The sequence below is a fragment of the Pan paniscus genome, chromosome 2 (genome assembly GCF_029289425.2).
Source record: "Pan paniscus chromosome 2, NHGRI_mPanPan1-v2.0_pri, whole genome shotgun sequence".
In the NCBI taxonomy this organism is placed as follows: Eukaryota; Metazoa; Chordata; class Mammalia; order Primates; family Hominidae; genus Pan; species Pan paniscus.
Window position 1 is genome coordinate 148,608,996 of NC_085926.1, and position 72,089 is coordinate 148,681,084.

A 72,089-nucleotide genomic window follows, 5' to 3' on the forward strand; every position below is an offset into this window, starting at 1 on the left:
TATGTGAACTATATCCTAAAAAAGTTGTTTTATAAAAAGGAAAGGAAATGGTTTACTTTTGAGGGTAAATTGAAAGCTCCCCACCCAGATATTATTAACAACAGTTAATGTAACAGCAGTATAGAGCACTGACCCTGCCATCTGCGTGTATCTTCATTCTGATATTGCTTTCTCTGTCCATCATATGCCCCTTGATTTTGGTTTTCTTTTTTTTAACTGATAGAGTCGATAATTTTATTTTCACATTTCACAATACAAATGAAAACTGCACTTTTTCTGGTCCCACTTCTCCCCTCTAATACTATTCTCTCTTTGATAGGAAGGAGGAGCAAGTCTTCTTTGTCATGCTATTAAGAAAATACCAAGAGTCACAGCACCATGATCTCCTTGTGAAGCAGAACAAGTAATATAAAACTGATCTAAAGAGGCCTCCCCTCTACTCTTATCTGTCTGGTCAAGTCATTTGGGTCCAAGTGGGCACCATTGTGGGAGGGTGGGAGGACTCATCACTGGGGGCCCAGGCATCATTGGCATGTGGCCTCCTGTGTTAGTTTGTTCTCATGCTGCAAATAAAGACAACTTGAGACTGGATAATTTATAAAGGAAAGAGGTTTAATGGACTCACAGTTCCACATGGCTAAGGAGGCCTCACAATCATGGCGGAAGACAAAGGAAGAGCAAAGGGACATCTTACATGGCAGCAGGCAAGAGAGCGTGTGCAGGGGAAGTCCCCTTTATAAAACCATCAGATCTCATGAGACTTATTCACTATCACGAGAACAGCATGAGAAAAACCCACCCCCATGATTCAATTACCTCCCACCTTGTCCCTCCCATGTCATGTGAAGATTATTACAACTCAAGGTGAGATCTGAGTGGGGACACAGAGCCAAATAATATCACCTCCAATGGGCAGCCTCATTCCAGGAGCACATCCCATTGGCATCATCCAGGAGAGGAGGGGGGGCCATCATTGGCATCATGGGAGGGCCCCCCAGCTGGGGTGCTGGCATCATACCTGGTGAGGAACAGGAAGAGACTGGGGGGAGGTTGGATCATCGCTCCTGCAGGAGGAGGAACAGAGAACAGAGTAGGAGGTGTTCTTCCTTGTTGAGATGCAGTCTTTGTTCTGTCAGCCAGGCTCCGAGCCTGCTCTTCTATCCATTTCTGGTAGTAGTCTTTCACATTCTCTTTGTGTTTCCTTCCACTGCAATGGTAGGTTCTCACAGATGGAGAGTCATGGGTGAGGTATGTATTGCAGAAGTCACAACAAAACTTAGGCATGTTGCTCTGTAGCCCGTTAACCACTCTCTTCCCTGATTTTGCTTTGTTTTGATGTGACATTGAAGCACTGCACATGCGCAGAGCAGCTAATAGTTCTTCCCTCTTTGGATTGTTGGATGAAATTTTTTTGAATTTTATTTTTTATTGATACATAATAGATATATGTGTTTTGGGGGTATATATGATAATTTAATATATTTATTTAACTTGTTAAAAACAAATCAGTGTAATTGGGACAGCCACCACCTTAAATACTTGTCCTTCCTTTTTGCTGGAAACATTTGAATTATTCTCTTAGCTATTTTGAAATATACAATAGGTTATTCTAAACTATAATCACCCTAGTGATCTATGAAACACTACGTCTTATTTATTCTATTGGGTTAAATGATTTAATACCTGCAATGCTCTTAGCATTGTGCCTGGCACATGATAAATAAATATTAGCTGTCGTTATTCCGACCCAAAACAAGAACATTTTTTATTTTACAGAAAAAAATTGGACCATTGATTATGTTTCACCATTTAAGTGGCTATTGTTTGCGTGCTTTCGACAGTTCTATCCCATGCCCTATACATTTACTTTCCCCCAGACCTCCCTCCCCTCCATCTTCAACCTATTACAACAGGGTGTAATAATATAGACGAACACTAGAGGGCAGCATGCAATTGCAATGAAGAAAATCGGCATCAGTACACTTGAAATTCAGACAAGATAGAAGATGTCTAGTATCAAAGGAAAGTGAAATGTCTTCCTTTAATATAGTGTCTTGTAGTATTCTCCTATAGGAGGGAAGTATTATTACTCTATCGGATGAGTATTCCTACTGGAAGGATAGCTGCGGCATTTTAAAAAATCCTGCCTGTATGTGCCTGCCATAAAGATGTCACATAACCATTTCCTCACGTGCTGTTCACTCCACACCCCAGCTCTCCTGAGAGCACTTAGCTTCTCCCGTGAGCCGGTTCCTCCGATGGGAGGCATTTGGAAGCCTACATTAGTATAGTGCTGCCTTACAACGCACTTTAATGTAATATCTAGTCTCTGGGAGGCCCAGGAGTGCTTCAAATTCTAGGCTTCCCTGAGATGTCCAGTGCGTTTCTGTTGAGGTGTATGTGGGCTCACTCGGCCTGAGTCCCTCAGGGGCAGGGAACGTACCCCATCTTCACCTTTGCATCCCCAGCAGTTTGCAGTGCTGGGCATGCCCTAGAGAAGCTGGATAATGTCTGTTGGACTAAACTGCTTCATGAGCTGCAGACAGAAAAAGAGGGAAATTTATGCTCACTTTATGCCTGAGCAATGGGACTCTAAACTGCACCCCTAACCAGTGAATATTTTTCATTATTTTTCTGGATTATAAAAACAGTTCATGCTCATAATGGGAAAATCATGCAAAAAGAACATCTAAAATATTCATAATCCCATCCATCCAATATTAACCTGGGGAATACTACAGATTCTTTTAACCTTATGTCGGAGTATAATATATAAATATATGTGTGTGTGTACATATATATAGTGTTTACATTTATGGCAGCATGGAACACCTATCTTTTTAAAATTTTTTTTGAGATGGTGTCTATACTCTGTCACCCAGGTTGGAGTGCAGTGGCGTGATCTGACTCGCTGCAACCTTGGCCTCATCCTCCCACCTCAGCCTCCTGAGTAGCTGGTACCACAAGCGTGCACTACCATGCCCAGCTAATTTTTTGTATTTTTGGTACAGACAGGGTTTTGCCATGTTGCCCAGGCTGGTCTTGAACTCCTGAGCTCAAGTGATCCACCCGCCTTGGAATCCCAAAGTTCTGGGATTACAGGTGTGAGCCACCATGCCCAGCCCTACATCTATCTTTTTTTTTTTTTTTAAACTAATCCCTTTCTGTTGGGAATTTAAGCTGTTTCTCAATTTTTGCTTTTTTAAAGAGCAGTCTGGTGAATATTCGTGTAGCTAAGTGTAAGCCCACATTCTTTATTAGTGTCTTAGGATAAATTCCCAGAGGCAGAATTTCTGGGTGATGGGTAATTTACATTGTCACCAACAGTGACAGTGCCCTTGATCAGATGAAGAGTTTTAATTAAACGTCACACCAGAACTCCATAATCTTGTCTCAGTCATGTCATCGCTGCTCAAAACATTTGGTGAACTCTGTTTGGTGATCCAGGCTATGACTCATATAAGAAAATAAATCTTAATCTCTCATCTTGCCTTTGATCTTTGACTGTTCAAGAAAATCTAATTTACCACAAAAGGACAAAGACAGCAACCATGGCAGATTTTCATATGGGTGTGCCACCAGAGTCAGGAGGAGATAGGGAAATGCTTCCCAGACTGTTCTGAATAGTGGCAAATCAGAGAATAATTCCTCTAAGCCTTTTTGGAAATTAGAATGGAACTTCCCTATCATCTGAAGACTCCTTATGGATTGAACAAGGAGGGCCCTCTTGACTGGTTTGTCTTTCTTTCTTTTTCTTTCTTTCTTTCTTTCTTTTCTTTCTTTCTTTCCTTCTCTCCTTCCTTCTTTCCTTCCTTCCTTTCTTCCTTCCTTCCTTCCTATCTTCTTTCTCTTTCTCTCTCTCTCCCCCTGCTTCCTTTTCTTTTCTTTTCTCTTCTCTTTTTTCTTTCTCTTTTCTTTTCTTTCCAGGGTCTATGCTATGTTGCCTAGGCTGGTCTCAAATTTCTGGACTCAAGCAATCCTCCTGCCTTGGTTTCCCAAAGTGCTAGGATTACAGGCATGAGCCACCTTGACTGGTTTCTTCCTTAAAGGTTCCTAAGCTTTGCCTTTTTTTTTTTTATCTTAAAGATGGACACAGAGATCTAAACATTAAAACAATTTATTTATTGGAGTTTCCTCATAGAAGGGTGAGAGAGACAGTTGCACCCGACTGGGTGCTTAGTATTTCTATAGAGTGGCTTAAGCATGGCAACTGATTAATGAGAGGAGCAGGAGATGACTTGCATTGTTTTTACTAAGATAATGTTTTGTTTTGTTTTGTTTGGTTTTTTTTGGAGAATGGCAGATTGGGTTTATTGAGAGAGGTGACTGAAAGGAACTCAAATCACCCCCTTGGTACTGCTATTTATATTACTGCATTGTGTGGAAATCCTTAGTGGCAAATAAAGCTTTGGGCTGATGTTTAAGGCCCTCTACAATATAATCTTAACCCGACTTTTCTAGCTTTAACTTCGCCTACTCTTATACAGACCTGAATGGATGCTGCACATCCTGTTGGCCCAGCTGCAACTTCAGCCACTGCTGCAGCAACCAGTTTTGTGCAGGTGTAGCTGATGGCTCTGGCTTTGGCTGCCTGACGTTTCCTGGATCCTGCAGCGTGGCACAGGACACATTTGCCTCCTGGTTGCCTTCTGGACTTGCAGGGTACTTACCGTGATAGGGGGTACCCTTTGATGAGCTGGGGATGGGAACTGGAGGGTGAAGACCTCCCTCTTCTCTCTCTCAGTGGACAATTCTGAGGTCCTTCTACACAGTGCCTCAGAAGCCCCCAGCGGGATTGAGCCTCAGTTACCTAAGGCAGTGACTGGCAGATAATGCACCTGTGCTGGCTTTCTTTCCTCCCCTACTCCCCTCTTCAGTCCTTCAGTCTGTTGCCTGGAATCACTTTCCTAAATAAATGTCTTTTTTTTTTTTTTAGAGGGAGCCTCGCTCTGTTGCCCAGGCTGGAGTGCAGTGGTGTGATCTCGGCTCCCTGCAACCTCTGCCTCCTGGGTTCAAGCGATTCTCCTGCCTCAGCCTCCTGAGTAGCTGGGATTACAGGCACATGTCACCTCGCCTGGCTAATTTTTGTATTTTTAGTAGAGATGGGGGTTTCACCATGTAGTATACACCATAAGAATGTGTATACCTTTGCCAGGCTGGTCTCGAGCTCCTGACCTCAGGTGATCTGCCCACCTTGGCCTCTGAAAGTGCTGGGATTACAGGTGTGAGCCACCATGCCCAGCATTTCCTAAATAAACTTCATATAAGCTTTGTCTCAGGCTCTGCTTGCTTTGGGGAAACAACAGTCACCACCCTATTTGCTGTTTTTTGATGATGTTCCTTGCTCTTCATCTATTCAGTTCTTTAATACTTGCCTGGGGAACATCTAGTGTGCTCCTGGTCTGGGAAAGGGCCCTAAAATATAAAACGGAATCAGTCACAGGCCTTGCTCTTGAGGAGTTCTTGGTTTAAGAGAGAGAGAGAACAGACAGCTTAAAAAAAAAAAAAAAGTCAGTGTATCACAAGGTGAATGCTGTTCCAGAGAACCAGGAAGGAAGAACACAGGAGACAGGACAGCTGAACTGGCTTGGGGTATCTGAGGAGGTTTTCTCAGGAGCGTCTTTTAAAGGATGAACAGGAAGTAGTTTACAGGAACAAGGTGGGAAAAGACCTTCTGGGCTGAGAGACTAGTCTGGGCAGAGACACAGAGTCATGAAAGAACTTGGTATGTTTGTGAACTGTGGGAAGTTCAGGGAGACTGGAGCGGAGGGTGCCTTAGGAATGTGCTATAGAGGAGTCTGTCAAGACCTGGGTGCCTGCTACACTCCGAGAGGTCAGCGAACGGGCCCTCAGTGGCTTCTTTTGCGTTGATGGCCTGGTCTGTATTTCTGCACTAGGTGGCCCTCTCATTGTTGCCATGACTGCTGGCCAGTGGACACCTGCAGGAATGGACTTGGGGTAGGCCTGAGGCCCCAGTCTGCTGGGGTGCTCCTGGGAAACTGAGTCTCGCCTCACCTAGTCTCATGGTAATGTGCAAGGGTTGTTTTGCATCAGCTTCTTGCCACTGGGGAGAGCCAGCCTGCAGCCAGAGCTTCCAGCACAGCCGGAAGAGGCTGGGAGGGTGTATCCACTTCCCCACCCACTAGAAGAATGTGTCTACCTTTGCCTGGGAGCAGGCTGTGCAATCTCCTGCTCGTGTGTGTCTCTGTTTACTTTGCCATGAAACAATCCTGTGTGGGTCTGCTGGTGTCTTCCCTCCCATTGACCCCTATATCTTGACGGGTAACCATGCATCTCCTGACTCAGGGAAAAGACAGTGACTTTTTAAATATTTATTAACTAATTAATTAATTTTTTTTTTTTTTTTAGAGACAGGTTCTTGCTCTGTCACCCAGGCTGGAAGTTCAGTGGCATGATCATAGCTCACTGCAGCCTTGGACTCCTGGACACAGTGATCCTTCCACCTCCTGAGTAGCTGGGACTATAGGCACACACCACTATGCCCAGTTACTTTTGTTTTGTAGAGACAGGGTCTCGCTATATTGCCCAGGCTGGTCTTGAACTCCTGGCCTCAAGTGATCCCTGCCTCAGCCTCCCAAAATGTTGGGATGACAGGTGGGAGCCACTGCACCCTGCTGAGACCAGTGACTTTTAAAGTCGACTAGTGGCTGTCCGAATCAAGTGGTCCCCTCTTTGGCAGTAGTTGGTAAGGAGTAGAAATCAAAGGATACACAGAGAAGATGCTAGGCAGAAGTAGTGAGGATTGGAGGAGAGCAGAGAGAAGCAGGGTGCTGGCAGCAGGAGAAGCAGACTGAATGTGGCTGAGTAACACCGATGTGCCAACACCAGCAGCTAGGAGATAGTGAGGCTTCAGACCCCAGTGGGGCCTGGTGAGATTTCCATTTCTGAACTACACTCCAGAGTGCCAGAAACCTGCTGGTGTGGCTGGTCCTGCGCTCCAGGAAGTGAAAATAGACACGCACTTTCCTATTCCTGTACATATCCTAACACGGAGTAGCGTCAGCAGAGACACTGCCTGGCCATGCTACTTCCCACCATGTAAACTTGAGTAAGTAACTGAGCACTCTGTGTCTCAGGTTCCTCACTTGTAAACTGGGCTGTTACTGGTGTCTGCTTCATAGGGTTGTTTTGATGCTTGAATGAGTTAATGGGCTTAAGATGTGGAGAAGGGCCTGCTGGTGCATATGAAGTACTCTGTAAGCAGGTAGCGGTCTGGGTCTGGGCAGGACACCCAAATTGGGTAACTGAGGAGAGGCTGAGAGACTATTTACAAAAGTATAGGTCAGATGAAGGGACAAAGGATGATGGAACACCATGGGCTATAACTGGCTGAGAAGTCTTTAGTACTCCTAGGCCTGATGAGGCGAAGGGAGGAAGTAGTTATGAGACACCCAGCAGCCTCAAAACGGGGTGACAGGGCAGGAACTGTGGGGGTCTGGACAAGAGTGCAGCTGGGCCAACCTGGCCCTACAGGGCAGGAGTGGAAAGCATACATACTCTTAAGACTTCTCCCTAACTCTGATCTCCTGCCCATGATACCCAAAGGCCAATCCGATTGGAGGCCAAAGGATGAGGCTGTTAGGTGGTTACAAAACGCAGTGGTCAGCCTGCCAGGCCCAGAGCAGTTGGTGAGGCATGGAGCAGGGATCTAGGAGCCACTGCAGCCTCTCCAGCACAAATATCGCCAATGTTGGCTGCAGTATTGTTATTACAATAGAGGCCTTTCACTTGAGGCCTTGACCGAGTCGCCATTCCTTGCAAACAAAAGAGCCTTACAGAGGCCGGGCACGGTGGCTCATGCCCGTAATCCCAGCTCTTTTGGAGGCCGAGGTGGGTGGATCACATGAGGTCAGGAGTTCAAGACCAGCCTGGCCAACATGGTGAGACCCCGTCTGTACTAAAAATACAAAAATTAGCCAGGCGTTGCCGCAGGCACCTGTAATCCCAGCTACTAGGGAAGCTGAGGCAGGAGAATCACTTGAACCCAGGAGGCGGAGGTTGCGGTGAGCTAATGCCACTGCACTCTAGCGTGGGCGACAAGAGCAAGGCTTCACCACCCCCCCCCCCAAAAAAAAAAAAAGACTAACAGAGAAGGGCAACGGGAGCTCTGCAGGGAGACCTAGGGGACCACGCCATTCCCGTGGTCATCATCAGGTACTCTGTTTACCAGCTCTACTCTGTTTACCAGTCTCCCGCACTAGCTGGGAAAAGCTCTCTGGGGCAGGGCAGAAGTCTTTTCCTCTTTATAACCAGAGTGTCCAGCAGAACCAGGGACTTGTCACTGAGGGCTCTGTTGAGGTTTAAGGAACCCCTAAGAACCTGCTACTCCAGCAGATAGGAGAGGGAAGCACTTAGGGCCTTAGGGGAGAACGCTGAGTCAGGGAACAGTGTGTGCTGCTGTTGCGTGTGTGTGCTTGTGAACATTCACATTTTATACACGTCAGAGAGAAAGTTGAAGGCATTGCCTGTTTTGGGCTGAGGAGGCCAGGCCCCAGATGAGGCTTCTCCCTGGAGCCCCTCTTTTGTCAGCTCCCATTTATGCCAGGCCCTGGGCTTCCCTGGATCTCACAACTCATTGCAACCCTGTGGAGTTGGCAGCGTGCCTGTTTTATGGACAAGGATGCTGAGGCCAATGAATTCACAAAGGTAGCGGTAATTAGGAGTGTCTGAATTTGAGCCCAGATATGGCTTGAAAGCCTGAGTTCTTTTATTTTTTGAGGGGAAGTCTTGCTCTGTCACCCAGGCTGGAGTACAGTGGCATGTTCTCGGCTCACTGCAACCTCCGCCTCCTGGGTTCAAGCAATTCTCCTGCCTCAGCGTCCTGGGTAGCTGGGATTACAGGTGCCCGCCACCACGCCCAGCTAATTTTTGTATTTTTAGTAGAGACGGGGTTTTGCCATGTTGGTCAGGCTGGTCTCAAACTCCTGACCTCAAGTGATCTGCCCACCTCTGCCTCCCAAAGTGTTGGGATTACAGGCGTGAGCCACCGTGCCTAGCCAGCCTGAGTTCTTAATCATTGAGCTAGTGTTTCCCAGTGGAGATACTGCAGGTCATCATTTGAATTTTTGTCACTTCTGTGTATTTCCTGTTTATCATTTACTTAACATTTTTCTCGAAATTGTCTTTTTTGGTACTTTAAACAAGTTTACTTGAAAAGGAAACTGTATCACTACCATAAATGGAGAGCTAGAATCACCTACTGTAAATAGAAGGTATCATAAATATAAACACAAAGGAATTCTTGGTCTCCAGCGTGGCCAACTCCAAATTCTAGAGCAGAATGATTTTGAAGTAACTCCATTCCTTTTAATTGCTTCGTTGCCTTGAGAGGCCTCTCTCTCCTCTATCTGTCTGGGCTCTAAGATATGTAAAATTGGATTTGATCAGATTGTAGCCAGAGGTGTGCTGGTAAATGTTTAACAACAGGTGCTCCAGAAATTAAATTTTTTTTTAACACACGCAAGTGTCAGATAAATCTTACTGATATAAAGGAATTGTAGCACCCAATGTACAAATAATAAGAAATTATACAGTATTCTAAACTGTAAATTCCATATAGCTTATTGATTCCCTCAGAATGTTTTCATTGCTTTTTGCTGAACCGTTGTATCTGAACCTTGTATTTTGCTAAACCCTTGGCATATATTGTATGCCAACCTGTGGTTGATATTGACAAACAAGCAATTATGACATAAATGCTGGTTGGTACCAGTAAGATTAAAATGAAGAAGCCTTAACTTTCAGATGTTTGTCAAAATTTCACTGGTTCATCAGTGTCATCAATGATGTGAGTGACTTCTTTATTGATTTGGGCAATAGTTTTTGACTGCTAGAAAAATATTTCTTCAACTTTTTTTTCTATTTGCAATGTAATGGTTCCAAGTATGACATAATTCTAAGTTAAAGCTCTATTATTAACATTTTCTTCATCATTTTCTTAAGTCTAGACAACAACTAATAAATCAAGCCCCAATTTGTTGCTTTTGCCACTTTCTAAGTACTAAATACTGCTACTGTTAAATATATACTGTTAAATATAATACTGTTAAATATAACTTATTTAATTATAAATCTAGAATTTAATTTTTAATAATAGCTGTGTTTATCAACTGGCTCTCAAGATTCCTAAACATTTGACTGTTGCAAGTTGGTATGTGCCGGCTCCTGTGTGCCACTGATTATGGCCCTTATCTTGAAACCAGGCAAGCTGCATATGTTCCCCTTGTGGAGTCACCATCCAGAATAATTTCTACTCTTTTTAGACGTAAACACGCCGCTGTGCTCTGCTCCAATAAAATAGCAAAGTTTTTCTCTCCTCGCACTTTCTCACCTCAGCTCCTACTTTCCTTCCCCGGACTCCGCTCCCTGGATATTCCTTGAACACACGAGACATGCACACCTCAGGGCCTTTGGACTTGTTATTTCCCCTGCCTAGAATGTTTTTCCTCCAATTAGCTGCATGTTTCATTCCCTCACCTCCGTCAAGCATTTGCTCAAATATCACTCTGTTTATAACTGCGATCCCTCCTCTCCCCTACTCCCCTACTGACCATCCCTTCTACCTGCTTTATTTTTCTCCATAGCATTGACTATCTTCAGTGTATTATACTGTATAAAATCTTTGCATATATTTTGTTTATTGCCTTCTTCTCTCCATGAGAATGTAAGCAACACAAAGGCTAGAGGTTTTTTGCTTGTTTGTTTTATTTTGTTTTGAAGACAGGGTCTCACTCTGTCACCCAGGCTGGAGTTGCAGTGGTGAAATCTCAGCTCATTGCAACCTCCACCTCCCGGGTTCAAGCAATTCTTGTGCCTCAGCCTCCTGAGTAGCTGGGACTACAGGCTTGCACCACCACGCTTGGCTAATTTTTTTTTGTAGTTTTAGTTGAGACTGGGTTTCACCATGTTGGCCAGTCTGGTCTCAAACTCCTGGCTTCAAGTGACCTGCCAGCCTTGGCCTGCCAGAATGCTGTGATTACAGGTATGAGCCACCATGCCCAGCCAAGGGCTAGAGTTTTTGTACATTTGGCTGGATCTTTTGCGTATGGAACAGTACCTGGCATAGTGTAGGGAAGCAGTATGTATATATGTGTGTTGGATAAATGAATGAATATATAATATGTAATATATAATAGAAACATTCTTACATTGCCTCTGATGAAATGCTTATGTCTCTTTTAATCTATAGATTCTCCTTCTATCTCTTTTGCTTTCTTGAAATTATTTATTGAAGAACCCAGGTTCCCCATAGCAAAGTTTCCTATAGTCTCATTGCAGCCCAAGAATATAATCTGCTCAGATTCAGATTTGATTTTCCTTTTTACAAGACTGCTTCAAACCAACCAGGGAACTGCTGGGGAAAAAACCCTGATGGCTTCATAGTTGATGGTGGTGATGGGTACATCTATAACACAAAGGACAGTGTCTGTCTGTCATGTAAATATATATATATATATATATACACACACACATGCATGAGGCAGGGATCCAACTTCATTCTTTTGCATGTGAATATCCAGTTGTCCCATTTGTTGAAACAATTATTCTTTCTCCATTGAATTATCTTGGCACTCTTGTCTAAAAAAGGGAAGATTTTAAATTAGATTTGTGTGACCAGATTTGCTTCTTTCATAACTTATTTTGGTGGAAACATTGAGAATTCTAGTCAACATCTATTCAGCTCCAGGGTGGAAAATCCATTCAGACTGGCTCAAGTTTGAATAACGGGGGCTCCTACTGCCTAGACTGTGGTCTTGAATCATTGTTTCACACTAAAGAAATCAAGGTTCCTTGAAGACATCGTTGATTACATGTTGAGTGCAGGAAAAGAACAAGATGAGCCTGGAACATCAGAGGCTATTTGTGGTCATGTCAAAAGCACTCAGGAACCAAGCTGAATATGCATTTGTCAGGCCAAGATGGAATGATATGAGTATCAACAAGGATAATAATGGCAATGAATTGAAATACATAAAAAAGTTAAAATCCATGAATTCATAATGATATTCTTTTTTTTAAGAGACATAATGATTTTTAGTTTTTGAGACAGGGTCTTGCTCTGTCATCCAGGCTGGAGTGCAGTGGTGTGATCTCGGCTCACTGCAACCTCTGTCTCCCAGGTTCAAACGATTCTCCTGCCTCAGCCTCCCAAGTAGCTGGGACTATAGGCATGCACCACCACACCTGGCTAACTTTTGTATTTTTAGTGGAGACGAGGTTTCACCATTTTGGCCAGGCTGGTCTCGAACTCCTGACCTCAGATGATCTGCCTGCCTTGGCCTCCCAAAGTGCTGGGATTACAGGCATGAGCCACCATACCTGGCCTGCCTGATATATTTTTAAAATGTTACTTCATTGGTTTTATTTTTGGAGGATGCTAAAAAACTACCTCATTGTTTTGAAAACTGATAAAGGAAAATAATCAGGCATTTATGTTATCTTTCCCTTGTAAAATGTACCTTAGGGTAAACAAATAGTTGAAAAGAGGAAGTTTGTCACTATAGAAGTTTTCCAGTTCATAAAGAAGGAATGATTTGAAAGATCATTCTGTAATTCGAGCCATCAATGGCCGATAATATCACTAAAAGAGACAAAGAGACAGAGTTAGAGGAAGAGAGCAACAGGCATTGTCCTTTGTGTTATAGACATACACATCACTACCATCACCTATGAAGCAGTCTTCTTTTTTTTTTCTCCCCAACAGTTCCCTGGTTGGTTTGAAGCAGTCTTACAAAAAGAAAAATCAAATCTGAATCTGATAAAATGATATTCTGGGGTTGCAATGAGACTATAGGAAACTCTGCTATAGGAACCCTGGGTTTTTCAATAAATAACTTCAAGAAAGGAGAAGAGATGGAGGGAGAATCTGTAGATTAAAAGAGACATAAGCATTTTATCAGTAGCAATGTAAGGATCTTATATATGTATCCCAGTTCAAACAGACTGTATATCAACCAGAGAAATGTGACCTCTGACTGGATATTTGATTATATTAAAATTTATAATTTTTATAGATATAAAAACAGTATTGTGAGTATGTTTCAAAGTCCTAATCTTTAGATATTCTATACTGAAACATATACAGATGAAATGATATGATGCCTGGGATTTGATTCAAAGAAATCCACACGTGGATGTAGGTGAGGGTATAGATGCAGCACAGCTGGCCAAGAGTTGATAATGGTTGAAGTTGGTGATAACACATTGAATTCGTTATATTATTCTCCTTCCTTTTGAAAATTTACTAATAAAATGTTTTTTTAAAAGTTATACATCTTGGCTGGGTGCAGTGGTTCACGCCTGTAATCTCAGCAGTTTGGGAGGCTGAGGCGGGTGGATTGCTTGAGGTCAGGAGTTCAAGATCACCCTGGCCAACATGGTGAAACCCTGTATTTACTAAAAATACAAAAATTAGCCGGGCATGGTGGCAGGTGCCTGTAATTCCAGCTACTCGGAGGCTGAGGCAGGAGAATCGCTTGAACCCGGGAGGCGGAGGTTGCAGTGAGCTAAGATGGCACCACTGCACCCCAGCCTGGGCAACAGAGAGAGACTCCATCTCAAAAAAAAAAAAAAGTTATACATCTTGACAGCAATAATCATAAAATTAAGCAAAATTAGAAGGAGGGAGAAACTTTGTGTGTTACTTTCTTCAATTTTGGTGGTGGGAGTGAATAAATATGGTCTAAAATTGAAAAAAAAAGTGATAAGAAGAATTAATTGTGAAGGCACAGTGGGCTGTCTCCAAGATGCCTCAAAGCAGGAAATGGAGTGTTTCTGGGCTCCCTGGGGAGGGATTAGGACCTGGCAGGGTGGGTGGCAGTGGCTGCTCCCTCCACCCCTAGGGGCCTCTTGCTATCAAGTCTTTTCCTTTGCTAGTGTGCTGACTTTCCAGGGCTGTGTGACTCTGGTGCACACCACTGACTGTCTTTGACTCTCTCAAGAGAATCTGACTGGTGGCTGCTCAGCCAATGAACCACTGGCCTGGGTAAGGTCTTATCAGCTGTGGCCTGCATTACAAGTTTGTGGGTGTGTGAATTAGTGGGGGGTTTGCATGGGGTGTTCCAGGAACTATGGGCAGGGCAAATTCTCTAGAAGAAGTAGTTTTTATTGTGGACAGGGTTCGTCCTGAAATTTAGCTAGTATGAGGATGGGTTAAAGGATAGATTAGAATTAGGGACCAGACAAGGCACTGCTGAACTTTGATATTCACTCGGCACCTTCTATGTGTCTGACCTTGTGTGGGTGTCAGGAACGTGGGGACAAAGGAAGTGTGAGAGAAGAATAGCCCTGAGAAGTGGATGGGAGGTGGACAAGGCTGGACTTAGGCATTGAGTGGATTGGTCTTGATCCAGGAGAGGCTGATCTCTTGGCACATCCTCCTAACTACCTCAGCCTTGCAAAAACCTACCCAACACCCAAGGCCCAATGCACGTGCTGCTTTCTCCCGGAAGCCTTTTCCAATCCTCTTTTGAACTCCATAGCAATTTGTACGTCCTTGTCTTAACTTGCTTTGCAAACATAGTTGATGTAGTTGTGGTTGCATATTTCATGCTACTGTAAGTTGCCTCTTTGTTTGATGCTTTCAGACTTCTGCTAGACTGTAAAGTCCATATCTGAGTCACTTTTGCAGGCAGCAGGGCTGTTGGAAGGGCTACATTCCTGAGTGTAAATCCCATTTTCACTGCTTACAAGCTGTGTGACTTTGGGCAAGTTACTTAGCCTCTCTGAGCCCCCACCTTCTTGTTTGTTAATGGGAGTGATAATACCCACCTCAAGGTGTTTTGTTTTGAAAATTAAACCATATCAAGGATATAAAGTACAGGACCAAGCACAGGGCAGTTGATTGGTGTGTATTGAATTGAGGAGGAATAACTCGGATCTTGAGGGATGAGCAGCATTAGCATAGTGGGTGAGATAAGGGAAAGGGAAGGGCATGCTCCAAGCTGTTCTCTTCAGTCCCTCCAGGGGAGGGGGCAGCGTGCGGGGCCACACTCTGGACAGGGCAGCTACTCCTCACATTGTCAGCAGAAGCCACTGCAGTTCTAGGACTCAGGCAGCCACACTCTTGTCCAGTGTAATGGAAACTGCCTTCTGAGCTGCGTGCACCCTTACTTGATATCAATGTACCAGGGACTCGGATCTGTAACTAGGACAGTACTTACAGCTTGTCTCTCAGGGAAATGGTGTTGGATGGTCCTCAGGAATATTTCTTCCAGGTTTTCATGGAACCTAGAAAAACACCACAGCTTGCTAAGGTGTAAACCTCTCAGACGCCTGGGATGTTCTAGACTGAGCTGCAGCCAGTGCCTTTCTCCTGTTCAGGGCTGGATATGCACAGATGCCCTCACCAGGGCCTTCTAAACATAATTTGCTTCAACCCTTGCTTGTTGGCACAATTTTTTTCCCACCTCTCTCTATTTCAATAATGGCTGCTTCCTGACCATCTCTACTGCATAAGTAAGTAATCTGCCCTGGAAATTTGTCTTTCTGATTACTTTGCCCCCACTGTGATTGCCTCCTTCTCCACATCATCCATTTCGCTCTCTCTTTTGGATCCTTCCCATTGGCACAGTGCCATGCTCTAGTGGCTCCAATTTTTAAAACACAAAATAAAAATCTTTCATTGATCCCACTATTCTCCTGCGGCAACTCCTTCATTTCTCTACGTCTTCTCTGCGGAACTTCTTAAAAGCCTTGTCTATAGCAACTTGTCTATAGCTCTATAGCTATAGCTCCTGCCTCCTCTACCTCACCCATGCCCTGTTCTCTCCCTCACCTGCTCTCCTCTGGGCTTCTGTCTTCTCCACTCCATGAGACTGCTCTTGACATCTTGCCATGACCTCGATTGTCTTCTCAGTGGCTAACTCCTCTGTTCTACTTGAGCCAGATTTTTTTCCTGGGGTTCTGTGATGCCGTACTGTCTAGGAGTTCCCCTCATCTTGATGGCCACTTCCTCTATCCACCCTCATTTCCAGGCTCTGGCTCCTCATGTGACCTCTAAAAGGTTGGCAGTCCCAGGAGATAGGCCTGAGTCCCACCCTCTTTTCTGTCTGTATGCACCTCCCTCCATTGCCCAAACCCCGGGGTCTTCTCACTTCCACCCCACAGCTTAAACACCATACATATAGTGATGGTGCACACATTTTGGTATTTCCATCCTGGCCTTTCCTCAGAGCTCCAAGCTCATACAAACAACTGTCTGGTTGATGTCTTCAGCCATGTGTCTCTCTAGATTTCTGCCCTATGCTGGCTCCTTCACTAGTCTCTGCCCCAATACATGGAACTTCTTACCCATTTACTCAGGATGAGAGCCTAGGAGTGATCATCCTTGATTCTCTCTTTTCCTTATTCCTATAATCATCACCCCTCTCCCACCCATCCAACTTTTTAGCAACTCCTGTTAACTCTACCTTGAAAACATAGCCCAAATATGCCCATTTCTGTTAATCTCTACCTTTGCTCACTCTGTCCAAGCCATAATTATCTTTCACTGGGTGAAATGCAATAGCTTCCAAAATGCTTCCATTCCTGCCCTTTATAATCATTGTTTTTGTTGTTTTGTTTTGTTTTAATTGAACACCTACAGCACTTTTTAAAAACCCGAATCCCATCATCCATGCTCCTTGAAACTTTCCAGTGGCCTCCCATTGTACCTGGAAAGAAAGCCAGACCCCTAGCTGGCCTCACAGGGCAAGGCTCTAGCTCCTTACCTGCCTCACCTCAAAGCATTTTCCCTGCTGGTTCTGCCTCAGGCCTCTGCACTTGCTGTTCCTTTCTTGCTGCAATGCTTCCCTCCAGGTGGTTTTTACATTCACTTGCATTCCTCAGCCTTCCCTGGTTATTCAATCTACAGTATTGGCAGGTGACATCACTTGTCTCAGTGGCTGTATGAGAAATACAAGAGAAAATGAGGCAGTGAGGTTGGACTGGGTCAGAGGTTCTCAACCCTGACTGTGTGCTGGTCCCTTCTGGGAAGCTTTAAAAAGCACACAGAAGCTCAGCCTTACTGCCAAGAATTCTAACTTAGGTCCTGGCATTCTTTAAAGTTCCCCACATGATTCCAAAGGACGTGTGGGGTGATAACCTTTGATCCAACCAGTGCTTCCCAAACTTGAACATGCATCCACATCACCTGCATACTGTGTTAAAATGCGGATTCTGGTCAGGAGGTCTGGGGTGGAGGCTGAGATGCTGCATTTCTAACAAGTTCCCAGGTGATGCTGATGCCGCTGGTGCACGGACCACACTTTAACTAGTGAGGGTCTGAACGATTTCTAGGTCTCCATCCCCTTCTAGCATGCCATGACAGTGGGGAAGGCAGTTCCAAAGCACAGGTGGTATGTTCTGTATTCACCAAGCATCCTGCACCCCTCCATCCTTGTTCATCTTTATCTGTTACAAATAAGCAATATTTCTGCTGATGGTCAAAATATGTGAAAGCCAAATAAGAATAACGATGGATCACGTGATATGGTGAAGGGGCATGGACTCCACAATGGGTTCATATTCCAATTCTGTTTCTTACCAGCTGTGTGAGTGTAGGCAAATTACTTAATCTCTCTGAGCCTTCATTTCCTCAACTCCAAAATGGGGATAATAAACACTGCTTATTTTATTGAGAGGATTAAATGGGTTAATACAGACAAAGCACTTTGCACACGATAGGTACCTAATGGATGGCAACTGCTGTGATCTTGGTGTACTTTGCAAATTGATCTAATCTTGTAATCCAATTGCTGCAGGTCACAGGAACCTTGATCTGTGCTTGCTGCAAGGATCATCAAACATAGAGCGGAGTCGGCCTTTGATCTGAATGTCAGGTGACTCTATGACATAAGAAATTTCAAGGCACAGAAACTTCAAACCAGCCTTAGTGACCTTGCCTGGAGGATGACAGGGGCAGAGAAACCCTTTGTTTCTTCCCTTCTCTGGATTGTTAGATTATCTCCCCATCTCTGTTCCCTGCCTACTTGCGTAATTTCCCCAGGGACTTTTGGTACAAAACCAGAAAACCTTAACTCTTAAAGTGTTGACTTCAATGCTGCTCTCACACTAGCCTGTTAGTAGTTATTTATTCATTCAGATATTAATTGGGTGCCTAGGTGCCAGGGACTTCATTGTCTCTATTACCCTGCAGGTTGTCAAGGGGAGGCAGGCGCTGAACCATAAAAAAAAATACGTAATCACAATTGTGGTGCCATGAAGGAAAAGAAATAGGGTGCACCGCAAGAGAATATTGAAGAGCTGTGATGCCAATGATTTTCATGTCAAAAGAGCCTCTGCCTATGTGTAGAATACATTGGAGCAGGCAGGAAGAAGGAGGACAAACAGTTAGGAGCCCCAACAGTGGTCCTGGCCCAGATGGTGGCAATGGAAATGGGGAATCAAGACTGGGAGCCACTTCCCTTAGTCATGGTAAAATGTTGGCTTGTACTTTAAGCTGTTTTGTAATTTTTTCCCTTTTACTCAATACAGAAGACACCATGTCATCATCACAGAAAATTCTAATCAGCAGTGTGGTTTGGGGCCAGTGTGTTTCCCTCTGTAGGTCTTGTTTATTCTGTAAAATGGTAGTGGTGGTGGGTGTTGGTGTCAGTGGGATCAAGCTTCTTTCTGCTTGTCATTTGAAGACTCCAAGACACATTAACGGTATTCACAAATAAGAGATTTTAAGCTTCAAATTAGTAGAAGGTTTAACAATATGGGGAATTAGATTTCTCCCTTTAAGCACTCTTGCCTCCCTTTCACAGGTCAGTGAAATTATAATCATACTTTCAAGCACAGCCTGCATGAATCAGGAAGGTTCAAGGCCACAGGCCTCTCAAGCCAGAGCCACAAAGCAAAACTGGTCTCTCTACCCAGGCACCACCCCTAGCTCTAAACCATGGGAATCTGAGAGGTAGCTGGAGCATGACTCACCTGCCAACACTGATAGACAGACACATGCTGGGCCACAGTGATACCAGAACCACCTCGTACAAAGGCTGGCAGGAATGATTTACATACCTCAACCTAACATTGAATAGCTTGATTGTCTCACAGAAATTAGTACTAAAGTAAAAACATTTAGAAAATAAACCTTCAAATGTTGCAGATTAGGAAACTTAAGACCAGAGATGTCAACTGACCAAGTTAAGGTCACATTGCTGGCTATTTGGCAAGCCCCAAGAACCTGAATGAAGTTAGATACAAGGAGAATTTCTTCAGGAAAATTACTTTGGGTGGTATTGTAAAGGAGTTGCTTGACGCTGCTAAAAAAGACACTCAGCCATTAGTTTGGATGTGTCAGTTGAGGCCGAGGTTCTAGTTGGCAGAGTTCCAAGATAGTTGATGCTTCGGTGCCTCTTCTCCGAAGTATTTCCCATAATCCCCTGGACAGTTCCCTCTAAGAACTCCACTGTCTCAATCCTTTAAGTCTTCTGGATTCAGGGAAACCAAGACCAGTTCCTCCTTACAAGAACACTGGGAACCCCTAATCTCAAGGTTGGTTGGTTTTTTTAAAAAAATTAAAAACGTAGAACAATGCAATTAATAATATACCATATACCCAGGTTCTAGGCACCCAGAATTAATGACTGTTAACATTTTCTCCCAAGGTATTTTGAGAACCCTTTTTTCTTTAGAATGACTCATGCGTCATAAGACACAGGCTTAATCTACCATCGTTTAATCGCCAGATTACCAAATTAGAATATTGAACTAGGACAGGAAAGATAAAATATTCTTATTTTATTTTTTAAAATATGGTACTTAAGTGGACCACGTGATGAGTTTTGACAAATGCCTATCATTTTTTTTTCTTTTTTTAAAAGCAACAAGTCAAGGAATATACTCATCATGTTTTAAATTGCATTTGCAATTGGAACTGCATAAAAAGGCATTTTAATTTACATAATCTTTTTCTGCTGTTTTCACTTCCTGTTAAAACGGAATAACCTGGGGATTTTTATTTTCTGGTAGAAAATGCACAGTTTCAAGAAAGTCAAGAGTAAAGGTTAAGTTTACAGATTTCCAGTGACAGAGATGAAAGGGAACTATGTAACTCTGGAAAATAAAAGTTCAGAGTTGCGTTGCTTACAACTTTTTCATTTGTTAAGTTCTAGGAGCAAGTTTGAATGGGGAATCAAGAAGCCTGAATTATAGAACCAGTGCTGCCAGTAATGCACTGTGTGGCTGCTGGCCCATCACTTTACCTTTTTGGGCTAAAACTCTTTTTGTGCTTTTGGAATAACTTGTGTCCACTTTCTCCTTCTTTATGTCTTTTGTTTATAGGCTTGCCTTTTATGCACTGTTAACCAATCAGTCCTGATTCCTCTACCACACGTAATAAGAGGGTAAGCCGTGGACATGAAGTGATGCTGCCAAGCTTGGCTAGTGTATGCACACTGCACCTTGCATGGGTGCCATGAGGGCCCTGGAGGCCATATCTGGACTGGCTCTGGTCCTGAGGGTCAGAGTTCACCTGCTCCTGGATCCTAGTTTCACCTTCATAGGTTCCTCTGTATATTGACTTGAAATGTGACTTTCTTAGTGATAAGAGTTGTGGTTTTTATTCATTCACCACAGATGTTGTAAACCCCTACTTTTGTGTAGGGCACTGTTTTTCACTTTTACAGAAGAGGTTACTTTAGCAATTCTTTAAATGTCAGAGCCCTGTGCTGGCTAATAAAAACTCAACGCTGTATCTCACTTAAAAAACAAAATCAACTCCAAAGCCATCACCTCCATTTGGTAGTATGCTAATGAAACTGGGACACTGAGGGCTGGGTGTGGTGGCTCATGCCTTAATCCCAGCACTTTGGGAGGCCGAGGCAAGTGGATCACTTGAGGTCAGGAGTTCGAGACCAGTCTGGCCTCATCTCTACTAAAAATACAAAGATTAGCTGGGTGTGGTGGCATAGGCCTCTAGTCCCAGTTACTTGGGAGGCTGAGGCAGGAGAATTGTTTGAACCTAGAGGCAGAGATTGCAGTGAGTGCCATTGCACTCCAGCCTCTGTCTCAAAAAAAAAAAAAAAGAAATTGGGACACTGAGGTAAGCAGCCTTCAATCCTTGCTGAGCATTTGGCCCTAATCCTCTGAATTCTTTTGAGAGTTTAGGGTTGGGACTGAGGGAGTGGGTCACCTTGGATCAACGCCAGCACTCTGGATGTCAGCAGTGGCCAAGCGTCTTCCTTCTGACTCTGTAAAGCTGGAGCAATCCTCTTATTGCACAGGTACTGGCACTGTCAGATAGAAATGACAGCCATGGGAGGAGACCTGCAGCACTGACAGTCAGTGGTTCAGACACATGAGCCCGGACCCCAGTGCTGTCATGGACCCGTGCCATGACCTTGGCCCAATGACTGTTTCCACAGTGGAAACAAACAGTGAAAGTTCCAACCCCAGATGTAGTGATGAAGGTTCATTGCACTTGCACACAGTAGATGCTCAATAAATACCCATTACTCAATTAGGGAAATGAAGCACAATATCCATTTTTGGAAAATATTTATTAAAAAACTAGTGAATGTGGCAGAAAAACAAAACCAACACACAGCTTTAAATAGCAAGCATATGACACACCGGTTATAAAGCTTTTCCAACTCTACTGATTTAGTCTTTCACACCAGCTACTGTTGAGGAGGGCTTCCGAGGGAAGCCACGTGTAAACGGGTCATCTGTACTAGTGGTGAGCAAAACTAATTACATGAGAACTATCAATGGCCATATGACTTGCTTTCCTAGGCAATCCACCCAAAACATAGGTGAGTGACCAAATCTCAGGCGTGCGTTCATGTGGATCTATAGTTCTAGTTTTAATTTGAGGGTTGGGGGAAGTTAGGGGATGAAACAGTAGAAAGACAAACAGTATCGGCAGAGGGCAACCTTAAAGCACCTTTAAAATCTGGACCCTTTCCCACAATTTAACCCAGTAATTCTCAAACATTACTGTTGAAAAGAATCACCTGATGAGACTGTTAAATTGGCAGGCTCCCTAAATCTGCAATTTTAAGATAAGCACTCCGGGTGATTCAGTGTCTATTAGCCAGCCATCCAATTTCAGAAACACTGTTTAAAATGCATTAAAACAATTCCTACCTCCCACAAACAAAAGTAAAGGAATCTGCTGACAGTCACTGTGCTTTTGTCAATGTCAAGGGACCAATATGGGAAGGCAGGCAGGAAGGGGCCTCCCATTCCTAACACACTGATCTATAGAAGCCCTGTGCAACAGCCTGTCAAGTGTTGTTTAGGGAGTAAATACAATTCAATAAGAGTTGTTTTAGATCACAGAACAGCATCCAAATTACCAACAGGCCAACCCCATTCATCCCAGGTTAATGAACTTTGTTGGGTCGAAGCCAGATGGGAAACTGCTGTTCAAACAAAACACGGGTAATTGTGGGTCCTGACTTGTGAAGACATATGGAATAAAACATCTATAAAAACCTTTATTAAACATAGAGCACTATGCCCAAATAATTTTGAAGGTTTACGAAAGTCACATCATGGACAACATGTAGAAATAGTAACATTGATTCCAAGGTTCCCATTATCTGCAAAAAGATGTGCTATGGCTGTGTCGAAAACAAGGCAGTCGCTGTTCATGATGGCCGCAGCCACACCGTCATGAATCGAACGGGGCGTGGCCTCCCAGGTCAATCTCCGCCGGTTCCCATTCAACTCCAGTCTGTAGGCAAAGTTCTCGGCTTGCTTGCGGGTGCCAATGAGCAGGACGATGGCAAAAAACTGCTGGTGGCCTTCGTACTTCTCTTGTTTCTCCAGCACCAGCATGAAGTGATGGCCAAAACATGACTGCATCATCACCCAGTCGACAGCCCCTGGCAAGTTAATGTCTGTAGCTAGAAAGACGATGTCTTCTCCTTGAAGGGTGGTAATGCTCTTGTGGGCGTGCATGAGATGGGACATCACAGCTTCCAGGGACCCCTGCCACTTGCAGGAAGCACCAGGACATGGGCAGGAGTAGGGACGGTATTCACATATGTCTTCATGTTCTGGTTTCTCCGTATGGTGCAGGGTCAGGGAACAGCCCGTGGTGGCATACTGCAAAGAAAGAAATGCATTGAGCCATTGGGCCTTCTCAAAACTTCTATTGCTTCAACCCTCTATGAGTACTTAACTACTCCATTTTCCTGGGCTTAAACTGTGTTCTTAACTACTTTTGCTCAAAGCAAGTGAAATATTCAAGACTAAAAGTCTCAGTCTCTATTCATCATCAATGCTGTCATGCATAAAATGAAGGGTATTTCCTGAACCAGAAATATGCTGTTTTCCATGCCCCCTGTTCTGCTGTCAAAGGGATGAGAACTAAAGTTCTCTTACTGTGCACATCTCAAAATTGTTGAGCAAGCCCTATAAAAGCTGGTCTTCCCCATATTTTCTGTGAAGCTGTTTTTTAAAGAATTCAATTGCTTGGGTGGTGGGGATGGGGTTGGGCAAGGAATATTATATTATCCCAAGATTAGTTTTCACATATAGACAATATTAACAACAGTATAATTCTGTTGTCCCCCTCCACTGCTTTCTGGCTCAAACTGGTGACTGGCAGGCAGGCCGTGGGGAAGGCTGCCCTTTGGTTCCTTGCTCTTTGCTGCTGGCATCACCAGGCTAGGGCAGCGGAGGCCTGGAGACCCCTTCATACTGCTAGAAATATTACCCCACTGCATCCTTTTGACCTTCCCTCTGGGGGGCTTTGCCCATATTTTTTGGGTGGAAGGAAATCACATCCAAGAGCTACTTAACTAACTCAGAAGACTACTGGTCAGTCTGGTTCTGGCCAGTGGAGGTTAACATGAGAAGGGCCTAACCCTCCTCTCAAAGCTTGCTGACCCCCAACACTTCCTCAGATTCAAGAGCACATCATTTCATGGTCAGGTATGTCAGGTCCTCACAACAGGCCCGGGAGGAAGCAGAACTAGACAAGTTTGCTGACATGATCAGTCTGCCCCTCAGACACTGCCTTAATAGGGTAGGAGAACAAAATCATTTTCTCCCTTGCACTTGGGATGACATTCCTAGTGGATAAATCATACCTGCCGTGGCAAAAGACCACACCAAGAGGAACTGAACTTCTACTCCAGACTCTCACAAGGATGACAGTGTTAATTCCTAGATACCAGATGGAGATCAGCCCACAAGTAGACACCTGCCCTGAGTACTAAGCTGTTCTGTAAAGAATTAAGAAACCTGAATCACCTTTTCAGGTGAAACTAGGTGTCAGCCTTAGACCCCTGGAGCACAGAATGGCAGGGGAACTGTCTGGCTAACCACACTTGGATTCCCCTGCTCCACTGAGACATGAAGGCACCAAATAAGGGCAAGGCCAGGTCATTTTTCTAAGATGCTATGTCCAGTTGCTAAAAAGAAAAAAGCACCACTGCTGTTTTTGCTTCTCTCTACCCTGCTTTATAGAATAATCCCCCTTTTAAACTTGAAGTCGGTCAAATTCTAACCTTTATAGATGAATTTATCACTAGCAACAAGCAGATAGTATGCACTATGTGACTTCTCCATACAAGACGCTAAGTTACAGTCACTCAGAGGATTCCGAAGCAAGGATGACAGCCTCCACTCTCAGGGGGATTAGTCTCCCCTAATCGGAAAGGAGAGTGGCTTAAAGAAAGAAATGTAGCTCATCCTCCAACCCCCACTTCCCCATACCTAAGCGGATTATAATATTTAACAGAAATTGGCAGAAATATTTCAGTTACTTATTTGCCCATAGGAATTGTTTGTTCATCTTTTAAAACTCTGAACTAATTTCTAAAGCCTGGCTGTAAAAAAACTCACTCAGGAGAAACAAATTTATTTATCCATGTGTATTTATACTTTGTGTTCCTTACTTTATAAGGCCTGAAAAACAAATCCCTATTAACTGTGTTTTAAATCTAGGGTGTGGCTAGGAATACAGAGCCTCCTCATGTTCTTCTGTGAGTGATGGGTGAGACATTTCTGTCCAGTTTAAAAAAACACACACACACAATAAAAATAGCAAGAAATAGCCCAGAGCCTGGCAGAGTCTCGAAACAAGCTCTCAATATCTGAAGATGTTTCAAGACGAACTGTTCCCCATAGCTGCCCAGGAATGAGATGAACTTTGGCCAATGGCACCCAGAAAGGTACCAGCTGCACCTCTGCCCAAAGTCCCAAACCACTCCTCATTCATGACGAACTCAACATTTACAGCAAATATTTATCATTTGGCAATCATTTTATAACTTTCCCCACTCAAGTAGGAGTATTTATACTCTGAATTATTTGATTTGCCTTACAAATCACATATTCAACACTTCTTTCCACCCAAATATACAGAACAGGGAACCTCCCCAAACTGCACAAATAGAAAAGGCATTACTTTGCATTTGTGTGGACAACGATCTCATGTTTTTTCATAAGGATCTTGCTACATCCTCTATTAACTTAAATAAATAGTTTTAAAGCCTTAGGTGCTTACTCTGCTTTTACTGAACAAGCAGAACTTTCATGGCAATCTATCCCTTCTCTTTCCATCATGGGTAAGGTTCATGTCTTCATAACAACTGGTGCCACTTTTATGATGACTAAAGTCTAAACTTTAACCCCCTACACACACACACACACACACACACACACACACACACACACACACCACATTTCATACTTCAAGCAGTTTTGGCATTGTTCTGGAATGGCATGTCAGAGCACCATGGGTGTTTTGTCACTTTCATCAGGGGCTCTCATCCAGGGATCCGAGGGAGGGCTTTAGTAGTTTGTGAATTCCCCAAGACTGTATGTAAAACTGTCTAGGTGCTTCTGAGCAGCAAAGCCAAGTCTCACTGGCCCCTGGCCTTGAGCTTGTGTTTTCTTTTCTTTTCTTTTTTTTTTTTTTTGAGATGGAGTCTTGCTCTGTCACCCAAGCTGGAGTGCAGTGGCGCGATCTCGGTTCACTGCAAGCTCCGCCTCCCGGGTTCATGCCATTCTCCTGCCTCAGCCTCCCAAGTAGCTGGGACTACAGGTGCCTGCCACCACGCCCAGCTAATTTTTTGTATTTTTAGTAGAGACGGGGTCTCACCGTGTTAGCCAGGATGGTCTCGATCTCCTGACCTCGTGATCCACCCGCCACGGCCTCCCAAAGTGCTGGGATTGCAGGCTTGAGCCACTGTGCCCAGCCTGGGCTTGTGTTTTCTTGAAGAGCTCCAAGGGTTTCTAAGAGTTTCCAGGGCTGAGAACCTCTATCCTAGAGCACACAGAAGGAATCAGCTGTGGATCCTGCCCTTGTGGTGTTTCCAGTTGAGAAAGACCATATAATAAATTTAACAACTATGTAAAGGAAGACCAGGAGGGCAACAGGTGATTTCAAGGTGGGACAGGGTGAGGAGGACATGGTGAGGAAAGCTTTATTGTAGACAAGTGGATTGTGGATGGAGTTGTTCCATCTGGTTCTAGCACAGGGTGAGTGGAGGAAACAGTGGGGATAAAACCTCAAGGAGGCCAGGCGCGCTGCTCACACCTGTAATCTCAGCACTTGGGTAGGCTGCGGCAGGTGGATCACTTGAGGTCAGGAGTTCAAGACCAGCCTGGCCAATATGGTGAAACCCTGTCACTACCAAAAAATATAAAAAATTAGCTGGGTGTGGTGGCATGCACCTGTAATCCCAGCTACTAGGAAGGCTGAGGCAGGAGAATAACTTGAACCCAGGAGGAGGAGGTTGCAGTGAGCTGAGATCGTGCCACTGCATTGCAGCCTGGGCGACAGACTGAGACTCTGTCTCAAAAAACAAACAAACAAACAAACAACCTAAAGGAGAAGGCAGGTCAGGGACCTTCCTGACAATGGAGTTTATTTTGAGTTTCTCGACAGTGGTGCTATTGACATTTTGGACCTGATAATCCGTTGTTGTGGGGGCTGTGCTGTGTACCGCAGGATGTTTAGCAGCATCCCTGGTCTCTATTCATTAGATGCCAATAGCAACCACCCCCTGCCCCTCAGTTGTGACAACCAGAAATGTCTCCAGCTCTCCAGGCATGGCCAAATGTCACGTAGGGGGCAAAATGGCCCCAGTTGAGAACCACTGACTCTGATAAGAACTACTCATTCCAATTCTCAAGAATGACAAAACCTGGCTTCCAGGCAGCCACTATCACAGTTGCAAGGAGCGGCCCATGCCAGCAAGCAGGTCCAGTAGGTCACTGGCCCACCCAATGAGCACTACCAGGGCAACTCAGGAATGCCAGCCTTGCCACACAATCAGAACATGATTGCTAGCAAAGCATGGAGTTAGACCAGGGAGTCCATTCTACCCGTTTTATTCACTAGAAGCTGGATGCTCCCAGAGTGTGGCTGACTGGTCAGGGCCCTGTGGTCATTTGTGGCTTCACAAGGAGCAGAGCCCTGCATTCCCAGGCTGCCCCGCCAGGGTTCTTTCACTGCACACAACAGCTCAGGAGTCAAAGAATCAATATTTTCGGAAAAATAAACAAATAATTTATATCTGCCTTCACCCCTGGCCACCAACCCAACACACATAAAACTCAGAGTCCACAGATACACTGCTTTTGGAAGCAGGTTCTAATATTAACTTCTTTGGTTTGCAAGAAGAGAGAAACAGCCCTGAAAGTGCCACTCCCTGAGGAATAAGGCAGCAGCATCTCAAATCAGTAACCAGCCATTAGGCCCTCCCAGCCTTCTCTGGGATCTGGCAAGAAAGTCCTGAGGTTTCACTTCATACTCCAGCTAGGGCTTGCCCCACAAAATGTGAAAAGGTCAAGGACTTGTGCGTTTAAGCTGGGGAGGGCTTTCCTTTAGATGTCTGGTTCTTAGCTGTACCCTTTTGTTACTGAGAGAAGGCACCTGGGCTGGTTCGCAGAGGGCTGCCTGTGTCTCCTGGGACAAGCCCACAGCTATAAATGAGATTTCTCCTTAGGGAAATATCTGCTCATTTCCCCAGGGGGAATTAGTTTTAAGTAAACATCTCTAAAGAAAACACACACACACACACACACACACACACACACACACACACACTCTGAAAACTAAAGAAGAAAATAGGGAGGTAGGACCGGGCACGATGGCTCACTTCTGTAATCCCAGAACTTTGGGAGGTTGAGTCGGGTGGATCACCTGAGGTCAGGAGTTCGAGACCAGCCTGGCCAACATGGTGAAACCCCATCTCTACTAAAAATACAAAAAAACAAAAACAAACAAAAAAATTAGCCGGTTGTGGTGGTGGGCACCTGTAGTCCCAGCTACCCGGGAGGCTAAGGCAGGAGAATCACTTGAACCTGGGAGGCAGAGGTTGCAGTGAGCCATGATTGTGCCACTGCACTCCAGCCTGGGCAACAAGAGCGAAACGCCATCTCAAAAAAAAAAAAAAAAAAAAATTGGGAGGTAGATGATGGCCCAGCAGAATGAGAAACAAAGAGATGTTGAAATCCCATTTCTAACTTCGCTTTACAAACTTTTCATGTTGCAGTGACTCAAAAGTCTTGTGCAAATGTGTTCTGCCATTGAGATGTGATGTGTAATCCGGACCCTCATTCTTAGATCTTTGCAGAAAGCAGCGAATAGTTCCCATTCTTTTCCTGGGTGTGGGGTTTGAAGGTTGTATTTAAGTTGGAATTTAGGCAGGGTTTTTCCCTTTTCAGCATAGAAACCCCTTCATACACAAATACACACAACAAGATACAGCAACACACAGTCAAACACAAGACACCTGTTATTTACCTAATAAACACAGTCACATTATGTTTACTTATGAAATGAGTATGCAAGCAAAATAAGCCTTCTTAGCCATGGTGCTAGTGAAGGTCATGGATGCTGTCACTGGTTTAGAACAAGTCACTTAACCTATTTAATGAAATCTGATTCCATGCAATTCAAGAATGATTTACTGAACCCAGCAATCAACAATCTACTCAATGGGAGGAGCATGTGCTCCACAGCAGAAGCATGGCTCTTTAGGGAACTGTGAGGTAACCACACTGCCTAGACCGGCTTACGTCCTAGGAAACAGCTGAAATTTATAGCAAAATACCTGCTAGCACCTCAAATGAGAATGTCTCAAGAAAAACAAACCACAATCGATATTTTGTTGTTGATGCTCATAAACTTTTGAATTAAATCTAAGAAATGACCTTGTCTTGGAGTTAAAAAAAAGCAAATGGCACTTTCTTTCAACCTAAATAAGTTGTAATGATCACAGAATGCATACTGATGGCTAAGTGCAATGCATAACTCTAGAATGAGAAACCAAAATTCCTATAAAGGACATTCATTACTGGGGTAAAAGCTGTAATTTGAATGTGGACTGTGGATTAGATAATAGGATCTGCTGTGTGTCAAATTTCCTGATTTTGATAACTGTGCTATGATTATATAAGAAAATGATTTTAGATGAAACACAATGAGGTATTTAGGGGTAAAGGGACAAGATGCCTGCAATTTACATTCAAATGGTTAAAAAAAAGTATGAGCAAAGACAGCACAAATGATAAAGCAACTGGAGCAAAAAGGAAGTAACTGGTGAATCTGGATAAAGGCTATAAGGGACTTTTTAAATGCTATTATTGCAACTGCTGTGTAAGTTTGAAATCATATCAAAATAAAAACATGGTCAGGCAAGGCGGCTCAAGCCTGTAATCCAAGCACTCTGGGAGGCCGAGATGAAGGGACTGCTTGAGCCCAGGAGTTCAAGACTAGCCTGGGCAACATAGGGAGACCCGTCTCTATAAAAAGTTAAAAAAAAAAAAATAGCCAGGCCTTGTGGTGCACACGTGTAGTCCCGGCTACTAGGAGGGCAAAGGTGAGAGGATTGCTTGAGCCTGGGAGGTCAAGGCTCAGTGAGCTGTGATTGTACCACTGCCCTCCAGCCTGGGCAACAGACTGACAGACACCCTGTCTCAAAAATACATACATAAAAACATACTAAAGAATCCAGGGACCGAGTTAGCATATTTATCTTTTATGGGACAGAAATGGTTTATGCAGAATTGGTTGAATGAATTAAGTTTTATCATAATAGTGTTTGTTTTAAAAGAATATATACCTTTAACTACATAACTACATGTAAATGCAACTGAAGTTGGTAGTTTTTCTTTTACTAGAGGCTATTTGAGACTGTAGTGAACCAATACAATTTTGCAATGAGAAATGAATTGTCATAATAACCAACACTTCTTTGGCCCCTATAGAAGACAATGCATTCTCCATTGTCCTCTGATCCTTCTAAAGGTTTGCGGGTGCCTGACAAGTCTGTGGCCTTGGCATGTAGTTTCATTATTCACCACTCTCAGTGGTCCAAGGTAAACTCCACTTTGTTCTAGACCCATTTGAAAGATGAGCTCCAGGAATAAAATTTACTTAAGCCCCTTTTTTCTTTTGGGAGGTGAACCTGGAAGTGGGAAGAAGAGATATATGAGCTCAACTGGAAGGATGAATTTCTGACAGTATAATTTATTATGTATGATTAGCAGATAATTAGGACTTGTGCAAATGGGAGTTGGCAGCTAAGCCTAGTATAGATCCACATCACGGTAAAAGTTACATTTTAACCATCAGTCAAACTTTTAAAAGGACTTCTAGCAATTCAAGCTAGCTGTTTTGTGATTTAAAATGTTTACCTGCCCCACAAAGAGCACTGAATGATCACAGGTTATTTTCTAGTTAATTTACAGGTTTGTTAATTTTGCTTATTGGTTCACTGATTCATTGCCTGCTTCTTGCCCACCTAATATTTGTTGATAAATGAATAAATGTTAGATGTATCTGCCGAAGATGGAATGTTTTCCACCATGTTAATTTTACTTTAATTAGAAGTTTTACTGTGGGACTTAGAATTAAAAAAAAAATCAATAGATTTTGAGATCATGTAAGAAGAAATGTTTGTTTTAGATTTCAGGCACTATGGTTTTGTCATTTTTGATGAAAGTGTTTCACATATTTTATTTACATAACTATTTGGAGTGAGAAGATTAAAAAAATTTTTTTTTTTATTGAAATGACGGGGTCTCACTTTGTTAGCCAGGGTAGTCATGAATTCCCGGCGTCAAGCAATCCTCCCACCTCAGTCTCCTAAAATGCTGGGATTAAAGATGTGAGCCACCATGCCTGGCAGTGAGAAGGTTTATAGCCTTTCTGAGATCTTACCTAGACTGGAAAACATGAGCACAGTTGTCCTTTTGATGGCTGTATGTTCCTCTTGCTTAAAATATGTTTACAACAATGGTAGAGTAGCTGTGATTGGAACTCAAGTAGCCAGTGTCCTGTGTGACCTGGAGCCTACCAAATCACCTATGAGTGGGTCTATAAAACTGTCTATGACTTACTCCTTGACTATTATTAACAGTGGAAGAGTTGTAGACTCTTCAAGTTAATCATGTTAAGGCTTGGGAAACAGGAGAAAGTGAAATCTGTTCTTGTGACTTATTTATAATATTCAACCTGCATCTGTCTAGCATCCTTCCTCTAAGAACCTTAGCGTATTTTCCCTTAACTTGAATGGTAAATTCCTGAACTCTGCTGTGAGGCAGTGTGAAGAGATAATCAGGCCTGACACGGTGGCTCATGCCTGTAATCCTAGCACTTTGGCAGGCTGAGGCAGGCGGATTCCCTGAGCTCAGGAGTTCGAGACCAGCCTGGGCAACATGGTGAAACCCCATCTCTACTACAATACAAAAGAAATTAGCCGGGCGTGGCAGCATGTGCCTGTAGTCAGGAGGCTGAGGCAGGAGAATTGCTTGAACCCGGGAGGCGGAGGTTGCAGTGAGCCGAGATTACGCCACTGAACTCCAGCCTGGGTGACAGAGAGAGACTCTGTCTCTTAAAAAAAAAAAGAGAGAGAGATATCATCAACCAATAGTGCAGTAACAGTTTTACAGACAGTGATAGGAGAAGACACTATTACTCAGCACTAGAACTGTCAAGTCAAACAGTGTCACCAAACAGTGGTGAGAGTAAGGAAACACTTACTGTTCACTTTACTAAATTTCTTCTGGGGAAGACAATTCTAATTAAAATCTTGGGCCCAAAAATCTGTCCTTTTTGCCTAAGAGAAAGTCAACAAACCACCTTTTAGCTTTCTTACTAAGAGGTGTCTTGGGAAGACTTTGGCATAAGTTTCTTTTCTTTCTTTTTAAAAAGAGACAGGGTCCTGCTGTGTTGCCCAGGCTGATCTCAAACTCCTAGCCTCACGTGATCCTCCCATGTCAGCCTCTCGAAGTGTTGGGATTATAGGCATGAGCCACCACAACTGGCCTGGCATAATTATTACTGCAGAAATCTGAGAACACCCTGCTATCGAGGGAGGGTGTGTTTAGCCTTACAGAGACTCCCAGGGCTGGCAGGGGTTTATTTTTAATCTTAGAAACTTTAAACAAAGGTTGACTTTTGACCATGTATGTTTCTCATCTGTCCATAGCCAGAGTTAGCAGGTAACCACACATTGTCATGGAGAACCAGTTTTGTGAGGTCCTTTCAAAGTGCATGTTCAAGCAAACAAAACACTTAAAAGCTGAGTTAAAGGCTCTATGCCATGTGACCAGTACCACACCCACCCTTTCAGTATGCCCTCACTCTTCCATGCCAGGTTCCCACCTGCACAACCACGTAACTGCCCTGACAGTTCTTCAAACAGCTCTATTCCCCTCAGCAGTCTTTATTTCTCAACGAAACCAACTGAATTCACCAAAAGACTTAAGTGGTAGGGTTGTAAAATTATTAAATAGGCCAGGTGCAGTGGCTCATGCCTGTAATCCCAGCATTTTGGGAGGCCGAGGCAGGCAGATCACCTGAGGTCAGGAGTTCGAGAACAGTCTGGCCAACATGGCGAAATCATGTCTTTACTGAAAATACAAAAATTATCCGGGCGTGGTGGCATGAGCCTGAAATGCCAGCTAATCGGGAGGCTGAGGCACGAGAATCACTTGAACCCGGGCGGCAGAGGTTGCAGTGAGCCAAGATCGCACCACTGCACTCCAGCCTGGGCGACAGAGCGAGACTCCATCTCAATATTAAAAAAAAAAATTATCAAATAAAAATACAAGATGTCTCTCAGGCAATGTTTGGAATATACTTATTATTCTTCTCTGGCCCCGCAAGTTATTTGTTGTTTATCTGAAATTCAAATTTAACTGGGCATTCTGTATTTATCTGGCAACCCTAATAAGAGGGCCCGCTGGTACCACTGCCATCCCTGCAAAAGCCACTACTTGGGTCTAGAATGGGAAGAGGGATCACTGTTCCTCAGAAGGGTAGAGTGGGCACAGAAAAAGCAAGAGGTTGTAGTGAAAAAGACACTGTATATGTAATTAGTCCAGACTGGAGTTTCTGCCCCCAAACTTAAAAACTGCACGAGCATGGGTGCCTAGCTCGGGCCATCTATAAGCAAGGCAAGCAACATCCTTCACAAGCAACTCTGCTGGCCTCCCACACAGCCTCCTTATGAGCTTCCATCCCTTCTTTCTTCACGGGCAAACCGCTGCGCACCTTCAACATGCAGCTGGTGCCACCATGGCAGCAAGGTCTTCGGACTCCTTTCGGCTCCTAGTACTTCAGACGGGCTCTGCCCTACTGGCACATCTGTCTCCACCAGTAGACTTAGGAGAGTTTCAGAAAGACGAGAGGGGTGAGCAGAGGCAAGAACTGGCTAGGCAGATGGGTTGTGGGAAGGAGAGGGCCTGGAACTGCAGCAGATTCCAAGGCAAGAGCGAGTATGATGTAAAGTTGGTGGGGTCAGCAGCGGCCAACTCTGGCCTGACACTGCACCAGGGAGAAAAAGCAGGCTGTGGCATTAAGAAAACCAAAAGGTAACACCCAATGTCAGTGCTGCTGGGAAGAAATGGACATTCAACTGTAAGCCATTCTAAGGGAGAAAACAATTTGGTTCTACTATCAAAAAGCTTCAATTTCTCAGGCCGGGTGTGGCGGCTCATGCCTGTAATCCTGCCACTTCAGGAAGCTGAAGTCGAATCACTTGAGCTCAGGTGTTCAAGACCAGCCTGGGCAACATGGTGAAACCCTGTTCCTACAAAAAATACAAACATTAGCCAAGCATGATGGTCTGTGCCTGTAATCCCAGCTACTCAAGAGGCTAAGGTGGGAGGATCCCCTGAGCCCAGGAGGTTGAGGCTGCACTGAGCTGTGATTATGCCACTGCATTCCAGCTTGGATGACAGAACTAGACCCTGTCTCGAAACAAAAAACAAAAAAAACACTTAGATTTCTGCATATACCCTTGGGCTCTACCATCCAACTTCAAGGAATTTATCTTTAGGAAATAACTATATTTTTGTGTACAAAGATTTGGTTATAGCTGTGCTTTAAAAAAAATCTCAGTAAGAAAACAGAATTTAAATGACCACAAATAGGAGCCTGACTAAATAACTCTGGTACTGTTATAGAACCGCAATATGTGGCCATTAAATATGATCCTAAAGAATATTTATCACTGTAGAAAAGCAGTCACGATGTGTTAAAGAATGTGTTAGATAAAGAAGCAGATTATGAAACAGTGTAGACAATAGGATTCCCCACCTGTATTGTTCTATTCTCAAATTGCTACAAAGAAATACTTGAGACTGAGTAAGTTATAAAGAAAAGAGGTTTAATTGGCTCACGGTTCTGCAAGCTGTACAGGAAGCATAGCGGCTTCTGCTTCTAGGGAGGCCTCAGAAAGCTTCCAATCATGGTGGAAGGCAAAGGGGGAGTGAGGGATCTCACATGGCAAGAGCAGGAGCAAGGGTGGGAGAGGTGCTTCACACTTTTTAAATAACCAGATCTCATAAGACTCACTATCATGAGAACAGCACCAAGAGGATAGTGCTAAGCCATTCATGAGAAATCCACCCCCAAGATCCAACCACCTCCCCCAGGCCCCACCTCCAACATTGGGGATTACAATTGAACATGAGACTTGATGGGGACATAGACCCAAACCATATCACCATCTCACTTGTTTTGTTTTTGTTTTTGTTTTTAAAGAAAAACTCCACTGATGTAGAAATAAGTTTGCAAGGATGTATGCAAAATGGTATAGTGGTTATCTTTAGGTGAGGGAGATTATAGGAGATTTTAATTTTATACTATTTTCTATATGTTCTACATTTAAAAATAATCATAACTTTAGAAAACATAATATGTAAAAATACACAAAATATAATACATATAATTTAAAATGCTGCTTAATCTAACCAGCTTTCCCTCTCAAAAAATTTAAAGAAATGAAAAAAAAAGCCTCATCACTGAAAAACCAATACAAGGGCCAACTTACACAGCTCTATGAAAATGCTATATGATTAAGAGTAGGGAAGGGAAGCTCATTGGGAAAATCTATGGGAAAAAATAGGAATGATTCCTTTTTTTCAAGTTTATGCATGAACCTGACCTCAGATATCGGCCATTTAGTTTCTGTCAGCTTCTAACTGAGCACATTTATTTAGTGCCTGGGCTGTGTTAGGCACTTTGCATGAATTATTAGTGTGTTTGGTCCTCAAGGCAACCTTGAGGCTTGGAGAGGTCACCAGCCAGTCACAGTGGGGCTGGAGTTGGGATTTGGACCAGGCCAGATGAGGGGCTGCCCTCAAAACTGCCAGAGTTAGAGGGATCCTGCGGGTAAAAGGGACCCAAAGATACTATCTTTGCTGATTCAAAATTTTAAAGCAGTGCATAGGCCGGCACATTAGCAAAAGAATATTTTTCTTTTTCTTTTCTTCCCTTTTTTTTTTTTTTTGAGACAGGGTCTCACTCTGTCACCCAGGCTGGAGGGTATTGGCAAGATCTCAGCTCACTGCAGCCTGGACCTCCTGGGCTCAAGCGATCCTCCCACCTCAGCCCTCTGAGTAGCTGGGAGTATAGACACGAGCCACCATGCCCAGCTAATTTTTGTATTTATTTATTTATTTTTTGAGATGGAGTTTCGCTCTTGTTGCCCAGGCTGGAGTGCAATGGTGCGATCTCAGCTCACCACAACCTCCGCCTCCTGGGTTCAAGTGATTCTCCTGCCTCTCAGCCTCCCAAGTAGCTGGGATTACAGGCATGCGCCACCACGCCTGGCTAATTTTTTATTTTTAGTAGAGACAAGGTTACTCCATGTTAGTCAGGCTGGTCTCGAACTCCCAATCTCAGGTGATCTGCCCGCCTCGGCCTCCCAAAGTGCTGGGATTACAGGTGTGAGCCACTGTGCCTGGCACAATTTTTGTATTTTTAGTAGAGACGGGGTTTCACCATGGTGGTCAGGTTGGTCTTGAACTCCTGACCTCATGATCTGCCCTCCTCAGCCTCCCAAAATGCTGGGATTACAGGCATCAGCCACCACACCTGACCAGAAATATTTTTCATCCATCTGTATATCACCTGTGGGCAAAAACTGAGAACAGGAAAACCCTTTTATTCCATAGATGCTACACAGTCTAAAAATCATTACATAAAATCTTTACCAAACTGGAAATGAGGAAAACAACAGTTTTGCAATCTAGGGCAAAGCTGATGAAATTCTGTAGAGCATTTCAGTATCCTTCACAAGCCTTAAAAGGATACCCCAAAGCTTAAAATAAAGATACATTTGATCAGGAAGACTTTCTTATTTTCCTTTTCAGGCTGTCCAGCGTGGAACCACATTCAAATACCCTGTGTATGATCATGTCCTGAAAAACTCGCCAGCAATACACAGTGGCTCCAAATGCTGGCACTGGTACACAGTTTAGCAAATGTGTATCTGCTACATGCCCCTTTCAAGGAGTGACGACCTTATGGGTTTGAATAAGAACGGCCATGTCTCACAAATTTTGTCAGAAGCAAAATCTGATGCTTAAGACATTTTACAGTGAAGCCTCACTATATTCATATATACAGTACTTTTTAATGGGGCTTCAAAAAACAGCTCTACCACAGAACGGGAGAGTCTATCCCAATCTTGGGCTGGTATTTTATAGGCCAGACCTGCTGTAACTTTTGGTAAGCCTCTGTTCTGGTTATACTAAGGCTCAACTTTCACTGATAACTATTTACTCCAGTTCCAGGTCGTGGTGACCTGTGAAAAATCTTTGGCCAATTATGTGTGGAATCACCATTAAGCTTAAGTACTGCCATACAGTATTCTAATGCTTCTGCTTTATACAAAAAGTAAACTACAACGAAAGGTGTATTATCAATTTTGTTCTTTAAAATCTTGAGCCCCGGAGTTAATGTATGTGGACTCTGGTCCTTGCCAGTTCACTCTGTGCTTTTATGGGCCAACCTTGCCCATGTCAGGCAGTAGTGAGGACTTCAGGGACAACTTCCAAAGTAAATAGTTTTGTGTTAGGAGAATTCTGGGGGTTAGGAAGAAGTTTTTGAAAGTATTTTTGGCTAATCAGCTTGTGCTTCCTGCTTCCAGGTGATCCCCCATTGCAACCTTCCAACCACCCCAATACCCCCCATATTCCATTCCATATGGTAAAGCAAAAGCCCTCAACAGCACTTCTAATCTGATTTCCGAGCACCCACTAACTAGGCGTTATCTCCGTTCTTTCTAATGGATGAACAAACAGGGTCAGGGAAGTATGTGACTGGACCAAAGTCACACAAAGCCAGGACGAGAACCCAGGTCTTCTGTTTCCTGGCTCACGTTCTTTTCACTGGGACCGCTTACTATATTTTAAAATTTTAGGGTAAGAAAGAACCTTGGGATAATCATTTAGTCCAATCCCTTCTCTTAAAGACCCTCAGGTGCAAAAAAGAAACTGACCTGTATAGAGTCAAACATCTAGTCACAAGGCCATCATCTGAGGGTTCCTGATGGCCAGAAAATAATATTCTCTTGGCAAAATGAAGATGAAAAGAAAACAAGCTACAAAATCACCAACAGTTAGGGCCTAACAGAGTTCCAAAGTTCATGTATGGCAAGAGTTAAATGAGAACTTCCAGGCTCAAGGAATGCTTCTACAAGAGAATCAGATCAGAGGCTGCATGCTGGCAGCTGGAATTTGGCCTGGAGACGTGGTGGTTCGCTTTGTCTGCAAGTGGTGGCTATACATGTGAAGTCAGCCAATGCTAGAAAAAAAATCGAGATATTTAACATAAAAAAAAAATCCAGGCTGGGCACGGTGGCTCACACTTGTAATCCCAGCACTTTGGGGGGCCGAGATAGGAGGACTGCTTGAGCTCAGGAGTATCAAGACCAGCCTGGGCAACATAGTGAGATGCCATCTCTTAAAGGAAAAAAAAAAAAATCCAGATTTCTGGCTTTTCTTGAAAAAATCTAAAGGTCTGATATGCCTGTACCCACATCCCCAACCCCACCAATCAGCCAGAGCTGAGTAAAAGCTGCCTCTTGGGAGGTGGCACCTGTTCTCTGGCTCTCCACCATCTCCACTGCTCCTCTAGGTCTCCCTGACCCCGAGGCCATGAGTGCATCAAATACTTCTCTCCTCTCCTCTCCTCCCATTACATGGCCCTCCTCCCATTTAGAAAGTTTGTCTCCACTGAACTAGATGAAGCCAAGGGCTTTTAAACTTTCAACTGTTTTGTCTAACCTTACTTGGTTTTATGTTATTTTTTATTTTTTAAGGAACACAGACATTGTCACAATTCAACCACAGAGAAGACTTGTCCGGCTGAGGCTTTCAAATTCAATAATTATTTGGAGATATGCTACTAGAAACTTTCAGAGAGGACAAAGAAAAGGTATCATCACAGTGTAAGAAGGCTGGAGTGGATTAGCATTGCTCATAGTTGTAGAGAGAAATACTTGGCTGATATCAAAATACACCGTTGGATGGTAAAGTAGACTATGTTGTTGATATGAATGTGTCAACCTTCACTTCTCCCCCTAAACCCACACACTGAAGGGGTGAATTTAAGTCTGGGCACAGGATGTCAAAAGTTCTCAGGCATGGAACAAGCCACAGAATGGATTAAAAAATACCCCAAGTGGAAGAAAGCCATACACTATTAGACATTCCATTTTTTTTTTTTTTTTTTTTGAGACAGAGTCTTGCTCTGTCACCCAGGCTGGAGGGCAGTGGCACAATCTCAGCTCACTGCAACCTCCACCTCCTGGGTTCAAGCGATTCTCCTGCCGCAGCCTCCTGAGTAGCTGGGATTACAGGTGCCTGCCACCACACCTGGCTAATTTTTTTTTTTTTTTTTTAATGAGACTGAGTTTTACTCTTGTTGCCCAGGCTGGAATGCAATGACGTGATCTTGGCTCACTGCAACCTCTGCCTCCCGGGTTCAAGCAATTCTCCTGCCTCAGTCTCCTGAGTAGCTGATATTACAGGCATGTGCCACCATGCCCAGCTAACTTTTTTGTATTTTTAGTAGAAACGGGGTTTCTCCATGTTGGTCAGGCTGGTCTCAAACTCCTGACCTCAGGTGATCCGCCCACCTCAGCCTCCCAAAGTGCTGGGATTACAGACGTGAGCCACTGTGCCTGGCCCTAATTTTTGTATTTTTAGTAGAGATAGGGTTTCGCTATGTTGTCCAGGCTGGTCTCGAACTCCTGACCTCAGGTGATCTGCTCACCTCTGCCTCCCAAAGTGCTGGGATTACAGGCATGAGTCACCACACCCAAAGATCTGAGCTAATAATGCATCCAGTTCCCCATATCAAAGGTGCTGGCAACACTCTAGCCTTTAATTAATTACCCTAAACCTAAGTGGGATAGTTATTTGGCAATACATCCATTTTTTTGCCAACTGAAGCAGTCCAGAGCTGTGATGATACCCCACAAAATACTAGGTTTGTAGGTTTCCCCCACCCCCCCATCTTCCTACCCTACATGCCCTACAAAATTCCTGCCAATGAATTTCACAGTGAGTATGTATGTTGTCATTTTGGGATGGTCCCATAAGAGGCCCATCTGGTGAACTCATCCAACCAGACGGTTTTGTTACTGGTGTCAACCTTGAGTTATGATTCAGAATCTTGAGTATACACTCAGATTCGAAATCCCTACGTAGTAAGGTGTAGGACAAAACATCTGTGCCTTTGAGATGCAGGCGCTTGGACTGGTCCTCTTACTAGCTGTGTGATTTGACAAGTCACTTCACATTTAACCACTCTGTAGGCATGAGTTTCCTCATCTGAAAAAAAAAAAAAGGCAAACTAGTAAAAGCTGACCCCTGCAAAGTAGCTGGCAGATAGAGGGCATCCAATAACATTCCAGATAGCCTCCCTTCTTTTCATAGAATGCTAGAAGCTACAGGTCCTTAGAAGTCAAGCAGATTCATCTCTCATTTATATAGATGAGGAAATCAAGGCCCTGGGAGGTGGTCTTTCAGGCAAACAGTGGCAGTGCCAGGCAGCTCTTGAGATGTGGGCTCTGGTACTTTATTCAACGTTGGTTTTTTTCACATGATCCAGCCCATGAGAGATTCTGAGAGCAGGTGGGGACAGTAAAAAGGCAGTCCCATAATTTCTAGGAGCCTCAAACTGTAGGCCAAAGGGCTAGGTAAACAGATCTGCCTTGTTTTAAGTTTGATACAGGCCTTACGGCTCTCTGTTGTTTCTCATCCTCTACAACTAACACATCTTGGTTGGTCCCTGGGCCTATGTATACATTCAAGTTTGGTTTATCCAGACTAACTGGCTGAGCTGCCCTGCCAATAGTTTGGATTATTGATCAACCAAAGGTGAGGCACACACACCCCAGCTTTATACAACTCACACACATGCACACACAAAAGCATCCCCAAGATCACATCCTAAGCTTGGTTCTTGGTCTGCAGGGGAATAATTGGCCCTTTTAAATTTCAGCTTGCAAAGTAATAGCTTTACCCCACTGCATTCTTATAGAATAGAGACTCAGAAAACCACTGACATGTACAGAAAGGCTGAGAACCCCTGATTCCCAGAACTCCTCTTCAAGGTTGATTTCACTAGCCTGTTTCACGTTAGGAAAGAACGTATGCTTTCATAGGAACCAGAGTTCTAGATCCTGAAAGTGAAACTTCATGCTCCATATAGCATAACTGTTTCCTTCCCTTTCTCTTGGGAACAACACAATTCTATTATGGTTACCTTTTAAAAACAAATTATGGATTATTGACTAATATCAAATGCTCATTTGTGAACTAAAACTCACCTAAAAGCCATTTCTTTTGTTAGCCGCTGCGCGTTTAAGGGAAAGTAAAGGGGTGAGAAAATGGCTCCCCAGAAATCCTATGGGGCATCCCCCACCCCTGCAATATATCTCAAGCATCAAATAGCCACTCTATGTTAACTACCACCAAACCTTTTCCAACCACTAGGTTGTCACCTTTTTCACAACCCTAAGACAACTATGCAAATACTTTATCTAAATTTTGAGAAACTGGGCTGAGTGAATTAGTAAGCACTATATGAAGAGGGGTTAACAGCAATTTATTAAGGTTGCCTGAAACACCCTAGTCCAAACACCGATTCAAACTCTTATTTAAATATGCTATTTTAAACCTGATTTGCAGCAGGGCAGCAGACCAAATTAAAGCACTCATTTTACTGACCTGAGTCCCAAGCCTGAATTCTCTGGTGGATTATTTTTAATTTAAAAATGAGCTCTTGTCCTATAAAATAAGCAGCACCAAGGAGAAATGCAAGACAGCCTAAATGGCCCAAGAGGCAGCGCAAGTTACTTTTACAAAAAAACTGGAAAGTATTAATGACATTATCTCCACTTCTAATTTCAGAAAATGACTTTACAGTATAGTTCTAGGTTATAATGTAGACAAGTATGTCTGTGAAACTGCTCCTGAAGGTTTCCACGTACAGCTGCAGGTAAACAAATGTTATAATATGACCACACAATGCAATACTATGCAGCCATTTAAAATACAATGAAGTCGACTAGGTTTCAGGTATAGAGAAATATGTGTGATAATATGAATTTAAGAACAGCAAGTTGCAGATGCCATTTTTGGAGAAAAACTTACATCTATGTGTGGGTATTAAAAAACCTCCCTGACATACACTGACATCTATGATTCTATATTTAGCTGCGAGGGTGTATGTATATATAGTTTAAAAAGATACACACTAAACCTAACAATGGTGGGAAAGGAGGGGAGAGATCTTGGTCTTTCATTTTACTTCTTGTCTTGGTGGCTTGCATTTTTCGCAAGGGCATTGAAAACTTTTTACATTAAATAAAAAATGAAGTGATGAGCTTTAAACAACTGTTAACAACAGCTCTTGAGTGCCCTTGTTAATTTCTTGATTGACTGTTTTCACCCCACTTAGTACAACAACGCAGCCACAACTCCTCAGTCCTTCCCAGTCTTTGGAAGGCTAGGAGAGAAAAAGGCGTGGCTTGCTGGGTTTTCTTCTAGCTAGAGGAAAACAGGCTGTAGGCGCCCTTTTTTTAGCTACACTCCCGAGAGCTCCCACGTGTCAGGGGTGCGCAGACGGTAGGCGCGGGGTGCAGGACTCCAGTTATCAATTCAGCCGAGCCCAGCGCTGGTAAAGGGGGCGTTTAGCTCGCCCGTTTCCTCCCTCCTCAATCCCCACACAGTCAGTTTCTCGGTCCAAGTTTTACTGGTGCGGCCCAGCCCTACCGAGAGTACCCGAATACACGTCTGCAGAGGACGCGGGCATTGGGCCGGGTGAGCTACGATGTTCTAACGATCAGCAAATGCCAATTAATCTGTTAATTGTCTATTAACAATTATTACTCGGTAAATGTCAACCCAGACCTACTCCCAAAGTGGGCTTGAGGGAGGGTGGACGAAGTGTAAACATTTTTTCTTTTTTTTTTTAAATGAGAGATGCCGCCCGCCTCTCCGGGCCTGCGAGTGGGCTGGCGGATACCGGAGTCCCTGAGGTCACCGGCGGAGGTACGTGGGCTGTCCCTGGGCTTACCTTACAGGGAAACAGGACTGCCGAGGCCACCTTCTCCATAGCCAGGTTCCTGATGCTGGGCGTCAGGGCGCCCCTGCACGTCGGGCAGCAGCTCAACTTCTGGCGGCATTGGTTACACACCAGGTGCCCGGCCTGGCACTGCAGAATAGGAGGCAGGACATAGTCAAAGCAGACCGGACACTCGAAGAGCGAGGTCAGCTCGTGGTGCTGCGGGGACACCGGGCCGGCCCCGCCGCCGCCGCCGGGGCCCGAGATCACCGCCGCCGCGGCGGGCACCGCGGACGAGCCGGGGCCCGCAGCCGAGATGGTGGCGGCGGCCGGGGGCGCAGCCGGGGACGGAGTGTGCTGGGGCTGCGGCGGCGGCTGCTTGCTGCAGGGTTTATTAGCGCTGGGGCCGGTGGAGGACGGGCGGCTCATCGCGCTCCGAACCAACCATGGAACTGCGGGCGCCTGCCTGCCGCGGGGCCGCCCGGGTCAAGGCGGTGCGCGCCCCGCGGGCAGCGAGCTCCGAGGCAACGCCACGGCGCCCAGCCCAGGTCCGGGCGGCGGAGACGCTCGGCGCCCGGCAGGCGGAGGGCTGCACCGCGCTGATGCACTCCGCAGCCCCCGGCGTTCCGAGCACGCCTCCGCGTCGGACCCCGCGCGGTGCCCTCCTCCCGGCGGCGTCCCGGGCCCCGAACCCCAGCGGTGCGCAAAGAGCCCTGGCCCACCCGCTTCTGGAACGGCCGCTGACGCAAGCCCCGGGGGCGCGCGCGGACGTGACGCCTGGACACGTGTGCGGCCGCCCAGGCGCGCGGGGACTGGCAGAGCCACCCTGCGCCGAGGCGCTGGCTCCGCCCGGCTCCAGCTGGCAGCGCAGGGGGCCGCCTAGCGCCGGCGCTTCCTGCTCGGGCTGCGGGCCGGGCCTGCGCCAGTGAGCATGCCTGGCTCGCTGCAGCCCCGCGGGGTTGTCTTTTCTGGGTTGAGGAGGGGGGCTACTCTCGGGGAAGCGTCGCCGAAGTCCTCTGGCCACACCCCGGGGTGCCTGGCTGACGCGTCCCTCAGCTCAAACGAGAAAGGCAACTTCAGGCGGGGCGGGAGCGTGGACGGTGGGTGGGACCGGACGCGGGCGGGCAGGGGCGGGGCGCGGGCGCCCCTGCACTAGTCGGAAAAAACCGAGAGGTTTCTCTTCTCAGGGCTGAGTCACCAGCGCGCAGGAGAAGAGGGCGATGCGGCCACCCGGGTTCTGTGTTCGGAGTCAGGACGAGAAGCATTGGGTGGGAGCAGGGCGAGGGGCTCGAGTTGGGTCTGCAGCGGGCACAGGACCTAGTTTTGTACAGTTAACGGTGGGGTTGAGTAAAGAGGGGGGCGGTGGGGAGGATGTAAGCTCCCTTTATTCCTTTCCCAGCGGACCAGGAGGAAGCTTCGTTGAATTGAGCGCCCCTGGCTTGTATAGCAGGCCGAGGAGGGAGCTCATGGGCAGCGTTGGCTAAGAGTTCGAGATCATCTAGAAATGTCAGAAACGTAGGTTGGGTCGTGAGGTCTCTGAAGACAGTGGGTGAAACTCCAGTGTAAGGCGCTGCGTCCGCTTGGTAGAGAGCCGGCCGAAGTCCGAGTCTTTGTTGCGAGGCGTAGGGCCACCCTGCGCGCCCAGCAGAAGCGCTAGAGGGCACGGTTGCCCGGGGTGAACCGCATGTCCAAATGTAACTGTGTGCTCCCAGTTAAAATTGTTTTTCTGCAAACTTTGCTTGAGCCAACGATTCCGGAATTGGGGAAAGGGTTACCTTAGGTAGAAATCGGATATTTATAGGAGACACAGAGGTAAGGACCAACTGTTAGGACTGAGTGAAAAATGGTTCCCTCCAACTGTAAAAGTGGAAAAAAAAAATCTATCTTATAGGTGGGGCAGTGAGGAGTAAATGAGTTTAATATATTTCAAGCTTTTAAAACAACCTCGCCCATCATAAGCACTGTTTAAACATTAGCTCTTATCTTTTAAAAATATTAGTGGATGTTTAAAATGAATGAATACAATTTGTCCAAGAAATATGGCGTAAGAGCCCAGAAGAAATAAAGTTTAATCTTACAAAGGGCTTCTGTAGAAAGAATACATGCATGGAATTGATGGAATTTGGTATAAATCTTGAAAAAACTTAATAGGTGTATTCAATCGTTCAGTAAATGTTTCCTGAGCATTTATCATGTGTCAGCTACTGTTGGAGCTCTGAGAATGGTTCTCATGCAGTTTACATTCTAGTAAGAGAGCAAGGCCCAATAACCAAGCACTCGTGGGAGAAGAAGGATTTCAGATACCACGGGGTGGGCAGGCATTATAGCAGGAGCTAAAAAGCACAGAGTGAAAGAATGTATTCTGGGATTGCATTGGGACTTGGAGGGGATATAACGGGAGTGTAGGGGTGTGGCGTTAGCACAAGGGGAGCCTCAACTGGCTTAATAAGACATTTACCTCAATGATAGGGGTAAACCACTGTAGGGTTTTGTTTGTTTTTTTAAGAACACACAACAACACTAGGTTTTGTAGGTTTTTGGAAGCTCTTTAGTAACATGGCTGAACCTGAGTTTTTGGATAGGTAGGGAGCATAAAATAATAACTAATGTTAATTGAGTGCCCACTGTATGTTGGGCATGGATAGTTTTAAGTATTTATCATAACTCTCTATGATGAATACTACTGTTATCTCCATTTTACAGTTGAGGAAACCGAGACATAGGTTACTTTGCTCAAGATCACACAGCTGAGAATGTGGGAACACGCTAGGAGCCCTTCTTAACCACTAGTCTGTATGCCTCTAAATTATGCCTGATTCCTACTTACAGTCTTGTTAAACAGTTAAGATTAGCACACTCAACAGAGTCAGAAAACAGTTGTTCAGCCTATAATAAAGCACTAAATTTTGTGGGCAAACTTTACATAAACTCCTTAGCTGGTCTAGAGAGAAAAATTAAATCATGTTCTATTTATTTTCACCTTTTTATGACACAAAATATAAGTGATAACACAAAAATCACCTACTGTTTTACTGTTATTGAAGAAAATGTAATATTTTTCATTCTTAATTTAAAATCAAAGCATTTGGAATTTATTAATGGAACACATTTTCTTTCCTTCCACTTCCAGCCTCTCTGTGTGATGACCTCCATCCCCACGGCTTCTTACTAGCTCTCATTAGGAGACTGGAGTCCTCACCCTTGCCCCATTGACATGAGCTTTAAGTGTTCCAGCTAGATAGGCCCTGGTCATTCAGAAAACAATTTGGTTTGGGAGGTATTGAAAGCAATAACAGGAAAAGCAATTCTCTGCAGAGAGAATTTGGTTTATTTTTCTAAAAATACAGCGAACCCATCCACTCTTACCCTGGCAGATGCCTCCCCTGGTATAGAGAAATTTCTTCTTTCTTCCTCCTTCACATCATTGCACACCTGATTAAGTCAACCAGGGTAATTAAAATACAAAAGCAAAACAAAAAAACTCTGGGCAGTTGCTGAAGGTAGGCAGGGGGAGAGTGGATAGGTCTGCTATGTGAGCCACATCAATGACCAGGCTGGTCTTCCCAGTCGCCCTTCTTCTTCCTCCTTCCTTGGTGACTTTTGAAACAAAGAAAGGTGACCTTTGCATACCGGGCACTATGAGCTAGAGCCTCCTCTTCCAGAGGGCAGTCAGCTCAGAGGTCGAATTTAGCGTGTACTCAAAATGTGTGCTGAGTTGAGTTGTTGGGAGGTTTATTTACCCTTGGGAGTGTCGCTGCTGCTTCTTGGCCTGTTTAGTGAGTGACTTTGTGGTCTGGGGGAGCAGGGTCCAGCCTTTTGTTATCTCCTGATTCATGACTCATTTACCACATCTACTGTATGAGAGGTTGGCCTCATTCGCCCACCTACTGAGTCCCAGATTGCATATGTCAAGCAGGACACCTCTCCTTAACCCATCCGCTCTATGCTAAGCTTGAAAGACTGGGGGTGTACTGAGTAGCCTTTTCTTTCCTTAAAATAGCAGGGTGAGTCTTAAAAAAAACACCTCACAGGTGAGTTCCTAATTTCACTAAACTGCTGAGCACAGTGAGAAATGCTCCAGCTAGGCAGACAAGCTCTTGCCCTTTTTTCTGTAACTTACAAATTGTGTGGTTTTGCAAATCAGGCAACTTCTGCCATCAGGCAAATGGTGTGCATTTGCAGAGCAAATTGTGGTTGGCTTTTTAGAGATGACTCAGGTATGCATTGGAGCTTGCTGCATGGAAATTCCTCATCAGGGGAAGCTTGTGGGAAATCTGGAGGTGATGTAAGGCCCCCTGGTAATTATAGTAGGAACTTTTAACTTCATCTGTTTCTGGGGTAATTTCCAAATGCTCAAACTTCTTTTGAATAATTGTAGGTCTCTTAATTCAAGTCTTTTTTTTTTTTTTTTTTTTTTGAGACAGGGTCTCACTCTGTCACCTAGGCTTAATGCAGTGGCTGGATCATGGCTGACTGCAGCCTCGACCTCCCAGGCTCAAAGGATCCTCCTGAGTAGCTGGGACTACAGGCACGTGCCATCATGCCCTGCTAGTTTTTTAGTTTTTGTAGAGAAGAGGTCTCACTGTGTTGCCGAGGCTGGCCTCAAACTCCTATACTCAAGTACTCCTAATTCAAGCATTTTTTGAACAACCATCATGGACTTAGCACTGTGTACTAAGAGCAGTTCTATGTATTTGCATTATTTTTGTATCCACACTTAGCTAATTAGTGCTCACCCTGTACCAGGGAGTGTTCCAAGTACTTTACATATTTTAATTCTCTTAATTCTCACAATGTCTTTTATAGGGTAGATCTTTATAGATGACAAAACAGGTACAGAGAGGCCAAGAGAGTTGTAGGAAGTCATCATTAAGAAGGCTCCCAGGGATCCCTCCTCCTGGTGTCGCCCAATATGTAACACCTTTCCTGTGAATGAGGGCTGATCCTGCTTTAAGTGAACAGAATATGGTCAAAGTGATAGAATGTCACTTCCGAGATTAGGTTAAAAAAGACTATGAATTCTGTCTTACTGTCCCGCCGTTCCTCTCGCTTGCTGTCTTAGCTCGAGCTGCTATAATAAAATATCATAAACTGGGTGGTTTAAATAACAAACATTTATTTCTCACAGTTGTGGAGGACGGGGAGACCAAGGTCAAGGCGCCATAGGTGTCTAGCGATGGCTTGCTTCCTGGTTTGTAGACGGCAGCCTTCTCACTGTGTCCTTACGTAGCAGAGATAGGAAGGAAGCTCCCTCAGGACTCTTCTAAGGATACCAACCCTCTCCATGAGGGCTACACCCTTAGCACCTCCTGTAATCCTGATTACCTCCCAAAGACCCTGCCTGCTAATATCATCACATTAGGGAGTACAGTTTCAATATGTGAATTTTGAGGGGACACAAGTATTCAGTCTGTAACACTCTCTGAGCCCTCTCTGTGGATGGAGCCAGCTACCATGTTGGGAGTAGCTCTGCAAAACGGTCCACATGGCAAGGAACTGATGTCTCTGGCCAACAGCTAGTGAGAACCCTGGGCTTGCCAACAGTGAGTGAGTTTGGAAGTGGATTCTCTCAGCCGAGCCTTGTGATGACTGCAACCCTGGCTCACAAGTGATTGTGCCTGTGACACCTTGAACTAGAGGACTCAGCTGAGTTGACACACAGAAACTGTGAGATAATGAATATGTGCTGTTTTTATTTTTATCTTTATTTTTAGAGATAGGGTCTTACTATGTTGCCCAGGCTGGAGTGCAGTGGCCATTCTCAGACACAATCATAGTGCATTACAGCCTGGAACTCCCAGGCTGAAGCAATTCTCCTGCCTCCGCCTCCCAAGTTGCTGGGACTACAGGTGTGTGCCACTGCACCTGGCTTCAGTGTTTGTTGTTTTAAGCCATAAAGTTTTGGGATCATTTGTTACTCAGCAATATATAACTAATACACCTATCCCAGGTCACAAGGCTTATATGTAAAATGATTTTTTATTATAATGCTATTTAAATATAAGGAAACATACAGGAATATTATTTTTGTTATCTACAGCTATAGAAACAAAAAAATTGAACACCAACAAAACCAGAATTAATGTTCTTATTTCTTATTTTTATGTAAATCCATATTTTTCAGATGATAATTTGATGTGATAGAAGATGTGCGAAAATGAAATCATCATTTAGTTTGGAAACAACCTCAGTGCCCATCAATAAGAAAAAGAACTATGGAAAGCCATCCTATAAAACCCTCTGCAATTTAGAAAAGTTCTCCAAGACAATTTGTTACATGAAAAAAGCACACTGTGGCTGGGCACGGTGGCTCACGCCTGAAATCCCAGCACTTAGCGAGGCTGAAGCGGGCAGATCGCTTGAGGTCAGGAGTTTGAGACCAACCTGGCCAACATGGTGAAACCCTGTCTCTACTAAAATTACAAAAATTAGCTGGGCCTGGTGGTGGGCACTTGTAGTCCCAGCTACTTGGGAGGCTGAGGCAAGGAGAATCACTTGAAGCCAGGAGGCAGAAGTTGCAGTGAGCCTAGATTGTGCCACAGCACTCCAGCCTGGGCGACAGAGCGAGAGTCTGTCTCAAAAAACAAACAAACAAACAAAAAACACTGAAGCCAAAAAACCCAAAATGATTCCATTTCTGTAGAAAATACCGTGCAAGGCAAAATGACTATATGTTTACAAGGGCATAGAAAGGTCTGGAAGAAGACAGTGAACTGACGGCAGCAGCTGCCTCCAGGGAGGGGGAATGTGAATGGATATGCAGTATGGAAAACATACATACTTCCTATATTTCTGGAGTTTATTTCTTTTTTCTTCTCTTGTTCTTTTTTGTTTGTACAATGAGAATTTATTCATGTGTTTCGTGTGTTATTTTTTAAAAAGTGTGTTGTCCTTGCCTTTCTGGGGGTTATTTTAGTGAAGGATTTATTTAGCTGCAGGGTTGGTGCCAAAATGGGTGATAAAGACTAGCCAGCCAGAAAAGGTGGGCATTATACTGCTGGGAAAGGAACTAGGAGCTTCAGTCAGGTCTTTGGGTCTGAGAGGTGACTTGCTGAAATTAATATTAAATTTAAATTAATATTAAATATTAAATTTAAGAAGAGTAACCCAAAGGCAGTATGTGAGTATAACTTGGAGATCCCAGAAAGAAGGAAATAGGTTGGAGGATCTAGTGCTCCAAGAGGGGCTTCCTGGGTCAAATAGAGATGAAGGTTATGAGCCAGGTTGTGGCCACTGGTCAGCTGGCTAAGTGCAAAGATTTATTCAGTCAATAGTGTCACATTTGGAGGCCACGGATAATATCAAGCCCAGGCTTGATTTTTGGAGAGATAGTAGCCTGGTAGGGGAATAACATTAATTATAAAACCCTTACACAATGCTCACTGGATATCAGACACTCTTTTTTTTTTTTTTTGAGATGGAGTTTCACTCTTGTTGCCCAGGCTGGAGTGCAATGGTGTGATCTAGGCTCACCACAACCTCCACCTCTCGAGTTCAAGCGATTCTCCTGCCTCAGCCTCCTGAGTAGCTGGGATTACAGGCATGAGCCACCATGCGCTGCTAATTTTTTATCTTTAGTAGAGACAGGGTTTCTCCATGTTGATCAGGCTGGTCTCAAACTCCTAACATCAGGTGATCCACCCGCCTCGGCCTCCCAAAGTGCTGGGATTACAGGCGTGAGCCACTGTGCCCGGCCCCCAGACACTCTTTTAAGCACATTGCATTTAATCCTTATTAGAACGCTCTAAGGCATGTAGTCTATTAATCCCCTTTAAGCGATGAACAAACCTCCAAAAGGAGGTTTAATCCCTTGTCCTAGGTCATATGCTGATAAGTGACAGAAACATGATTTGGATCCAGGCTGTTTTAACTCCAGTGACTGTGCTCTTAACCATTTGGCTGTCCTGCCAGACATCATATGGAAAATCTAATACAGTGTGATACGTGTATTATGGAGATGGGAAAGGAGAGGAGGGCGAAGTTCAGCACTTCCTGGGCAAGTGTGAGGAAGACATCAAGAAAAAGCAAGAGTAGGAATGTGACAACCAAAGAAGAGGGTAAAGACTGCAGTCCAGAGAGAGGGCAGCATATACCCGAAGGTACAGAGCTCCTGAAACTTTCCTACCTTGGGGAGTCTTCTGTCCTCTCTCCTCTAGGAACCATCCTTGGATCCCTGCTGGCCTCCTTTCTGAACCCACTGTTGAGGCAGAGTTGCATATACAGCATTTCTCCCAGGACTGTTTGTTCTTAGATCTCTATCCTTTAGTGAGAAGTGAAGAAAGGCAGAGGGGAGAGAGTCCGGAATAATCTCCTTATTCTCCATCCCCACATCCCTAAGTCTGATCTGAGATTCCCCCAAAGAGCCTCGTCCACGCCAGCCTAACCCAACAGACAGTGTGGATCACTGAGAACCAGCAAAATTGACATAACCTTGAGGCCTCAAATAATACATTCCTTTCCTTTGACATCAGTTTTGTCAGATTAAAAATCCAATAACAGTCATTGAGTCCAAGAAAAGAGATGGTAATAAAAGGGAGAATCTGACTCCATAATGGAAAGCAGGTGATTTTTAAAATTGGTTCCTCCAGCTGTCTATGCTACAGAAATTCCAAGAAAAAGTAGAAAAGCTGCTTCTTCCCCTTCTGTCTTCTCCGACTTGGTGAGTGGCCCTGTTACTGCCCTGTTTGTCTGGCTTCGACTCCAGGAGGTGTCCTTATGTCTCCCTCCCTCCAGCTTAGCCAAATTCTGTGCGTCCTGCACACCTGGCTCACCACGCCATCCCTGCTGCCCCTGCCTTCACCAAGGGCCTACACAAGTCACCTAGGGACTCTGCCTTCCACCACCTCACCAGCCTCTCCCTCCTCCAGCCCCTGTTTCACTGTCTCCACAGCATAAACATAAATAATTCTGGCAAATGAATAGCTGATCTACCGTGTAATGAGTGCTGTAGCATTGAGTAATAAGATGCAAGCCATTTACCTTATTGGTGCATTCATCAAGTGTGAAAATATTTACTGTATGCCCAGCCTTGGGCTAGGTCCATTGTAAATTCCTTCGAATAAGATGAAACTTATTTCAGACTACTTCAGGGGGTCTCATGGAAAACAGGGGTGGGCAGTGTCCACAGGCCTGAGACCCCTAGAATCAGGAGCTGCAAACCTCCAGTAAACAGGCAACTTGTGCTCTCCAATTATTTGTCATAGAGTTTATTTAACCCTTCCCCTTTCTGCAAACTGGCTCTTACTGCTTTCCAGAGCCCAAGGTCAAAGGTAGCCAGCCTGCAGATTTTGAGTTTATCATCCTGTGTTCCAGCTGCCTCTCCTGAGGGATGAGGCACTGCCAGATCTCAGATTTAAGCCAAATCTCAGGAGAGAGAATCTGATTGGACAGCTTAGGTCACGTGACCATTCCCAGTCCATTAAGCTAAGGCCACACAGACAGGCTCACTGGGTGGAAACATGGCTGCCACTCGTCTGCCCTTGTGGGTGGGTGGGAGGAATTCTGACAGGAGCAGTTTGGGGCTGGCCAGATACTCCAAAAGTTGTCTGTTATGTGTGGTTGGTTGGTTGGTTTGTTTTTTAAGACCGGGTTTCACTCAGCTGCCCAGTCTGGAGTGCAGTGGCATGATACGTAGCTTACTGTAACTCGAACTCCTGGACTTAAGTGATTCTCCGGCCTCTGTCTCTTGAGTAGCTGGTACCATGGGCACCCGCCACCACACTAGGCTGATTTTTTATTTTTTGTAGAGACAAGGTCTGGCTATGTTGCCCACATTAGTGTCGAACTCCTGGGCTCAAGTGATCCTCCTGCTTCAGCCTCCCAAAATGCTGGGATTACAGGCATAAGCCATGGCACCCAGCCTATTATGTGTTTTAAGGAAAGACATGACCTCTGGCTTCTCAGCACTTAAGCCCCGTTGGGGAAATTAAATGGTAAGTTGAGGTTATTTCAAATGAATGCAAAATCTTTGATTTTGTGGGAAGAATTTAGAGTTTATGATGGACATATTGATCTTGACTTTAAGGGATCATACGCCTTTGAGTTTTAGAGAGAATGCTTATTTCAAATAAGAATAGAAGGATCATAGGTTCCTAAAAGGAATGCATGAGGGCAGGAGACGGTCCTCAAAGTGGATTCCATTTTGAGTGCTGAGAGGTGAGATTAGGTGGAAAAGTGGGAACATTCATCAAAAGGATTTGAACAACAAAGACCTAAGTTTAGACTTGGCCTTAACAACAGGGAATTCGGATGGCTAAAATGGAAAATGGGTGTGTTCAGGAGTCACCCAGACTTGGTGATTATTATTTTTGAGACAGGATCTTGTTCTGTTTTTCAGGCTGGAGTGCAGTGGCCCAATCAGGGCTCACTGTTGCCTTGATATACTGAGCTCAGGCGATCCTCCTGCTTCAGCCTCCCAAGTAGCTGGGACTATAGCCATGCACCACCCCACCTGGCTAATTTACAGACTTGGGTTTGAGTCTGTCCCTTTCTGTAGTTTATGGGAGTGGGCAATTTTCTTAACTGCAGAATCTCAGTATCTTCATCTGGAAAATGGCAATAATCATACTGGTGGGTAATGGGCATCTGTGGTTTTGTCTTTCCAGCATCCATATCCATTCCGACTCTTTTAAAAAACAAAAACAAAAAAACAGAGTCTTGCTCTTTTGCCTAAGCTGGAGTACCGTGGCATGATCTTGGCTCACCATAACCACTGCCTTCAAGTGATTCTCATGCCTCAGCCACCCAAGTAACTGGGACTACAGGCGCATGCCACCACACCCAGCTAATTTTTGTAGTTTTGGTAGAGATGGGGCTTCACCATGTTGGCCAGGCTGGTCTTAACTCCTGGCCTCAAGTGATCTGCCCACCTTGGTCTCCCAAAGTGCTGGGATTACAGGCATGAGCCACTGTGTCTGGCCCATTCCCACTCTTGATAAACATTCCTTGGTGTCACTTTGGGGAACTACATTGTGTGGTTTGGGTAGGATTGACTTCACCTCACAGCTAGAAAACGGACACATGACACTGGCCAGGGCCACCCATGCAGCACCTTCCTCAGGACCCTTTCCCTTCATCCATTGGAAATTGTTTTATTTCATATACAGATTTATGATATATATGGTGTGAATGGTGCCTCTTTACATGTGGTGCTGTGTATATTACACAACCTGTCCAACCATACAAAGCTGCTCTGACCCTGGCTAACTAGAGCAGTCTACCCTTGGCCACAGATCAGGGAAAGGGAAGTGACCCAGGCCATTGGGAGATAATTGCTTGCTAGAAAAGTTGTGATGGATTTCCTAAGCTCAGTGTTCTTTGGTTGCAATGTAAATGTAACCGTGTGCAAAGTATCCATCTGAGCCATACTGTGTCACCGTGGAAGGACATGGTGTCTCGGGATCCTTGGGCTGTCACCTTGCCAGCTGGAAACCTTGTGTGCGGCAGTGCCTCCTGCCTGAGTATTGCTAATGCCCTCTGGGCTTATTCTGCCCACTCGGCCTGGCAGGCTGTGCTCAGCTTGCGCTACCAGCCCAGATCCCATACCTGCCAAGGGCAAGCTGGACACGGAGCAGTGATGGGTGTGTGGGTGAGCGAGTGTGGGTTCAAGCTACTACGCACAGCTAGGCATGCCGGCTGCTGTGATGGGGCGGGCACTTCCAGGCACCAGCACAGGTGCCAACTCTGTGCAAGGCTGCTGCTGGACCAGATGTACCACATACGGCTTCGGCTGCGGGCACCTGCATCTGGATGAGGGGAACTTGGTGCCCAATAGCTTGGAGATGCCAGGAACCACAGAGCCCCCAAAGAAGGTGTCAAAGCCCTGGCGTGGGGACGCCCTAAATCTGGATTCCCCGAAGGGCTACTGGTCTTTTCTCCTTCTCGTCGCCCACAATGTGGCAAGCAGGGGGTCATGTTTCAGCCCTGTTTTTGTTACGGCACTTTGAGTCCTGCCATTTGGCAGGTCCTGAGTTCTTGTCCCATGTCCGGGGAGAATGAGGTACCAGACAACTGGAGGGTGAGGAAGGTGGAGAGGAGCTTCACTGAGCAACAGAACAGCTCTCAGGAGACCTGCAGTGAGTAGCTCCTTTCCGCAGCTGGTAGTCCTGATGTCTGTGTGAGTCTGGCTTTTTATGGGCTCAAATGGGAGGAAGTGCATGCTGATTGGTCCATGTGCTGCCATGGGCAGCCCGGAAAAACCACAAGTTCTCACTCTGGGCCTTGGACTCCACCTGGAAGTGGCAGCCCAGCCCCCAGGCTTCAGGCTGTCCTGGCTTGAAGGTGGGGTTTCACCAGGGATCTGTCCCTTTCCTGCCCAGTAACCTGTCTGCCTCCTGCCTTCAACATGCCATCCATGGTGCCCAGGATGTTTGTGCCAAGGAGTATCTGCAGGCCCACGTGGAGTCGCCCTCAGCACCCCCCAGTCTCCCTCCCTGAGCTCGTGCATGTCCAAAGTTTCAGAGGGAGCCAAGGTGATGGGAGGGGGAGGGGGATGCTGTCATATCAGTGCTGCCTCCAGTGCATGCACACCCAGGTGGGTCACAACAGTGCCTGGGCTCAGCTTCAACTTTGCTCCAAAATTGGAGCAGGCACCAGGAGCGGGGAGAGGCCAGGGAGAAGAAGCAGGCCCTTCCAACCCAGCAGGGGCAGAGGGGCTTCCTGGGCCCCCGAGAGCGCAGGGATGCATGGGTCCACAGCCGCAGCTGGGCGGCTGCAGCTGTGCCCAGGAATGTGGGGTTCCTGCCCTACCAACTCAGTAGGGGATGGGGCTTCCACCTGTTCCCAGCTCCTGCTGGCCTCACAGAGCACACAACCTTGGCTGTGCCTCCCCTGCCACAGGCAGCGTCTTCCCAGGGGCCACTCCGGACAGTCCAATGCTGCCATCAGTGGGTTCAAGGGAATCCATGTAAATATGTTAATGCTCCTCATGTTACACCATCATTGTTGTACCATGAGTAACACAGTTCCTTGTATCTGATTCAGAAGTTTTGTATCCTCTGGCAGCATCTGTGAAATAGTTGCAGGCTAACTTATTAGCTCATAAGACCAGACCTGATAATAATCCTCCATTTTGGTTTCTCAGGCCAGAAAGAATTGGGGTCTGTCACTTACACACTTACATACGTTGTAACAAATTATCTTCCTCATTAATTGAAATAATACATGTGAAAACTTCTTATCCATACTAGGTTCCCAAGTATGTGCGGTCCTATAATAGATTGTTTTATTAAACAGCTTTATTCAGGTTTAATTGACATACAACAAGTGACATATAAAGTGTACAGTTTGATAGGTTTTGAGATATGTATACACCAGTGAAACTTTACCACAATTAAGAGAATAAACAAAAAGATGGATTGTTTTTCCTCTTATCACACTTACTTTTAAGCTTTTTATTATGGAAATATTCAAACAAACACAATAGTAAGGGAAAAAGTATCATATACTCCCGGGTACCCATCGCCTATCAATTATCAACATTCTCCCATTTTTGTTTTACCTTTCTCCTTCCTACTTTTTTTTTTTGCTGAAATATTTTAAAGCAAATTTCAGATATGATTTTCTTACATATAAATATTTCAGCATATATCTTCAATGGATAAGGACTTTTTGCTTTAATATAACTACAACAACATTATCACATCCAACAATACAACAATAATTTTTAAAATCATCTAAAAGACAGTGTCTGGTATCCAGTTTCTCCAACTGACTATAAAAATATCTTTTTACAGTTTGTGTTTTCAAATCAAGATTCAAACAGGGTCCACAGATTGCATTTGGTTAATATGACCCTAAAGAACCTTTTAATCTATAAAAGTTTCTTTTTCCTTTTATTCTCCCTTATTTATTTGTTGAAGAAACTAAGTCCTTCATGTAGACCCTCACAGATTTTAGATTAAGCTAATTGTATCCTTTGATGGACATAGGTGTTCCTCTATCTCTCATATTTCTACGAAACTGGGAGTTAGATGTGGATCCATACTGTTTATATGGTAGCCACTAGTCACATGTAGCTACTGAGCATTTTAAATGTGAGTTAGTATGAATCGAAATGTGCTGTGAGTGTAAAATGCACAACCAGAATTCAGACTTATTACGAAAAGAATAGAATGTTGTAATAATATTTTTATATTGATTATATATTAAAATATTTTGGATGTATTACCTGAAATATATTTTAAAATTAATTTCACCTCTTCATTTTTACTTTTTTTTTTTTTTTTTTTGAGACAGAGTCTCACCATTACCCAGGCTGGAGGGCAGTGTTGCGCTCTCAGCTCACTGCAACCTCTGCCTCCCGGGTTCAAGCGATTGTCCTGCCTCAGTCTCCTGAGTAGCTGAGATTACAGGTACGCACCACCACACCTGGCTAATTTTTTATATCTTTAGTAGAGACGGGGTTTCACCATGTTGGCCAGGCTGGTCTTGAACTCCTGACCTTGTGATCCTCCCGCCTCGGCCTCCCAAAGTGCTGGGATTACAGGCACGAGCCACCGCACCTGGCCCATTTTGACTTTTTAAATGTGCTTACTGGAAAATTTTAAATTACATATGTAGCTTATATTTCTGTTGGACAGTGCTGAAGTTTTCATTAGATTCAGATGGAATTTTTTTCTTTTTTAACAAGGGTTCTTCTGTAGTGATGTGGCATACTTCTCCTTGCAACCCATCTGGGGGTGCATAATATCCAGTTGCCTTACTGGTAGGGTTGTTAAGATTGCCCCGTGGTAAGAAAGAGAAGAGCTGGCCTGGAACTCACAGCTAAAACCTTGGTGATCTCCTGTTGAACATCACCAACTTCACAGAATACCAGCATAATGCAGGACCAATCTGTGACTCTAATGGAGCAAGATAAAACAAGACAATACCATAATCATATCTGAGTGCATATAAAAAGAAGTACATTGTCCAAACCACAAAACACCTGTCTTTCTTGGCTAATATAAATGGCTATTGCTTCTTTACCATTTACAGGTTTAGCTTTACTTTGTTCCTTCTGCCTTTTAGATGAGAATTACTAAAATATCCAATAATAGACTCACCCCTGCTTCCTGGCAGCATCCAATTAAGAGCAAAGCTCTGTTTCCTTAAATTTCCCCCAAATCATCCCCACAAGCCCAGACCTTATCAATCCTTTCTAACACCTTGTTGAGGCTGCATGGCTCCCTTTGGCATACATTTTCTTTTGTTGCAGTGAGGCAGTGAACACAACATTTGACTAAAGATGTGTTTGGGGCGTTGACAGTGCAGTCAGGTAGTGTTGGCCTCATCCTTCCATTCTAAAGTATGTTGGATAGATTTTTAAGGACAGGTACAACTTTATGCAACTAAATGTTTTGGGAATTACACAATTGGTACCTATTTGTGACTATTGTGATACTGGACATATCGGTTCAAACAATTATTGAAGCTATTTTACAAACAGACCTCAGCCCATTTGGTTATTATATTAGTTTGCTAGGGATACCATAAAAAAGTACCACAAAATGGGTGACTTAAAACAGCAGTGCCAGGCTGGGTGCGGCGGCTCACACCTGTAATCCCAGCACTTTGGGAGGCCGAGGTGGGTGGATCATGAGGTCAGGAGTTCAAGACCAGCTTGGCCAACATGGTGAGACCCCATCTCTACTAAAAATACAAAAATTAGCTGGGCATGGTGGCATGTGCCTGTAATCCCAGCTACTCAGGAGGCTGAGGCAGGAGAATTGCTTGAACAGGGACCCAGGAGGCGGAGGTTGCCGTGAGCCGAGATTGCACCACTGCACTCCAGCCTGGGCTACAGAGCGAGACTCCGTCTCAAACAAAAGCAAAAACAAAAAACAGCCGTGCCACAGTTGTCTCACAGTTCTGGATGCTAGAAGTCCAGGTCATGTGTTGGCAAGGGCTGGTTCTTTCTGAGGGCTGTGAGAGATAATCTGTTCCCTGCCTCTCCTCTTGCTCCTGATGGGTTGTCAGCAATCTTTGTGTTCCTTGGCTTGTAAACACATCACCCCGCCTCTGCCTTCATGTTCACGTGGTGTTCTTCCTGTGTCACTGTCTCTAAAAACAACCTCATTTTAACTTGATTATCTCTGCAAAGATTCTGTTTCCAAATAGGATCACATTCTGAGGTACTGGGAGTTAGGACCTCAACATACAAATTTTTCAGGGACATAGTTAAACTCATACTATTCACAATTATTAGAATCTTTCTGGTAGATGTCAATAGCCACCGATCTTAGAGGTAAGTGACAGTGAACACTTCCTGACAATCACACCATAAGTAGCTTATATTAAAAGTGAATTGTCAACCAAATTCTACACACATATAGACATTTATTAAATAAGCATGTATTCATAAGTAGGCTCAGGAACAGTTCATAAAACCTGTTCTATAATCTTGGGAAGTCCCAGATCTCTTTTCTTTAGGGGCTCTAACCATACCACATACAAAGGATTCATCTGAAACAGGTACCCCAACTAGAGGCAAGATTCTGCTAACCCTATAGTTGTACTGGCCAACCAAAATCCTCTGAAATAGGGATGTAGAATCACTTGTTATTCTAGCCCTGGGTGTCATCATTACAGGTAAAGGTGAAGGATTCACCCTAGTTGTGATAAGATGGGGAGTAGCTCTAAAAACATTTTATCTTGAACTGTACCAGTTTCACCAATGGCAATCCATTTGTAGTATCCATTATGCTGATTAATAAATCACTAATTTCACCAATAAAAGCCTATTAATAGCATTTATTATAATAAGCAGAGCCTCTGGTGTTGATTGAAGGTAGCCGAGCCTTGTGATGGTCCTCTCTGGTGTGTGGCATTTTGATTAAATGCTAGCTATGAATTCTTGATTAAGGCAACCAACTGTCCCTAGAGTATAGATTAACACTAACAAACACACACATTTACGTCACACTGTCTTAGCTAAAGTATTTAAAAGTAAGTTACAGACATCATAACCAGGCCACTCCACTTTCAGAGTGTATTTGGGAGGATCCATAATAAACAGATGCACATTGGAGTGTAAAGTCCATGGAATAGGGTCAAGTGTGCCCTTTCTCAGCTGTCTTTGTGACCTTGGGCAATCACTTAAGTTTTCTGGGTTTCAGTTTCTTCATCCATAAAATGAAAGACTTGGATTAAATGATTCTTTAAGTTCCCTTTAGCACTATGTTCCACAATTCAATTCCAAGAGCTAATACATCCACATGTATAAAATAACACAATGCAGACTGAATACATGACTGCTGAGAAGAAGTGGCATAAGGGTGAGATTGGATTAGTCAAGAAAGACTTTGGAAAATGAGAGAAAACCAGTCATTAGTGAATTATTTTATTTGACAACATTTGTGTGTGTGTGTGTGTGTGTGTGTATACATATGTGTGTCTCTGTGTGTGTATATATATATTTTTTCTCTTACTTTTTTGCCTATAAGCCAAAAACACACATTTTGTGTAGATCAGAATGATCCTTGGCACTTTAAGACTCAACCTTGGGATATTAGACATTATTTGAAGTGACTTTGTTAGCTTTTAGAATCTGTGATTGGTGAAGGGACAGGATATTGCTTTTGCTGGCTCGAGGTCGACAAATGCTACTATTGCAGATTTCTGACTTGGCTTCAAGTTCAAAAAAGTAATGTGTGCTACCAGTTTAGTTCTGTGCCTCCTTCAGTCAGGCTTGTAGTAAAATGGCCATTTGTAAGACTAAAGCCTGAATAAAGACTCACATTCCTTTATGTTCAGAAAGCAAAGGGAAAAACATACTGATTTCAAATACCTTGATTAATGTAGCATTCACATCCTAAACATTGCTGCAGGCACACAATTCAAACAAACCTCATGGGCAAATTTTCTGTACTTCATTTGACAGTATATGCTTCATAGCAGTTCCCAGACATTCTGCCCAGGGATGCTAAAAGGTAATGCAATAGCTTCCCCTTGTCTAGGATGAAAACACATGCTGGACAGAGGCAGGGATGGGACAAACTGAAATGTCCACAAGGGCTACCGAAGTAAAGTCAGGAATGAAGACGGCTGATGTGTCAGTAGGATGTGATAGGGCAAGCCTGGCCCCATTGAAAGGAGAAAACCATCACCCAGCTTCTGTGGATTTGCCAATGGGAACTCCACATCCAAGACTGCCAGATATTCCAGCATTTACAGAGTTGCCAGAGAACTCAATATTTTATTTTCCCCCAAAGCTGGAAATCCAGATTTTTTATGTGACAATTCTTGACAATTGAATATTTGTAATGAATTTAAACTTTCTAAACTGTTTTCTAGGGTGAAAAATCAACTTGTACAATGTAGACATTTAGGTCATTGGTTTATGTTGGAAAAAATAAGGGCTTTAGACACACCTGGGAATAAAGTCCTGTAAAATCACTTGTTGGCTATGTAACATGGGGTAGTGTATTAGTCTGTTCTCACACTGCTAATAAAGACATATTCGAGACTGGGTAATTTATAAAGGAAAGAGGTTTAGTTGACTCACATTTCCACAGGACTGGCGGGGAGGGCCTCAGAAAACTTATAATCATGGCGGAAGGGGAGGCAAACACGTTCTTCTTCACATGGCAGCAGCAAGGAGAAATGCAGAGTGAAGTGGGGGGAAAGACCCTTATAAAACCGTAAGATCTCATGAGAACTCACTCACTGTCATGACAACAGCATGGAGGTAGCTGCCCCCATGAGTCAATTACCTCCCACCGGATCCCTCCCATGACATGTGGGGATTATGGGAACTACAATTCAAGATGAGATTTGGGTGGAGACACAGCCAAACCATATCAGGTAGGTATTTAAGATATCTGAACCTTATTTTTCTTATAAGTGAAAAATTAGGATATTTAAACCCATTTGGTGGGGCTACTATGAACATTGAATGAGGGAAAGTGTTTGACAAGGCATGCAAATACACCTGGAGCTTAGTTGAGTAAATGCAGTATTTGTGTTTGTTCTTTCCAGATACCTTTTTGGACCAATGGTTATAAACCGGGTGCCCACAGGTCAAATCCAGCCCACAATTCCTTTTTATTGGCAGCTTCCAATTGTTTGAGGAGTGGAGTATTGGCCTCCTCCCTTAAAATAAGGCATGAGCTCTTCAGTTGGTTACAGATCCCACCAATCTGCTATTTTCAGTTTTGCTGCATGCCTGATCCTTTACCAATCTGAGTTTATGACCCCAGCACATAGGCCCCTGGCCTTGAACTCCATATAGTATATTTCCAATCTCTGTTCAGTGATAAGAAGGTTGATAATCCTGACTGTGGAGGGTCATCAGAGACATTACATACACAAAGGCTGGCTGGCACAATCAGGATAATAGTAAGTTCAATGGGAGTGTCATGTCTCAGGCTTCTGTGGCTGGTGCTTTCCATGATGCTTAAATAACCTAGGGATTTATATGGCCTCAGTCTTCCATGGCATCAACACATAAATTCTCATTTTCCCAGCATACCCTGTACTAAAAGCATAATATGGAAATCCAGCAAACCATGTTTCCTCTATCAAATAATAATAATAATTCTTTTCTTCTCTCTCTCTCTCTTTTTTTTTTTTGACATGGAGTCTCACTCTGTTGCCCAGGCTGGAGTGCAGTGGTGCAATCTCGGCTCACTGCAATCTCCACCTCCTGGGTTCAAGCGATTCTTCTGCCTCAGCCTCCCAAGTAGCTGGGACTGCAGGTGCGCACCACCACACCTGGCTAATTTTTGTGTTTTTAGTAGAAATGGGGTTTTGCCATGTTTTCCAGGCTGGTCTCGAACTCCTGACCTCAGGAGGTCCACCTGCCTTGGCCTCCCAAAGTGCTGGGATTACAGGCGTGAGCTACCATGCCCGGCCTCTTTTCTTTTCTTTTTTTTTTTTGAGACAGGGTCTCATTATGTTCCCCAGGCTGGTTACGAACTCCTGGGCTTGAGCAATCCTCCTGCTTCAGCCTCCCAAACTGTTGGAATTGCAGACATGAGCCACCACACTTGGCCTATCATATAATAATTAAAAAGTTATATCTCAGGGCTCAGAAATAACATGACTTCCCCAGCAAATGGCTGTGGAAAGACTTCCCACTGTGGCCTGATGGTAGGTGGTATGGAAATGAATGCAGCAGCAGTGAAAACATGCGCAAATCCTAGATCCCGAGACTCAAAGAAATATAATGGGTGCCTGGTGGATCTTAACATTTTCAAGCCTGGAAAATTGTCATTTGGGGAATTGTAAGCAGTTTATGCTTTCTAGGATAGAACATTCAACTTGTCTTTGGGGCTATATCAATTAGAGTCATTTGGTACAAGCAACAGAAACAGATTTTGGCTGATGTTAGCAAAAGGGATTTTATTGGGTGGATATCAGATATCTCAAAGAACAGTAATAAAAGTGAATGAACTGCAAACTATGACAGAACTAGGAATCAGGTGGCAAGAGCTACCAGACAGCCTCTCTGAGGCTGCTTTTAGAGTAAATGATCATTCATTTTCAGCCTCAAAGTCACTTAGCTCAAGGTTCAGACTGGAGGAAAGATCGTCTGATTTTTCAGCGTGGGTCTCTTGTTCATACATGGGAGGAAGTGCACTTTGCTCAACAGTTTCACTATGACTACCTACCATGGGGTTGGTTAGTCAAAACTGAATTCTGATGCTGGTTCCAGAAGATGGAGACACAGAACCAAGAAAGCATCTGCCCCGGGGCAGACCTTCTGTGCTTCAGGAGGGACTACTTCCCTAGACCTATTGGTTAAGCAACTCTAAGGCAAATATCTACTGTTTGAGGGGACAGGATTGACTTATACCTGTGTCAAATTCCCAGAGAAGAGCATCCAATTGCTAAGATTGGGTCAGGCATCCCTTCCTGGCCCAGGATGACTGCTTTAAGTAGCTTGTTACCTAAAGAGGTAAACTTTGTGATTTAACAAAACTATTAGCGAGGTATTGTAAATGGTAATAAACTGAGGATTTTCAGTACTGATAGGGACCCTAATTCACTTTTCTAGAGGGGAAGGAAAAGGAATTCTGATTGTTGAGACTGAGAAAGAGAGCGGGGCATGCGTGGTTTAGCTTCCTCTCCTCTTTGGAAGCCAGTTGATAGGCAGGAAGTTGAAGTTAATCTTACAAAGGTATCTTTTTTTTTTTTTTTTTTGAGACAGAGTCTCACTCTGTTACCCAGGCTGGAGTGCAATAGCGTGGTCTCGGCTCACTGCAACCTCTGCCTCCCAGGTTCAAGCGATTCTCCCGCCTCAGTCTCCCAAGTTGCTGGGACTACAGGCGCATGCCACCACACCCGGCTAATTATTGTGTTTTTAGTAGAGATGGGGTTCCACTATGTTGGGCAGGCTGGTCTTGAACTCCTGACCTCATGATCTGCCTGCCTTAGCCTCCAAAAGTTCTGGGATTACAGGCCTGAGCCACTGTGCCCAGCCCAAATGTTCTTAAAGTGTTCTTAAAAGTACTGAGACTACTGGGGGGTCCCCAAGACCCTTTCATCTCTTTTTAGCAAGGTCAAAATAATTTTTATAATAATGCTAACATGTTAAATTTGCCTTTTTCATTGTGTTTACGTTTGCATTGATGGTACAAAAACAAAGATAGGTAAAACTGCTTGTGCCTTGGTGTGAACCAAGGCAGAGACAACAAAAGGGGCTAGTCATTGTTTTCTTTACTGCCATATACTCAGGAAAAGAGCAAAAAACCAGAGTTTTATTGAGGAATATCCTTGATGAACACTGTTAATTTTATTTCACTGCTGAATGCCTTTCTTCTGCATTATGAAAGATAGTGATTGTTCAGAGGGAAAACGCACTAGTGCCGTTGCTTAACTTGTGAACTGAACTAGATTTTCTCTCCAGAATACCATTTTACTTGAAAGAATGATTGACCAACAAACCATGATTATTCAAACTTGGGCATTTGGCTGACATTTTCTTTAACAAAGTGACTGTCACTTCAAGGTAAACAACTGACAGTATGTGTTACTAATGATAAAATTTGTGCTTACAAGCACAAATTAGAATTTTATAAAAATTGTATCCACCACCATAGGCTTGACAGCTTTCCAATCCTTAAAGATGTTCCTGATGATATTCGTGGTGATATTAATGAATGCAGTTTTTGAATACTGTATAATGAAATATGGTAACATTGGAAGATCTGCTTGAGTCAGTGAACCAAAGCTTTCCAGATATTCAATGCATGATGTTACAAAGAGCTATTCAGTTTGCAAGATAGATTAGAGGATTTAAATGTAACCATTGACATGGTTTCATATCAATATTGCAATTAACCTTTAAGAAACTATCACTTGTTGAGTTTTGGTGTGGTATTAAACCATAATATCCATAATTACGTGAAAGTTTTAAAACATTCCTCCCTTTTCCAACAATGTATTTGTGTGAGGCTGGATTTGCTTCATGTACTTCAATCAAAACAGTATTTTGCAAAACAAAGTGAATGTGGAAGCAGCTATGAAAAATCTGTTTTGATTAAGCCAGACATTAAAGTTGTAAAAATGTAAGACAACTGTGCTCTTACTTTTTTTAATTTTGGAAAAGATATTTATTTTTATAAAAATATGTTAATATTTAATGGATTTCTTATTTTAAAATGAATTAACAAATAAATACTTAAGATTTTTCCATTTTAACTTCTAGTGTGGTAAATAGCCATAGATAAAACCCAGATAAACAGAAGCTTTTTTGGGATCATCAATAATGTTTAAGAGTTTAGGTCCTGAGATCAAAAAGTTTGATAACTACTGTTCTAGCGGAACTGCATTTATTGGAAAGAAAACATTCAAGGTAGGGGAAAGATTTTCCTCCTTAACAAATAAGAAGCCTATCTTGGGAGTGGTTTTGGAAGACACTGTTCGTTGGACATCCAGGCAACATTGAGAGTCATTCACATTCCACTGTAGAGGTTGAAAAGCCAAATATTTACTTTCCCAACATTGTTGTACCCAGGGGCAGCCACCTGACCTAGTTTTGGACCATGAGATTGTAAAAGATGCTGTTCATGTCCTTTTAGCTCTTCTTTACTGGGATGGTATGCTTATCCCTCAGCTGCTATGAATTGCCCTCAGCAGAGGGAGTCTCCTTGCTTGGAAATGACTAGGAGGCTATGCAACACACCTACACAGCCTGCAGCCAAGGACTGATTGGCATGGGGATTTGCCAGAACCCATTGCCTCAGTATAGGATAGCTCTGCTGTGGGATCAGGCTGAGCTAAGAGTTTGGCTGAACCCACATCTTTGCCTGGCTTCTGTCCTCTGCCCTGCACTTCTCTCTTTACTCCCTTAAAAGTTGTACAGAAAGCATCCCTCAATAAGTCACTTGCACAAGAATTCCCATTTGAGCCTCTAGAGAACTCCATTTAAGAGAAACATAAGCAGAAATCAGTGGAAGTGCCTTTCTGGGAGAGCATTTGCTTTCTTCATTAAAAAAAGAGAAGGGAGAACATGTGCAGTGGTACAGCCCCTTCCCCTTTTCCTTGCCTTACGCGACTGTGATGTCTGGAGCCAGCACTCCTATCTTGTGACTAAGAGGCAACAGACATAAGGAAAAGGCCAAAAGAGTTCCAGAGCCAATGCTAGCAGCTCCTACCTCCAGACTTTTAAATTTTATTTATTTATTTATTTATTTGAGACAGGGTCTCACTCTGTTGCCCAGATGGGAGTGCAGTGGCATAATCACGGCTTGCTGCCACCTTGATCTTCTGGATTCAAGCGATCCTCCTTCCTCAGCCTTTCGAGTAGCTGGGACTATAGGTGCATACCACCACGCCCAGCTGATTTTTGTATTTTTTGTTAGAGATGGGGTTTCGCCATGTTGGCCTGACTGGACTCGAACTCCTGACTGGACTCGAACTCCTGACCTCAGGTGATCCACCCACCTTGGCCTTTCAAAGTGCTGGGATTATAGGTGTGAGCCACCATGTCCGGCCAGACTCTTTTTTTTTATATGTGAGAAAAATAAGTTCTTTTTTTTCAAGTCACTTCAAGTCAGTGTTTCCGTTATTTGTAACTGAACACATTACTGTCTGATACAGATGTTGTGAGAAAGTAATGAGATAATAAAGGGCCTACCATATAACAGTCACTCAAGAAATAGTAATTTCTTTCCCTCATCTCTTCCCAAATTACTTTTCCTGGCTGGAGTTTATGGAGGGCCACATGAAATTACACAATACCTGTGTTTCTTATACATCTGAGTTAGCTCCTTCTGAGCTGCTTATATTCTTGAACCAATGCCTTGATTAAGAGAGGGATAACTAAATGATAGGAAGAAGTGGTGGCTTTTTTCTCTCCCTCCTTGTATTTCAACAGTGGATGGACTTGTGTGTTGGGAGCATTGGCATGGCTCATTGCTTTAATATCACCTAAAGACTCAAGAATCTTTACATTATATAAAAATGTGCCATTGTTTTAGTCTCATGTTAGCCAACCCCTCAGGTTCATAATAACAGTGCCAATATCTGCACCAAAGTAGAAGGGTATGGTTGAGTGGCTTGGGTGTCAGGAACAGTAGGGCCTTTGTTTGGACTGTGACCCCATGTATGTATTACAGCATCTCTTTGTTTTTTGGGCCACCATTCTTGCTCTGTTTCATGTGCATCTTATTATTTATAGAAATAAAGCTTGTCTTTGGGGTAGTGAGACTGCTGGTAACAGGAGCATATTGTTTGAAACATACTGAATGCATCAGGTTTCCATGCTGTTTAATAATGCAATTCAACCAGATTTAGCAAATGTTTATTGAGTGCCCACTGTGTGCTAGGCACTGGGGCCTGGGGTGATGAATCGGTCATGTCTTTGCTTTCTGGAACCAAGATCTGTGTGGTGGCTGACAGATATACAGATAACTTTGATTCAGGGTTGGTGCTACCAACGATGACGATGCTAACAAAGTTCTATGGGACTTTTGAGGAAAGGAGAAAAGGATTAATTTCACCTTGGGGAGTCAAATAAAGGCATCAAAATGGCAGTGAGAAAAGCATTCTCTTGTACTTGTTATTTACTTTCACCTAATTATGGCTTATAATTGCTAAAGTATAAAATCCTTTCATATAGAACTCCAATGAATCCTAGCAACACCACCATGGGGTGGGCATACTATGTCAATTTATACATATAGGGCTAAACTGAGACTCAGCAAAGTTTTAAGTACTCATATGGCTTTAAGTGATGAAGAACTCAGGTATTCTAACTCCAGATTTAGTTCTTTCTCTGTAGATAGATATATGATTTTTACAGTCTACAGCAGTGGTTCTAAAACTAGGCTGCACATTAGAATCTCTTGGAAGGTTTTAAAAATCCCCATATGCACACTGCACTGAGGCCAATTAAATCAGACTCTCTTGGGAGTGGGACCTGGGTATCAGAGTGTGTTTGGACTGTGTGTGTATGTGTGTGTGTTTAATTATTTATTTAAAAAGTTAAGATTTTATATTTAAAAAATATATAGAACATAAAATTTACCATCTTAGCAATTTTTAAGTAGCATTAATCACATTGACATTGTGATGCTACCATCGTCATCCTTCTCCAGAATGCTTTTCATCTTACAGAACTGAAACTCTGTACCCATTAAACAATAACTCCCCATTTTCCCCTATCCCAAGCTTTGGTAACCACTATTCTACTTTATGTCTCCATAACTATTCTGACTACTCTAAGTACCTCATATAAGTGGAATCACACAGTATTTGTGTTGTTTTCACTATTTCACTTAGCATAATGACCTCAAAGTTCATTCCCATTGTAGCATGTGCTAGAATTTGTTTTCTTTTTAAGGCTGATCAATATTCCATTGTATGTATATACCACATTGTTTATCCCTTCATCCATTGATGGCTACTTGGGATGCTCTCACCTTTTGGTTACTGTGAATAGTGCTGTAGGAGCACGGGTGTACAAATATCTCTTTGAGACTGTGCTTTCAATTCTTTTGGGTATGTATCCAGAATTGGAATTGCTAGATTATTTGATAATTCTATCTTTATTTATTTATTTTTTTGAGGAACCACCATATTGTTTTCCATAGTAGTTACATCGTTTTATATTCTCACCAACAGCACATCAATGTTTTGTTTTTTGTTTTTTTGAGACGGAGTTTCGCTCTTTTTGCCCAGGCTGGAGGCAATGGTGCAATCTCGGCTCACTGCAACCTCTGCCTCCCAGGTTTAAGCAATTCTCCTGCCTCAGCCTCCCGAGTAGCTGGGATTACAGGTGCATGCCACCACGCCCAGCTAAGTTTTATATTTTTAGTAGAGACGGAGTTATGCCATGTTGACCAGTCTGGTGTCGAACTCCTGACTGCAGGTGATTCACTTGCCTCGGCCTCCCAAAATGTTAGGATTACAGGAGTGAGCCACAGCTCCCAGGCCAGTGGTTTTTTTTTTGTTTTTTTTTTTTTAGCTCCCCAGTGACTCTAGTGGGCAGCCAAGGTTGAACACAGACCTCCTGAAGAGACTGCAGTAGACTGAGCTCCTGAAGAACAGACTGTTTATTCACCTTTTTATCCACAGCACTGCACCATACCTGGCAAACTGCACAATGGCACTTGTGTTGAGTGGAACTCCTCCATGTTGTCTTCATTTTATTTCTACGTAACTTTTGCAAATCTGTAGCTAAGCCAGCTTTCCCTATAAGGCAAATGCATTGTCAGACCACTGAAGTTTTCCTCACTTATAAACATATAGTTCTGCCCTAGTCATATTTATTCTTTGGTGCTACAGGCACCAAGCATACCAATGAAACATATGAAAGAGTTGCTTCTTCTAAACTAAATGGAGAAGGAGAAATAAAGCGAGAGAAAGGTGGACTGCCCAGTTTTCTTCAGGTGTGTAGCATATGGACCTCCTATTTTTGGTGACTGACAAAGATCTAGATATGACTTTTTTTTTTTTTTAATGTGTCAACTGTTTAACAGGGGTCTGTGTGCCTAAAAGCTCTGCTGTGAAGCCATTACTGCCAGGGTTCTTTCTGTCCTCACAAAATTGTGACCTGTGATCCAGGCCCCAGCACATACTAAACCTAAACCCAGAATTCAGACTGGCCAGAAGCCACACACCGATGGCAGCTGTATTATTCAGGGTTATCTAGAGGGACAGAACTAACAGAATAGATGTATATATAAAGGGGAGTTTATTAAAGAGTATTGATTCACATGATCACAAGACGAAGTCCCACTGTAGGCCATCTACAAGCTGAGGAGCAAGGTAGCCAGTCCAAGTCCCAAAACCTCAAAAATAGAGAAGCCAACAGTGCAGCCTTCAGTCTGTGGTCGAAGGTCCAAGAGTCCAAAAGCTGAAGAACTTGGAGTCTGATATTCGAGGGCACGAAGCATCCAGCACAGGAGAAAGATGTAGGCCCATTTAGTGGAACTTCCACGTTCCTCTGCCTGCTTTATCCTAGCCACACTGACAGCCAATTAGATGGTGCCCACCCAGTTGAGGCTGGGTTTGCCTCTCCTAATCCACTGACTCAAATGTTAATCTTTGACAACACCCTCACAGACACATCCAGGAACAATACTTTGCATCCTTCAATCTAATCAAGTTGACACTCAATATTAACCATCACAGCGGCTAAAGAAACCAGACCCATCAGAAGGACTGGCTGTCCCCAAACCAGCAAACAGCATGCTTTCAAAGGGGAGAAAGCATTGCCAAAAAAAAAAAAAAAAAAAAAAAAGCCTTACGAGAAACACCGTTACAAAGACAGGAGTAAAATCAAACTGTCACATATGCTTAAAGCAGTAAGTAAAAATACAGCATTAAAAAAAAACAAGCTTAGAATTTAGAGTAAAAACTTCAAGATGCTTTCATGTCATGGGCCATGGGGGTCTCCCCGCTCGGTCTTTGGGGACCCATGTGGCGGAGAGGTGAGCATCCACTGTGCCTGCCCACCATGCTGCCTGGGCTCAAATGTAACAGTACATGGTACCCGTACAGGGTGCCCGAGGGCTCACTCCCCGCAGGGACTCATGGCAAGTGGCCACTCAATGGCCTGCTCCCTTCATGAGCTTTGGCCAGTAACACCCATGGGTGGTTGGAGGCAAGGACACCCCTCTCTTCTGGGGCCCTCGAACACGGCGGCAGGGTGTGGCTTGCCCGCAGGAAGCTGGAGGGATACGCCTGGAAGGCACTGGCCAAGGCTTTTGGTCTCTCCTATCATGTCCCGGCCTCCACGACGCCCCCAGTTCAAACTGGAAGGAGCTCTCCTAGAATCCAGCCTCCCTGTCCCACACCCGGAACGCGGGGCCAGGCCGCATCTGTCCTCCAAGAGCCAGGCCCAGGGCTAGGTGTGGCGCGTGGGCGGCTCCTCCGCGCAGGCCTGGTCAGAGTAGGGGGCAGCGGTGACTGCCCCTCTTGCAGCCTGTAGGCCAGGTGGCTGCGGCTGCGCTTGACCTCCGTCACGCAGAGCTCCAGGAGGACCTTAGCGGGCTGTTTCTCCACCTTTTCCCTGGGCACACCGCAGCTCAGCAGCGGCCCTTGAGGTCCCTGCGCATCGAGTTGGGCCCCAGCGTGAGCTTGGCGCTGCCCCGCTGGCCCTGGCGCCCTAGCAGGCCGCCGTCGGGGAGGCCTGGATCTCCACAACGGCCTCCATCACCGTCACGCCCTTCACCAGCAGGCTGGCCAGCAGGAGACGCAGCTCCGAGGGCGCCGCCATCGGCGTCGGCAAGCGCCTGTGCAGGCTCTGGGTGAAGAGCATGTCCTCGGGCGGCACTGGCTCAGGAGCAGAGGACGAGGAGAAAGAGGGCGCTGGAGGGGCCGAGGGTGGCTGGCAGGAGCTCCAGTCGATGCCCACCTCCATGGTGGTCCAGGGCCGGAAGGGCAGCTCGGTGGCCTTGAAGTGAAAGGAAGACAGTGCTGGCGCAGGCCGTCAGCAGCCCGGCCAGCATTGTCAGGCATCCGTTGCCCAGGAGGGCCTTGCAGTGGTTGTTGAAGACGGCGTCGTGGCTCAGGTTGCCCAGCAGCACCAGCTCTCCAGAGTTCAGAGACAGGGCAGGGTCCCCCTGGTGGAACACCCGCAGGATTCAGGAGAACATGAGCTCTATGGGGTTCTGCTTGAAGCACCGAGAGGTGGCCAGGAGCTGGGTGTACGTGTAGTACGAGCAGAACCGATCCCCCGACCCTTGTGGGTGGTCGCTGGTGCTTTCTTAGCCATGAGCGTGGTCACTCCTAGGCAGGGAACAGCAGAGAGCCCGGAGGGACGCGAGAGCAATGGCCGGGCCCTTCAGCACCTGGAGGAACCACCTTTGGAAGGCAGGAATCGTCCTTGCCCCATACAGCTGTAGAGGATTTGGGCCATCTG

The 72,089-nt window shown here is 44.3% G+C and overlaps 1 protein-coding gene, 1 long non-coding RNA gene and 1 pseudogene across 2 annotated transcripts; all 3 read right to left on the reverse strand.

Annotated features, from left to right (window-relative positions):
* Positions 1-321: 321 nt before the first annotated feature.
* Positions 322-8,726, reverse strand: LOC129397462 (U1 small nuclear ribonucleoprotein C-like; annotated as a pseudogene).
* Positions 8,727-14,827: 6,101 nt separating this feature from the next.
* Positions 14,828-19,371, reverse strand: LOC130541369 (uncharacterized). Its single transcript, XR_008955415.1, has 3 exons — positions 19,237-19,371; positions 16,731-16,904; positions 14,828-15,249 (listed from the first exon to the last, which is right to left on the reverse strand). It is a non-coding gene; the product is annotated as an uncharacterized LOC130541369 (long non-coding RNA).
* A 2,119-nt stretch (positions 19,372-21,490) lies between these two features.
* On the reverse strand, positions 21,491-43,748 carry SIAH2 (siah E3 ubiquitin protein ligase 2). The gene is made up of 2 exons (XM_003826639.7): positions 42,809-43,748; positions 21,491-23,064 (listed from the first exon to the last, which is right to left on the reverse strand). Exons 1-2 carry the CDS (start codon positions 43,223-43,225, stop codon positions 22,507-22,509), a joined length of 975 nt encoding a protein of 324 aa, XP_003826687.4. The 5' UTR covers positions 43,226-43,748; the 3' UTR covers positions 21,491-22,506.
* Positions 43,749-72,089: the final 28,341 nt, after the last annotated feature.

What these genes read in the sequence shown, in the direction of transcription:
- SIAH2 (XM_003826639.7), bottom strand. Translation starts at nt 43,225, where the DNA reads ATGAGCCGCCCGTCCTCCACCGGCCCCAGCGCTAATAAACCCTGCAGC. An exon ending in CAGTCCTGTTTCCCTGTAAG is followed by an intron (nt 23,065 to 42,808) that starts GTAAGCCCAGGG and finishes CTTTCTTTGCAG; the next exon opens with TATGCCACCACGGGCTGTTC.